The sequence below is a fragment of the Coenobita brevimanus genome, chromosome 90, assembly GCF_032717465.1.
Source record: "Coenobita brevimanus isolate Jiangsu-jjx chromosome 90, ASM3271746v2, whole genome shotgun sequence".
In the NCBI taxonomy this organism is placed as follows: Eukaryota; Metazoa; Arthropoda; class Malacostraca; order Decapoda; family Coenobitidae; genus Coenobita; species Coenobita brevimanus.
Genome location: NC_137043.1, coordinates 14,337,673 through 14,409,761, shown reverse-complemented (window position 1 = coordinate 14,409,761; position 72,089 = coordinate 14,337,673). Strand labels below are relative to the sequence as shown.

The following is a 72,089-nucleotide window of genomic DNA, read 5'->3' as shown; positions in this document are numbered from 1 at the left end:
GCAGCATTTAACTCTCCTCCTCTTGCTGGCTCCCTTCAGTCTCTGTCTCTTCACTGAACTATTGCATCTTTATCTCTTTTCTATCTCTACTTCAATGGTCACTGCTCCTCTGAACTGTCTGCTTGCATCCCTCCACCTCTACGCACCCGTCAAGCAGCAAACTCTCATCTCTTTTCTGTCCAACTTTCAAATGCAAGAGTTAACCGTTATTCCCAGTCCTTCATTTATACAGCAGGTCAGCTCTGGAACAGTCTCCCTCTGTCTGTTTTTCCTACTTCCTAATAGTATGATCTCCAGTCTTTCAAACGCAGTGTGTCCAGGCATCACGAGATGAACGAATTTGGCTCTATTTTGTATTGTTTTTGTTTTTCTCTTGGAAGGAATGGTTTGCGGGCTCCTGGCCTTTGGTTCCTTCTGTCTTACATAAAAAAAAAGTACAGATTAAGAATTGATGAGTATTCTGATCTTTAACTGAAATTTCTGTGTGCTTTAGTTACGGAGTTATGGTTGAAAACAGTCTACTTCTTGGTAGGAAAAAAAAATAGCATACGAGAAGGGCTTGGCTCATAAGATCGATACGTTGCTGTTTTAGAACTGCCTTACCATCTGTGTGTGTGTGTGTGTGTGTGTGTGTGTGTGTTAGACTTTTTATTTTATTTCATTTATTTACCATTTAAAACAAGTCCAAACATTCTGAGGAAAGTTGCTGCTGAACGCCAAGAAGGGAAGGGTGTGTGAGAGTAAAGGGTTACGTTGACACATATATGTTATAAATAGCATAGAACCAATTATCATGACTGGCACAGTAATGACCGAAGAGATACACTGACATATACATGGGAAAAAGTTGTTGCAGTAAATATCATTACATGGTTGGGAATCAGCAAAGGGATACATTGACACACTTATGTACAAGGGGTCACAAAAGTATCGGTGCACAATATGCCTGAAACACTTTGGAACACAGAACGATGGACACTGGAATATTAGTGTCCGACCTACCACACGTTGGTAGCCCTGATGTCGGGTCGTGTTATGTATCGCCAACTAGCAATATCCTCTTGCAAACATACAGCAGATGTTATGTTTATATAAACAGACACTGTTCATATACAGTACAATGAGACATTGATAGAATGTTTTCGGTTGGCATCGGACCCCCTGTGCACCGGTATATTAGTCACCCAGTGTACATACATATGCAGAGAGATGCACTGATGCACACACACACACACAAATATATAAATATATATATATATATATATATATATATATATATATATATATATATATATATTCAAGCATATGTGCATATGTAGCCATAGACATGCTGTATGTATAGGATAGGTACGCACGTATAAAGATATGGGCATGTGTACAGGCGTGCATACATATATATATATATCTATATATATATATATATATATATATATATATATATATATATATATATATATATAAATATATATATATATTACGTGTCCGACTCTGGGCAAAGGCTCAGGGCCTATTTCTTGAGGGCAGTGGCCTATCCCAAGGCCCAGTAGTCCTCCTACACCTCCACATGTCACCACTTCAGCACTAACACCCATCGTCCATATTGAATACATGCTAGGGCTGTCTCATACAGGACTGGTGTACTGGTATTAGCAGGGGTACTTCTACGACATGTCGGCGGGTCATCTGGTGGATCAGGAAAGTCTGCTTTTTTAGGAAATTCAAATCCTTAAACTGTTCCCTGCCCCAGCCGGGATTCGATCCTGGGTCTATTAGGACTGCAAGCCGCCTCTCTACTGATAATATATATATATATATATATATATACATATATATATATATATATATATATATATATATATATATATATATATATATATATATATATATATATATTTATCCATACCTAAGCTGCTTCCCCCAGAGAAAGAGAGGTAGCCGAGACAGGACGACTCACTCACAATTTTCTCATCCACACACACACATTTGTTCTCTTCTTAGCCCCAAGGGGAGAAAGGACAGATCCTCACTGCACCACACCGCACTAGGGGCAACTGCGCAGTGCAATCAGCGCCATCCGCAGCAGGGTTCGACAGCAGAGCTGGTTTACCCCTGCCAAATCATTATGGACCCATCCCCTTACCCACACTTGACCTGATCAACTGATCAGACCAAATGCAGACGAATATCTCCTCAGGGCCGCGTCACCAATTACTCATCCACAATTTCTCTCCAAACATTCCTATCACGCACAGTCACTCTTCCTTGCTCAACAGACATCCCTCTCGCATCCAGTGCTCTCTTCACATTGTCCATCCATCCCAATCGTGGTCTTCCTGTCAGCCTTTCACTTCTCAAATCCGGTCCAATTATCATTTTAATCAATCGCTCTTCATCCATTCTCTCCACATGCCCAAATCATCGCAACATCCTCTGCTCAGCTCGATAAGCCATCTCCCACACAACTCCAGTTCTCCTTCACAGTTCATCATTTCTCACTCGATCCATATGTGTCACTCCACACATACTCCAGAGACACCTTATCTCCATTACATTCAAACTTTTCCTTTCTGCTACACCCAGATATATATATATATATATATATATATATATATATATATATATATATATATATATATATATATATTATATTATATTATATTATATAATATACGCATACACAAAGAGAGAGAGAGAGAGAGAGAGAGAGAGAGAGAGAGAGAGAGAGAGAGATGCAGAAAAGTTCCATAATAGCGCTAGGGCATTACAAGAAAAGGAAGTCGGGGTGAAGGGTGAGAATGTCTTCGAGCACATCAAGATGTGTGATGAAATAGGTACACAAAGCAGAAAAGAAGAGTCCAGGGGGTCTGAAGGGGGCAGTAACTTGGCAGTTAACTATGTGGTGGGATAATGCTTCATCCAAAGGATTGTGACAGAGTTTACATAGCCTGTTGGCAGCCGATCGTCCAGTAATTTCCACTAGGGAGCGATACCCCATGCAAATGAGAGCGACAGTCACGTCACAGTGACAGGTGAGAGAGGGATGCTTGCCATAGGTGGATCTCCTGCCACGGTGGTTGTCATAGTGCTGGATGGTGACATTAGTGAGACATTCAGCATCGGTACGCAAGGCTAGCACCTCCCTGAACTCATTGAAAAGGTCTGGACAATCGTCATGGACATAGGGAGGCGGATGGCAGCTAGGGGAAGGTTACAGGCAGCTCGGACAAGGTGATCTGCCTAGTTCTGGCAGATGTGGCCAACATGGGCTGGGACCCATATGAAGGAAACCCTTAGACCATGAGCATGAGTCTTATGGAGGTGGGAGTAAAGGGAGCCGAGGAGAGGGGAGAGGAGTAGGGGTAGGGGTTTGCGAATTAGGGCAAAGGCAGCTTTGGAATCGCTGATGATGAGGCCTGGTGGGTGTTGAGAGAGAAGGAAGTCAAGGGCAGAGCATATAACAGATAGTTCACACTGGGCACTGCTAGCCTAGATGGGAAGGTGATGGGAGGTGAAGAAGATGGGGAAGTAGATAGTAAAGGTAATGCAAGCAACTCCTGCCCAGCCGTTAGCTAGGACAAAACCGTCAGTGTAGACGTGGATAAGATGGGAAGGGTAGGTGTGGGCTGTGAAGTTATGGGTTTCAGTGATGGAGAGCTCTGAAGGGACTGGTAAGCAGGCAGAAGCAGTGGCAGGTGTGTAGTGCACAGCAGGAGTTGTACGTTTCCAGGTAGGAGACAAAGGGTCAGTAGGGATGGGAGTGACAAGATCAGCATGGATACTGGCGGGATCTCGACCAGAAGACTGGAGAGGACAGTTCAGTGCCACATGAATTCTTTTTAGCCAGGATCCCAGGCCTGGCACGTGAGTGTGCTGAATCCGATTGAAGTGAGAGGTATCTCAGAGAATATCAACCAGTCGGGAGGAAAAGGATGGGGCAGGAGACGGAAATGTGGTCAGACACTGCATGGCAAAGCAGACTTCAAGCATATGAATGCAATTGGTAAAGGAGCAAAGATTGAGTTCAGGAAGCATGTTGACTACTCTGGCAGACCTGAGGCAATGAAGAACGAGACGCATCACCCGGTTTGGTACCACTTCAAGTGGTCGGAGCTGTGTTGGGGGGACAAGAAAGAGAGAGGGACAGCATGATAATCATGAAGGGAATGAATATATAGCAGGCAAATGATTGAGTGACGAGGATGCTAACCCCATGCGAGTCACAAGTGGGCATACCAAGGAGTTCAAGTCTGCAGTGGAGGCGGGTGCAGATAGTGGAGACATACTGGGAGGGATTAAAGAGAGTAGAGGGAGGAATTCCGAGATACATATAATCCTAGAGTACCTCAAGGTGAAAGCCGAGGAGGGTTATGGTTGTGCAAGCAAGCCTATGAATGAGGGATCGAGTACACAGTTTGGTTTTGGCAGTGTTGATAATCCCACAAGTAGATGCAGCCTGGCCGAACGTAACCAGGAGACTTGAAGTGTGACGGGGGAAGGGGAGTGGATTCAGGTATCATCAGCATAGGTTAGGATCAGAGAGAAGCCAGAGATAGATCCAAAAAGACAGGAGTCTATTCATGAGAAAACTGAAGAGAAAGGAGCTAAGTACTCCACCCTGAGGTGTGCCAAGATTGAAGGGCCGCTAATCACTGACTGACCCACAAAACAGAAACCGAGTGGCGATGGGACAGGTAGCTTTCCAGCCAACAGAACAGGCGGCCAGAGACACCCAGGTGGGAAAGTTCGTCAAGGATGACATCACGGTTTGCAACGTCAAATGCAGCTTTGAGGTCAAAGAAGGCTGTACAAGAGGAGGATGTGAGATGAGTGAGTAATTTTGCAAGGCAATGTTGTGTGCCTCAGCCTGGTATGAAACCAAAGAGATGAGGAGGAAGATGGTCCTGAAGAAGATCGTGGAACCTTGCTAATAGAATTGTTTCGAGGACTTTGTATATGCAGGAAGTTAGGGAAATGGAATGGAAATCAGAGGAATTAGATTTAGTGGTGGAGATGAAGGTGCTACACGTCCGTTCTGGAGGGAGATTGCATTCAGAAAGTCTCAGGCTGAACAGAGTATGTAAGGCAGGGTTCACCAATTACTTTCTTTGAAGGTCCATTGATATTATCTTCCTTTGCGGCAGAAGTCTGGATGAAAAAGCTTGTATTTGATATCACTAATGGAATAAAATACATTTATGGAACTGTGCAGAAATGTAATACCCTGACCAAATTAAAAATAAGGTTTAAAGTCGATATTCTCTTCTCCTGTTAGTAAGATAGTTAAGTATAACAAAAGAATCCATTCTCCACAGTCAAAAAGACAAAATGAAACTCTTCTATTGAACAAATTACTATTGCCTTCCTTACATAAGCATAGTCACTTTATTATTTCCACCACCAATTTAGCACCACACCGTGCACCAGTGAACAGTCTGACTATTGTCAGTATCCCTCTGTCAACTCATTAATTGAACTGGCTAATGCCAACAGTCTGTGGATACGTGCAGTGCAGCTTGTTAAATGCAGAATTCTTGTGGCGAGGACTCCTGTTCCCTTGTTACTAATGTTTAATCCTAACGAGATGACATTGATAATTTGCTATTTAGAGGCATGAAACTCTGGTTACTATGAGTGATGTGAGCACCTAGAATAGCTGGAGAAAACAGTGGCCTCTTTGTTAATCATTCATCTCACTAGTCTGCATTATAGCCCCGAAGTGGAGAAGTTTGTCTTACTGCAGTAGATAAAATAATTTATAATGGTAGTCAGATGAAGTGAAACTTATTTGAGCCATATTTTGGAAGAAATTCATTCACAGATGTTAAGCTGCAACTGTTTAATACGAGGGGGACACTGAATATTCAGTGATAGAAATCGCTAGGGTCTAGATTCTGACTGTGGTCCGCTATTTGAGTACCTCTGATTGTAAAGGATTGACAGGGATTTGAGCGATGAGTCTTAGTGTGGCATCGGAGATCCCGTCATCACTTGGGGCAGTTGCCGTGCCTTGCAATAGTGCAAGGCATAACTCATCAGTGGTGATGGAGTGATCATCGAGGGGTTAGGGTGTGAAGCGTGCCTCTGCAATGCATGCTAACCTGTTTCAGCTAGCAACCGAGAGCCGAACCTTGATGAGGGGGAGGCAGAGATGTCAGTTGAGATTGGGTGGACCATTTGTCAACTAGGCTGTTGGCATATTCCACAGGATTGTGGTGGAGAGGAGGGAAAGGAGACTCACGTGACTGAACAACTCTTTTAACAAGCCGCCAAGTCTTAGATCAACAAGTGTGTGCATTAATATGCTGGAGAAAGGCATGTCGGTACTCCCAGCACACACTGTATATGAGGTCGCAGGAGGACCTGGCTGCAATGGGATAGGAATGGAGGTTGTTAGCTTTACGGTCAGTGAGGTACACAACCGCCGCTCGCACCAAGTCCTCCTCGCTGTCATGTAGACAGCTATCCCATACCTACTCCCCAGTCTGGCGGGCAGAGGATTTCGTGTGGTTGACTTCCAGAGTAGATGGAAAGTTGTTGAATGCTGTGAAGAGTATGTACGATGGTGCGAAGGCTGCAGTGCGTGTGGATGGTGATCTAAGTGAATTTTTCTCTTTGAAGGTTGGGTTGAAACAGGGATGTGTCATGTCTCCATGGTTGTTCAATCTGTACATGGATGGGGTAATAAAAGAGGTACAAGGTAGGGTAGTGGATGTTGGAGTGGCCATGGTGAGAGAGGATAGTGTTTGGAAACTCCCTGTACTGTTGTTTGCAGATGATACTGTGTTGTTGAGTGAAGACGAAGGAGAGCTGCAAGGCTTGGTGGATGAGTTTGGGAGAGTGTGTAAGAAACGGAATCTAAAGGTGAATGTAGGGAAGAGTAAAGTGATGGTCTTTGAGAGAGGTGAAGTCAGTGAATGTATAGCGAGGTTGGATAGTGAGGAATTGGAAAGTGTGAGTACGTTTAAGTACTTGGGTAGTGTGATGAGTAAGGATGGAGGTTTGGAGGGTGAAGTGCTTGAAAGGGTACAGCAGGGAAGAAAGGTTGCTGGTTCCTTGAAAGCAGTGATAAGAAACAGGGAAGTGAGCATGGAAGTGAAAAAGTTACTACATGACAGTATTGTGATACCAACTCTAACGTACGGAAGTGAGGCTTGGACGTTGTTGGAAGGACACAAGTCAAGAGTGAGAGCAGTGGAAATGAGTTATTTAAGAGGAGCCTGTGGAGTCACATGGAGAGACAGGCTGACGAATGAGGATATAAAGGAGCGTTGTGGTGTTGATGTGGATGTGATAGGAAGCGTTATGAGGAACACACTGAGGTGGTTTGGCCATGTGGAGAGGATGGAGGGTGAAAGACTGATGAAGAGAGTGTATGTGAGTGAGGTGGAGGGGGAAAGAGGGAGGGGGAGGCCGAGGATGAGATGGAGGGATGGGGTGGAGAGGTATATGAGAGAGGGGGGTGTGAGCTGGGAGCAGGGGAGTGAAATGGCGGGGGACAGGGCGACTTGGAGGCGATTTGTTTGTGGCCACCCTAAACGGGATTGAGGCGTCTGGCAATAGATAGATAGATAGACTTACAGTGCATAATGATCATGAAGGGCCCATACTACGGTAATTAGGGAGGTGTAAAGTTCAGTTGTTGAGGTGAATGAATGATTGGCGAACCAGGTGGTTAGCATGCCCTTGAAAGTGGGTTGCAGTGGAACAGGGATATTAATCTTTTTCCTGATATGGCGGTGCTGGGACTGTAGGATGGGAATGGAATATGTGGCAAGGATGGCATTGTGATCAGAGATAAGAGTAGGGACAATGTCAACAGTGACTGCATGATGTACCACGTTGCTACCTAGGGCGAGATCAAGATGGCCAATGAGTCAGCGAGGAGTGGAGAAAGGATGTACTGTAGATGATGGTTACTGGCAAGGTCATGGAGACAATGACCAGTTGCAGAAACACGGGAACCGCCAAATGGCGGATGAGAGGCATTAAAATCTCCCAGATAAAAGATAGGTGAGGAGCAGCGGGTAGGTAAAGTAGTGGGGTCACCCCCAGATGGACTGAGATAGATGGTACATATATAGAAAGAAGCATCGTTGACACTGAAGCGAAATAAGTGATAGAGGGAGGAGTTAGAAGAGGCAGGTGATTTTTTTTTAAATGCAAGAAAGAAGGAACCAAAGGTCAGGAGCCCACAAACCGTTCTTTCCAAGAAAAAAACAAAAACAATACAAAAGAGAGCCAAATTCAAGATCCGTTCATTTTGAGATGCCTGGACACACTAGGTTTGAAAGACTGGAGATCATAGGAAGCAGGAAATACAGACACAGGGAGACAGTTCCAAAACTGACCTGTTGCATAAATGAAGGACTGGGAGTCATGGTTAATTCTTGCATTAGAGAGTTGGACAGAAAAGGGATGAGAATTTGTTGCTAGACGGGTGTTACGTGCACGTTGTAGAGGTGGAGGGATGCAAGCATACAGTTCAGAGGAGCAGTGACCATTGGAGTAGCGACAGAAAAGAGATAAAGATGCAACAGTGAGGTGAAGAGACAGAGGTTGAAGGGAGCCAGAAAGAGGAGGAGAGTTGATGAGATGAAAAGGTTTTGACTCCACCCTATTAAGAAGAGCTATATGTGGTGAGCCTCCCCACACGTGAGAATTGTACTCCGAACAGGGGCGAATAATACTCGTGTATAAAGTCAACAACTGTGCAGGGGTAAAGAAGGTACATAGTCGGCTTAGCACACCCAATCTCTTGGAAGCACATTATACAAGAGACACAATTTGATTTTTCCAAGATAAGTTCCGAGTGAATGAAACCACAAGCATGTTCAAGGATGATCCAGGATTGAGCTGGATATTATTAAACCTTAGAGGGTACTCCTGTGGAAAATTGTGAGGTTGATAGGTGTAAAAACTGAGTTTTTGATGCATTAAAACAACAAGATTATTTTCACCCCAGTCAGAGATACAAGCCAAGTCAGACATTAGATGTGCCATAGCCACATCCCGTGTCTGTTGAAGTACCTGCTGAGATGCACAGTGCAGAAACTGAATGGAAAGGTGAAAGGTGGAATCATCAGCATATGAGTGGATAGGGTTAGATGTACAGCTTAGAAGGTCACTGATGAATAAAAGGAAGAGAGTTGGTGATAGGACAGAGCCCTGAGGAACACCACTGTTGATAGATCTAGGAGAAGAATGGTGGCCGTCTACAACAGCAGCTATACAACGACAAGAAAGGAAGCTATTGATCAAGCACAGATAGAAGGATAGAAACCGTAAGAGGACAGTCTGGACATTAAAGATTTATGCCAGACTCGATCAAAAGCCTTTGAGATGATAAGTGCAATGGCAAAGCTTTCGCCAAAGTCCCAAAAGGAGAATGACCAGGAGTCTGAAAGGTAGGTGAGAAGATCGCAAGTGGAGCGTCCTTGACGGAACCCATACTGACGATCAGAAAGAAGGTTGTGATAGGAAAAATGCTTAAAAATTTTAATTAAGAATTGACCCAAGAACTTTTGAGACACAGGATGTTAAAGCAATTGGACGAGAGTTAGAGAGTTGAGAACGGTCACCCATCTTTGGGACTTGCTGAATGATAGCAAACTTCCAGCAAGAAGGAAAGGTACAAGTTGACAAAGGCGAAAGAATTTACCTAGGCAGGGTTTAATTACTGAAGCACAGTTCTTGAGGACAACAGGAGGGACTCCATCAGGCCCATATGCCTCATTAGTATTAAGGCCTGTGATGGCAGAAAATACATCAGCTGAAGAAATTTTAATGTCAGCCATAAGGAAGTCAGAGGGGGGAAGTGATGGAGGAACAGCACTGGAATCATCTAAGGTGGAATTGGAGGAGAAAGTCTGAGCGAAGAGATGTGCTTTATCAGTAGAAGAAATAGCTACAGAGCCATCAGAGTAGAAAGAAGGAGGGAAGGATGATGATATAAAGTTGTTAGAAAGGTTTTTAGCAAGGTGCCAGAAGTAATGGGAAGAATTCGAGTTGGAGAGTTGAGAGCATTTACTACGGATAAAATTATTTTCAGCAGAGTGAAGAACAGACTTGGCACGATTGCGGGCAGAAACATAAACAAGATGTGATTCAGGGGTGGGTAGGCTCTGGTACCTTTTATAGGCCCTCTCCTTGTTGCGGACAGCATTAGAACAAGCGTGATTATACCAAGGCTTTCTAGCATTAATCAGAGGATATGAGAAAGGATTGTATGCTTCCATGCCCGAGAGAATAGCCCCTGTAATGCGCAAGGCACACTCAGATGGCTCCTGGCCATGGAAGGAATAATCATTCCATGGAAAATCAAAGAAGTACTGTCTGCGAGGCTTCCCAATCTGCGGCTCTGAAGTGTCACAGACATTTCTTTGGGGGGTCCACAGGCAGTACCGGAGAAATAGGACATGTTAAAGTAATAAGGTTGTGATTGGAGGAGCCCTACGCAGAGGAAAGATTAACAGTGTACGCAGAAGGATTAGTTGTAAGAAATAGGTCAAGTATGTTGGAGCTCTCTCCAAGGTGGTCAGGGATGCAGGTAGGGTGCTGTACAAGCTGCTCTAGGTCATTAAGGATAGAAAAGATGTAGGCTTGTTCACCAGGTGGATCAGTGAAAGGAGAGGAGAGCCAAAGGTGGTGGTGAACACTGAAATTTCTAAGAATGGAGATTTCAGAGAAAGGAGAAATGGATAGACTGTGTTCCATCGTAGAAGTAAGATAGTCGAAGAATTTTTGATAGTCAGTAGAATTAGGGGATAAGTAAACAGCACAGATATATTTAGTTAGAGAATGACAAGAAAGCCGAAACCAGAGAGTAGAGAAGAATCAAGTTCAGGAACACGAGAGCAAGATGGGTCATTGCGTACACATACACAACATCCACCTTTGGCTTTGAAATGAGTATAGAGAAAGTGGGGGGAAACAGAAAAGGGTTTGCTGTCAGTTGCCTCAGACATCTGAGTCTCTGTCAAGAAGAGAAGGTGAGGTTTAGTGGAGGAGAGGTGGTGTTTGACAGAGAGAAAGTTAGAGGAAAGGCCACGAATGTTGCAGAAATGAAGAAGTGAGTCAGACAGTGGTTCTAGGCATCTCTCTGATGTGTCACAGTGTGAGGAACAGTGACGAACATATGTAACCAGGGTTTGGCCAGAATGGGTATAATAACAGTGGTTTCCCTGAAGCCTGGGTGGGGGCTTGGGTCGACGAGAATGAGGGAAAGCTTCCTAAAGGCAGATAACAGCAGGATAATGAGATGAAGTATAAATGAGAAAGGTCAGCCAGGCGGTGGTGGACGCTCAGTATGTTCCAATTTTGTATTGTCTGGGTTTGGGAGCGATTGGGACAAGGGGGAAGATGAAGAATTGTCATGAGACGATTGGGGACCTGATGGCTGGGGAAGTGAGGGAAAGGAAGAGGAGGGTGAGTGAGGAGGTAGCAGAGAGGGGGGTCCCATATGTGCAGTTGCCGTGAGAGAGGGAGGTAGGGGGAGGATGGATGAGGGAAGGGGGTGGCAGAGAGACGAGGATGTATGGGGAAAAGGATAGGGTGAGGGAATACAAAGAGGAGGCTTGTGTCAAAGGATGAGGCTGGGACACAGGTGGAGGGACAAGGCGGGGAGGTGAGACGTGAGGGAGGAAAGGAGCAGGGATAACAGCAGGGATGGTAGTTGCATGGGAGTTGGTTTGTGAGAGCTGTGAGGTAGGCAGAGAAGGAATATTAAGGTAAGGTGGTAGCTCAGTCGGTAGAGAGGTGGTCTGCAGCCCCACCGGACCAAGTTTCATATCCCCGCTGGGGCAAGGAACAGTTTAAGGATTTGAATTTAGTAAAAGCAGACTTTACTTACCTACTAGATGACCCACCGACATGTCGTAAAAATACCCCTGTTAATACCAATACACCAGCCCTGTATGAGACAGCCCTAGCATGTATTCAATATGGACGGTGGGTGTTAGCGCCGAAGTGGTGAATGTAGAGGTGTATGGTATGTGGGAGGACTACTGGGTCTTGGGAGCAGGCTGTGAAGCCTTTGTCCAGGGTCGGACACATAAAAAAAAAAAATACAAAAGGAAACTGCGTAGTTTATCGCACTGTTGTTGCAGAAGTCATATTTGATGGGCTGATGAGTGGGGCAGGGGTTGAGGAGGGAGGGGTAAGCAGCTTGTTGTGGGGCACAGGAAGAGGTAGGAGCTGAGGGTGATGGGTAGGAGCTGAGCTGGAGGGAGGAGGGGGGTGTGACGTAGAACCAGAGGAGGGAGGGTGTGTGGGCTGATGATCAGGAGTAGAGGTGGCGGTGGAGACAGGAGCAGTGGGAGCTGAGTGACGACTTGGGCAGTCCGGGTGTGATGCAGTGATGCCCTCATGCCCACACTGGGGACACCAGAACAGCGGTGAATGTATGAGACTTGGGTGGGCGGGCTAGGGGTAAGTGGGGGTTGGTGATGCAGGTTGTAGGAACAGTTCGGGGGACTCAGGTGTGTTGGGGTCGGGTGCCCAGGGATTGGAAGAGTGAACGATGGTAGAGTGCCTAACAGGGCAGGTTGTGTTTTAATGGAGGCCACTGCACAGACCACTCCGTTCTGCACAGGGGAGCAGCGTGAGATGTGGCCAGACTAACAGCAGCAATAAGGCTAGGGTCGTGAGGGCGTAGCTTCTTCGAAAGTCAGACGCACAATGAAAGTCAACAGGTTTCCTTTAAACGGTGGTTATCTAACGCTTTCCATGGTGACCTCTTCTTTTAGAGAAAACGAGAATAATTTGGTACTACAGTACACCCATCTACCTGAATTGGACACTGACATCAGTCTGAAGACAGCCTAAGCTATGCAGTTCTAAACAAGTTCTCTTGGTAAACATCCGTTGGAAACTGTTTTCTAGGTTTTACAGTAGGTAAATAAGAAGGTGGGAACAAAATTCCTCAACTCGTATCTGTCAGTTATCTTATCTATGTTTAACCTTTCACTTGCTTTTGATATTGGCTGATGTTGGACGATTTTATTACTTTGAGGAGAAATGACTGAAAACTATCACAGTTAATTCTTTGACACAAGAATTCGGAACTTAATGAATTTTCCCTGTTAATGATGATGAAGAGGATGTACGCTGCCAAGTGTAAACGATTTACAGTCGTTTCCTAACCATGTCATTTCATAGACGTTTCGTAACTTTGTCTATTCGTACCAGTGTCATTTAGTACCTAAGCTATTTGATAACCAGTTACTTTCGTACCTTCACATAATAGATATTCAGTTCTTGTTGCAGGAAGCACTATGTATTCGGCCCGTAGCCGGGGCGTTGGTCAAGAGGGTCGGATGACCCCCCTTCCTGCACAAAGGTTAACTTTTTCATGGTCTGTCTGTTACTATCAGTGCAAAAAGAGTCACTTTCCGTTGTTCAGAAGTTGTGTGCTGCTTCTCAATGTCCCTTATGCATACAGCCAGACCCCCATGGAAAGCATGCAACAGACCTTTGACCAACCGGCTGCTATGCAATTCCAGATTCAACAGAAAACGACCCCCACCTTACCCTCCGAAATGTCTGGCTACCGGCTGTGTATTATAACGAAAGACATTATGACAAATGATTTTGCATGTAAACAGAAACAGTATTTCAGCGTAAAAAGTTTTAGTCACCTTAAAAAGTATCAGTTGTCAGAGACTAAAAACACGGTTCACAGTCCAGTATAAATGTTTACATTTCATTATCTTCACTCGGGACATATCCGTCCAAAAGCGCACCTAATAATCGTATAAAATTTTGTACTTACAAAATTTATTTTTATGGGGTAGAGTTCAGTTTGTACACAATTTGAATATGAATTACCCTGTAAATGAAGGTACGTACACCATGAAATAATTGTTAACAGGCTGCAAAGTTACGTGACAAGCAGGGAGTAACAGTGTCAATTTATCATTTTCGTACTGTATAGTCATATTTTTCTTCCTTTCTAGTTTCAAGATCGGTGCAAAATTAACAGGGAATGTAGCAAGGAGTAAATATTTGGCCTTTGGGAGGAATGAAGTCGCGAAATGCATAGATACAAACACACGCGCGCCTACAAATGCACAAATGCACGCACACGCATGCACAAGCATACACGCGCGCACAAACGCACTCACACGTATATACACACGCACACTCCCCCTCCACACACAGATTAAAGCACCACAATCCGCTCTCGCTTCTCAAGCGCGAGCGTAATAACATCCAAGACGAGGGATGTTCAGTAAACCCACTGACATAATTATGAACCTGCTTTATGTCAAGTGGCTGGTTGGTGATACCTGGTAACCAGCAGTGGTAAAGCGTAGAATTCTATGAATGAACTTCGTCACTTGTAACGGTGATCCTGGTTGGCTACTGTATTTTATGGTGTAGTTATTTGGAAAAAACGGAATAATCGTCGACAAATTTGTATGCACATTTAGGTTAAGCAATTATTTGCACTAGTATTCCTCACAAGCTTTTTTTCTTGAAAGAGTGATATAATATTATAAGTAAGAAAACATCAGACGGGGAAGTATCTTACTCTCAGGGTTACCACACTTATCATAAGGTCTGAATGAAAGTATTATTCAGTCACTGGAATTCAAGAGGTCTTAACGAAAATGTCCTTCACATTATGTACGCATATACATTCTTAAAAAAGAATAAAAACGGCTGTCAAAATGGCGGTAACTACCTGAAATTAAACAGTGACAACAGTTTACCATCCTGCTTTGCCACGTCCACCACGGCAGGTCAGATGCCAGTCGAGCCAGGGTGACCAACTGTTCCATCCCATATCACGTAGACGTATGACACACTTCTATATTAAAACTAATTTTATTAGTCAGCGACCTCGTTATGTCTCACATAATATTCAGTAGGCAATATACAGTACTGTGAGGTGTAAGGCTAGCAGATCAAACCCTGCTTGAGCCCTCTATAAAAGTGATCGGCCTACATCTCCATGCAATATTACTATTATAACCTGTTTGATATGCAACAGGGAATATATGGTGGAAAGTAATAACAATGAGTCTCCAAACGACGAAAATCTATGATCACTAAATAATTGCTTTTACTGACACGTGTCGAATGAAAGCTATGTAAAAATAAAACTAAAGTGACTGTTTCGTCGACCCCTCAGCCCTTCACCGCAAAACTTGTCACACTGAAATAAAGTAAAGATATGATTCCCATTCATGTGGTTCATGATATCTTTATTTATTGGTGAACAAAATTAGCACTGATGAGGATTCTGATGCTTTACAAATTTAAATGAGAGTAATTTCAATGGAGATGGTAATCTTGTTGACCAATAGCTAATGGTATCATGAGCCATATGCATGGAAATCATATCTTGACTTTATATTAATGTGACAAGTATTAAGGTGAAAGGTTGCGGGGCTGATGAAACTATCATTTTAGTTTAGTTTTTACATAGTTTTCATCCGACACAGATAAACGACATCACATGGAGAAAAAAATTATAGTAGTATATATATAAATATCTATCTATTTATCTAGTTATCTGACTATCTATATCTATATATCTGTCTATCTATCTATCTAATCTATGTATGTATCTATCTATCTATATCTATCTATCTATCTATATCTATATATTGTTATGGGGGTGTATATTACGGTGCACTCTTAGCCCTTAATTAATCACCAAACGGGAAAAGGTAATGCTTACAAGAAAACAAACTTAACTTTACTGTACACTATAACATACTCAACCAAAGAGCAAACCAAGGTTTGTTTTACAGAAAGAGGATTCATATAGGCCTCAGAATACAAATATAAAACAAGTTATTTCTTACCTAACCAGAAGACACTCAGTGGAGGCTAAGTACTCACAAAGCTCGAGGAAACGTGGAGACTTCGAAGGTTTAATCCAGATATTATTCACACACTAGTGTAATGGAGGACTGAACCAAAACTGGGAAATGGTGCACAAACAGTGTGTTTTGTAATCAAAGTCACGTATTTAGTAATGTTGGGAAAAGTGCAACACAATGTGACAAAAGTGTACCGTGACAGTAAATGTGAACAAATGTGTACGAATAACAAAATGTGTACAGGAATGTGAGTATAAAAAGGGACAATATGTGTACAGGGAGGTGTGTACAAAATGAGACAAAATGTGTCTCTTCACATTTTCCTCGACCTTATAAAGCAGACTTACTCCACCTCTCGCAGCTAATTAACCACTAGGCTGTTTTATGGAATATCTACAGCTACTCACCAAGTACAGAGGCACCTGCTACCAAGGGGAGCCAATGGGAAAGTTACACAAATTATACAAAACCACTTACGGGCCATCAAGACGGCAGAGCAAACGTTATTTAGGCTTCTATTGGCAAATACTCTCTTTTAGCTCCTCCCACACTATAAGTTACACCAACAGTTCAAGGACAAGAGGGATTTTCTGCGTAATTTGTGAGAAAAACATCTGGTGTGTTTTTAGTCCAGTGACCGCTGAGTAAACGCAGCTGGGGAGGAGGGTTACCCTTAGAGCCCACAAAACTGATAAGGAAAAGAATTTATCTTCTTGATGGCTCGTCTGTCTCCTTACGTTATCACATATTTTCTATTTCACTCATTCACTCCTTGGGTTAACTACGCCAGTAACACCTCCCCTCCAGAGAGAAGAAATTTCCCAAGGGGAAATTTCTGGATACTGTACAATCTAAGTTCTGGACAGGTAATATGCTAAAACATTACTAACACCTTTTACATGTCTTTCATCAAGGGAGTATTCTTGCAAAAATAGGGCCCAGCGGGTCAATCTAAGATTTTTGTCCTAAAATTGGGACAAAAATTTCTGAGGGTGGTGATCAGTGTACACTACATCACCTGACCCTGGAGTCCTGGACCAACATACACAGAGAAGTGTTGAAGGGCAAGTATGAGTGCAAGGAGTTCTTTTCAGTAGTTGAATAATTTCTCTAGGTCTTATTGAATTTTTTGGTATAACAGCACACAGGCATCTCAAAGCCTTGATCATTATGCTGAAACAAAACTGCGCCAGCCCCTAGGCCACTGGCATCAACAGCTAATTTAAAGGGTTTATCAAAATTTGGAACTTGAAGCACTGGGTGACTTGACAGGATGACTTTGACTTTAGAATAGGCTTCCTCACATTCTGGCTTCCACTCATACTTGACTCCTCTTCTTAGCAAATCAGTGAGGGGAGCTACAAGATCAGAGAAGTTCAGGACAAAACGTTTGCAGTACCCTACCATACCCAAGAATTGTTGCAACACTCTCTTATTTTTGGGTTGGGGGAAATTGACAATGGCCTGAACTTAAACATCAGGTGGACTTACTTGGCCTAAACCGACCACATAATCTAGGTACTGCACTCGAGCCCTCACAAAATCACATTTAGTTAAACTAAGCACTAAATTAGCAGAGGACAGTCTCTGCAGCAAGACATCTAGTTAGCTCAAGTGTTGTTCCCAGGTGTTGCTAAAAATAACATCATCAATATAAGTAACACAACCATCCAGGTCCTTGGTGAGATCATTCATCAGCCTTTGGAAGGTGGCAGGAGCATTCTTTATACCACAGGGCATGACCTTACATTTATAAGCATTGTCACCCACCACAAAACAGGAAATTTCTTAGGCCCTTTCTATGAGTGGGACTTGCCAATATCCCTTCATCAAATCTAATGTTGTGATAAACTTAGCACTGCCTATCGCGTCCACACAATCATCTACTCTAGTAAGTGATTAAGTATCAGTCTTGGTAAGGGAGTTGACTTCATGATAATCAACACAAAAGTGATGTGACCCATTGGGTTTTGGAAGCACTATGACCGGGGAGCACCATTCACTTTGACAGTACTCAATTAACCCCTGCTGCAACATGTAGTTCAGTTCCTCTTGAATGATGGTCTGCTTCTGAGGACTAGCCCAGTAGGTGGACTGCTTTATAGGGCTGGCACCTCCAACGTCCACGTCGTGCTGTGCCACCTCCATCCGCCCTGGGGTGTCCCGGAAGACATCAGGGAACTTCCTGAGAAGGGCAACAAGCTCAGCACACAGCTCTGCAGTCAAGTGAGAGAGTTTATCAGTCTGTGTACTCCAAGTTTCCTGGGTTTCTCTCCAACTGGTCATCTGGCCCAGTGTCAAAGGGCAACCCTTGTCCTCCGCCAACTTGACAGCTGACACCACGTATGCAGCACTATGAGGGTCCGCCAACTCGACAGCTGACACCACGCATGCAGCACTAGGGGGATCCACGTCTCGCCTGTGGTACTCCTTCAACATATTTACATGGCACAATCTTCGTTCATTCCTCCAGTCTGGAGTTAAAATGACATAATTTACTTCAACTACCCTCTTCTTCACTACACAAGGGCTTGAAAAACTTGCCTGCAGAGGCTGACCATGAATGGGAAGCAAGACAAGATCTTGATTGCCTGGGTGAAGCACTCTGTGCCTAACTTTCTCAGAGTGGTCATACCATCTCTTCATCTTCTGAGAGGACTCCAAGTGTGCCCTGGCTATTTCCATACTATAGGCCAGTCTTTCTTTAAATTTTGACACATAGTTTAGCAAGTTAATTTGGTCATCATTCTTGACCCATTGTTCTTTGACGAGTTTAAGAAGACCTCTTACTTCATGGCCAAAGATTAACTGAAATGGAGAGTAGCCCAAGAACTTGCTCGGTGCCTCTCTGGTTGCAAAAACTAGGAAAGGAAAACAATTGTCCCATTCCTTTTCATCGACACATAGTTTTCCGAGCATACTCTTCAAAGTTTGGTGATACCTCCCTAATGCACCCTGACTCTGAGGATGATATGCTGAGGAAGTGATCTGTGAGATTCCTAACTCCTTAAGGGTTTGTCTGAGCAGTTTGGGAATTAAAATTACTGCCTTGATCCGACTGAACTTCCTTAGGGAGATCAAAACGGGTAAAGAAGGTCAGCATCTCCTTTACAACCAATTTAGCTGAAATATTTCTCAAGGGAATGGCTTGAGGATATCTAGTGGCCATGTCTAACATTGTGAGGGTGTACTGGTGGACTGAGGAGGTTTTAGGCAAAGGGCCAACAATGTCCACAAGGACTCTAGTGAATGGGGCCTCAAACACAGGTAGAGGAGTCAAAGGAACCGCAGGGATGGGCTTATTGCTCTTACCGACTAGCTGACAGGTGTGACATGACCTACAGAACTGGAAGACATCTCGACGGATTCCAAGCCAGTAAAAATGCTGCCAGATGCAGGAGAGAGTCTTCCCCACCCCTAAGTGACCTGCTAAAGAAGAGTCATGAGCAATGGACATAATTTTTTGCCTATATGGTCTTGGAACCACCACCTGACGTACAGTCTCCAACTCGTTATCATGAGCAACACTAGGAGGTCTCCATCTTCACATTAGTACGTTGTTTGGCCTATAACACTCTGTTAATTCAGACACACATTCATCTTCCCTAACTGCTGAGTCAATTAAAGTGGCAGTCTCTGGGTCGGATCTTTGCATATCAGCTAATTTTGCAATTGCATCAGTCTGGGGAGAATCATCAACCTCTGAGTCATTTAACTGGGCAAAAAAAAAGGTAGGCTATCACCAAGCCCAATATCACCATCGGCATTGCCAGTGCCATTACTGTCAACATTCTCATGGCTGGCTTTTGCCATCATGGCTCTAGTTACATCACATGCGGGAAACAATTTAGGACATGTATCTTCCGACTCTTTAGTCCTATCCTCACTCAGAGGAGTTTTTGACACGCATAGAACAGCACTCACCTGTCTTCCTGCCAGGTCATTACCCAAAAGGAAAGTGGCCCCTTGTACAGGAAGCTGGTCAACAACACCCACACGCACTGAACCAGTAACTAACTCTGACTGGAGCTTCACCTCAACTAGGGTAACAGATACAAACTCAGCTATACCCTGCAACAAGACACATTTATTAGAGTCAGCTACATCAACAATCTCCTTCAACATTAGTGACTGTGAAGCTCCTGTGTCTCTTAGTATAGTGACTTCCTTACCACCTTTTCCATCAAGTGAAACTAACCCCTTAGTAATAAAGTTAGCAAATAAAATAATGACCTGGGGAGGAGTCACTTTGAGGACTGCTTGGAGGAGGACACTCTGATGGAGTCTTATTACCACTCTCACCTGAACCTGATGGCTGCACTGCTCCAGTCTTACTAGTGTCTAACAATGGCTCTACAGGAGTCTGTCTGTCCACCACTAACAGTTCCACTCTGGCCTTATCAACAATATGCACCTGCTGGGGTTGTGTCTGACTACTGCTAACAATATTGTGGGTGGCTGCTCTCTGTTGATGTCGAAAGATCCCTAAGAGTTTACCAAAGTAATCGGTTTTACAGAGGAACTTTTCCCTCGATTTTTCCAGCACCTATCCTCCAAGTGCCCCTTTTTCTGGCAATACTGGCAAAACCTGACACTTTTTCTTGACCCTCTGGCAACACTGTCCTCACTTACTTTCGTAGATCTAACATGCTCTGGGGTTGCAGTGTTCCCACTAGTGTCACTTGACATTAACTTGCCTTTACCAGAAGAAAGGTTCACAAGAACTGGTTCACTCTCCTACCCTTAACAAATAACTGAGGCTTACGTTCATGCTCATGAATTATACTATAGTTATCTGCTACAACAGCACCCTCAGCTAGAGTATCTAAAGCTTTTTCCACTAGGTATGTTGCAACATCCCTATCTATGTTACCAGTGAAGTTCTGCTAGATCATTAACTCTTTAAGTTTACAGAAATCATCAACTTTCTTAGAATGCAACCACTGATCAAATAAGTCTGTGAATACTCAAGCATATTCTACATGAGTCTGATCCTCCTGTTTAGAGGTAGATCTAAATTTTAGCCTATATGCTTCTGGCACGAATTCATATGCTTTGAGAATGGCATCTTTTAAACAATCATAGTTAGCACTTTGATCACCAGATAAAGAAATATAAGCCTCTCGAGCCTTTCCTTTCAAAATGCTGTGCAGCAGTACTGTCCATGAGTCTTTTGGCCACGAGAGATGACCTGCCACCTTTTCAGACATATGGAAATACTTAGTGACATCTTGCTCATTAAAGGGAGGTACTAACTTAATGTTCCTAGCAAAATCAAAAGATTCCTTGGCAGAATTAATAGCTCTAGGTAAACTATCAGGGTGTTTCAGTCTGAATTCATGATCCATTTCCTTTTGTCTCATTTGAGCCTGAAATTCTATTTACCTCATTTTGGCTTGCACTTCAAATTCTCTCAGCTTAATTCTGGCCAACTCAAGTTGCACGTTGTCACCAGTATCATGAGCAGAAAAATCACTAGGGCCAGGTATCTCTGATGCCAAAGGCTCAGGGTCAACACCTTGTGCAGTATCAAATGGCTCAGAACTAGCTATGGAGGACTTACTTTGCTCAAATATGGTGTCCAATATTAAATCAAGTAACTTAGTCGTAGTGACTGAGGTAGGAAATCTCAACTGTAAGGCCTGGACAAGCAATATGAGCTCGTGTTTTGTGGGTGTTTTTACTCTGTTAGTTAATGGCTTAAAATCCAAAAATGCTTTCACATCACTGTCATTCATTAGGGCTATGATTACTGATTATAGTCAAGTAGCTAAGAGTAAGCACTGTGTATGTGGCCAATGGTGCCAGTATTATGTCACAGAGCTATCCTGGCAAGGTTGCCAAATTGTTATGTGGGTGTATATTACGGTGAATTCTTAGCCCTTAACCCGAGGCATCCCATCAACGTATGGGTACATCGCATCATTTTGTCACAGCTAGACCCATCAACGTACTGCTACGTTGCGCAATTGCAAGGTTCATAATTTGCACAATTTTCAATTTTCACAGGTGATTTTTGGAACGTATACATGGGACACCCTTCCTCTATTCCTCTACAAGATGCCAGGCAGGGACAATGCCTTATCCCGCATGACCTGCCCCCCCCATGCATGCCATTGTCTCGGCTATTCACCTGTTACCAGTGACCTGGCCAATAAAGGCATTCAGGGCCAGAGTGATTCCCCAGTCAATGACAATGTGGAGGACAAAGTTTACATAGCATTAGAGGAAGAAACAGTCAGAAATGGTGATCAGGTAATGTCATCAAAAAAGGTCAGGTATGTTGATGTGTTAGTGAGTGAAACAATGCTTTTATTGCCTATATTACTGTTTGAGGAGGAGATGCAAGAGTGTGCAAGGGACAGCATGGTGGAATGATGAGGTGAAACGAGCTGTGGAACAAAAGAAGAAGGCATATAGTGAATGGTTAGCGTGTAGAGGTAGGGGAGAAGATAAAAGAGAGAAGAGAGGGGTAGACTGTAGCACCAGTCGAGCAGGGCAGTACTCCCGAGGTGGATGGAAAGCTGATGACAGGGAGAGCTGGAGCTCCCGTTTCATCAGCCCTCAGGACTAGTTCCTGACCATCCCCCTTTGCTGAACTTTTTCAGTGTCTCAGTTACACAGAGAGTAGGCCAGCATGCTCTCCAGTACAAATTTCTCTAACTATCTTCACCAAACTACATGCACAGTACACACTACACTTCCTATTCAAAAATCAACAAAAATGGCGTCTACTAATCAAGCCTCGGAGTCCCCAAGGGGGGGGACCATAAATGCCCCCGCCATCTGCCCCTCTCTCGGTGACGACTCGAGGTGCCTGGAACCACTGTCTGACTCTCTTCTTCTTCATTTCTGCAACATTCGCGGCCTTTCATCTAACTTTCACTCTGTTGAGCACCACCTCTCCTCCTCTAAACCTCACCTTCTTTTTCTGACGGAGACTCAGCTGTCTGAGGCAACCGACAGCAAACCCTTTTCTGTATCCTCCTACTTTCTCTATACTCATTTCAAAGCCAAAGGTGGCTGTTGTGTATACATACGCAACGACTTATCTTGCTCTCGTGTTCCTGAACTTGATTCTTCTGAATTCTCCACACTCTGGCTTCGGCTTTCCTGTCATTCTCTGACTAAATATATCTGTGCTGTTTACTTATCCCCTAATTCTACTAACTATCAAAAATTCTTCGACTATCTTACTTCTACGATGGAACACATTCTGTCCATTTCTCCTTTCTCTGAAATCTCCATTCTTGGAGATTTCAATGTTCACCACCACCTTTGGCTCTCCTCTCCTTTCACGGATCCACCTGGTGAACAAGCCTACATCTTTTCTATCCTTAATGACCTAGAGCAACTTGTACAGCACCCTACCCGTATCCCTGACCGCCTTGGAGAGAGCTCCAACATACTTGACCTCTTCCTCACAACTAATCCTTCTGCTTACTCTGTTAATCTTTTCTCTCCGTTGGGCTCCTCCGATCACAACCTTATTACCTTAACCTGTCCTATCACTCCGGTACGGCCTGTGGACCCTCCAGGGAAACGTCGTCTGTGGCATTTTGGAGCCGCGAACTGGGAGGCCCTCAGGCAGTACTTCTTTGATTTTCCCTGGAATGATTATTGCTTCCATGGCCGTGAGCCAACTGAGTGTGCCTTGCGCATTACGGAGGTTATTCTCTCGGGCATGGAAGCATACATTCCTTTCTCATATCCTTTGACTAACGCAAGAAAGCCTTGGTTTAATCACGCTTGTTCTAATGCTGTCCGCAACAAGGAGAAGGCCTACAAAAGGTACCGGAGCCAACCCACCCCTGAATCACATCATCTTTACGTTTCTGCCCGGAATCGTACTAAGTCTGTTCTTCGCTCTACTAAAAATAATTTCATCCATACTAAATGCTCTCAACTCTCCAACTCGAATTCTTCCCGCTCCTTCTGGCACCTTGCCAAAAATCTTTCTAACAACTTTACCTCATCATCCTTCCCTCCTCTTTTCTACTCTGATGGTTCTGTAGCTATTTCTTCTACTGATAAAGCAGATCTCTTTGCACAGACTTTCTCCTCCAATTCCACCTTAGACGATTCCAGTGCTGTTCCTCCATCACTTCTCCCCTCTGACTTCCTCATGGCTGACATTAAAATGTCTTCAGTTGATGTATTTTCTGCCATCACTGGCCTCAGCACCAACAAGGCATATGGGCCTGATGGGGTCCCTCCTGTTGTTCTCAAGAACTGTGCTTCTGTGCTTACACCCTGCCTAGGCAAACTCTTTCGCCTTTTTCTGTCAACTTGTACCTTTCCTTCTTGCTGGAAGTTTGCTCTCATTCAGCCAGTCCCAAAGAAGGGTGACCACTCCCAACCCTCCAACTATCGTCCAATTGCTTTAACGTCCTGTATTTCAAAAGTTTTCGAGTCAATTCTTAATAGAAAAATTTTAAGGCATCTTTCCTATCACAACCTTCTTTCCGATCGTCAGTATGGGTTCCGTCAGGGACACTCCACTGGCGATCTTCTCACCTACCTTTCAGACTCCTGGTCATCCTCCTTTCGGGACTTTGGCGAAAGCTTTGCCATTGCACTTGACATCTCAAAGGCTTTCGATCGAGTCTAGCATAAATCTTTAATTTCCAAACTGCCCTCCTACAGTTTCTATCCTTCTATCTGTGCCTTCATCGCTAGCTTCCTTTCTGGTCGTTCTATAGCCGCTGTTGTAGACGGCCATCGTTCTTCTCCTAGATCTATCAACAGTGGTGTTCCTCAGGGCTCTGTCCTATCACCAACTCTCTTCCTTTTATTCATCAATGATCTTCTAAGCTGTACATCTAACCCTATCCACTCATACGCTGATGACTCCACCCTTCACCTTTCCATTCGGTTCCCGCAACGCCCATCTCAACAGTTACTTCAAGAAACAAGGGATGAGGCTATGGCACACCTAATGTCTGACTTGGCTCGTATCACTGACTGGGGTAAAAATAATATGGTTGTCTTTAATGCATCTAAGACTCAGTTCTTACACCTATCAACCCGACAAAATCTTCCACAGGTATACCCATTAATGTTTAATAATATTCAGCTTAATCCTGCATCATCCTTGAACATGCTTGTGGTTTCATTTACTCGGGACTTATCTTGGAAAGACCATATTACATCTCTTGTAAAATTTGCTTCCAAGAGATTGGGTGTGCTAAGCCGTCTCCGCTCTTTCTTTACCCCTGCACAGTTGTTGACTCTATACAGAGGTTTTATCCGCCCCTGTGTGGAGTACAACTCTCATGTGTGGGGAGGCTCCCCACATGCAGCTCTTCTCAATAGGGTGGAGTCAAAGGCTTTTCGTCTCATTAACTCTCCTCCTCTTACTGACTCCCTTCAACCTCTGTCTCTTCGCCGCACTGTTGCATCTTTATCTCTTTTCTATCGCTACTTTAATGGTCACTGCTCCGCTGAACTGTCTGCTTGCATTCCTCTACCTCTACGACGGGCGCGTAGCACCCGTCTGGCAGCAAACTCTCATCCCTTTTCTGTCCAACTCTCTAATGCAAGAGTTAACCGTTACTCCCAGTCTTTCATTTATGCAACAGGTCAGCTCTGGAACTGTCTCCCTCTGTCTGTATTTCCTGCTGCCTATGATCTCCAGTCTTTCAAACGCAGTGTGTCCAGGCATCTCAAAATGATCGGATCTTGAATTTGGCTCTCTCTTGTATTTTGTTTTTCTCTTGGAGGGAACTGTTACTGCGGGTCATGGCCTTTGGTTCCTTCTTCCTCGCATAAAAAAAAAAAAAATATGTGAGTAGGAGAAGGGAGGTGAAGGGACTAGTGAAGGAGAGTAAGAAGAAAATGGATGAAGAGTTTGGGAGGAATCTGATTGTGAAATGGAGGGAGAGTAAGAAACTGATTTGGAAGGAGGTAAAGAAAGTAAGGCAGTGTGAAAGGGGAAATAGTAGGGGAGTGAAAGATAGGAATAATAGATTGTTGGTGGAGAAGAGAGAGAAATTGAGGAGATGGAAGGAGCACTTTGAGGATTTGTTGAATGTAGAGAGTGAGAGCAGTGCGAGTATAAGTGGTTGGGGAATGGCTGGGAGAAGAACAGATGAGAGGAAGGAGAAAGAGATTAGTAGGACGGAAGTAGTGGAAGCAATGAAGAAGATCAAGTTGGGAAAGGCCCCAGGAATTGATGGAGTGTGTGGTGAAATGCTGAGGTATGGGAGTGAGATTGTTGTGGAGTGGATATGGAAGTTGTGTAGATTGGCTTGGGAAAAGAGAAGGGTTCCAGAGGACTGGAAATCAGGTATAATTGTTCCTCTGTACAAAGGAAAAGGGGAGAGAGAAGTATGTGGTAACCATAGGGGTATTTGCCTTCTTAGTGTGACTGGTAAAATATATGGTAGAATACTCATTGATAGGGTTAGGCATATGACAGAGGAGCTAGTTGGAGAAGAACAAGGGGGATTTAGGAAGGGAAAAGGGTGTGTAGATCAGATATTTGTTCTAAGATGTTTAGTGGAGAAGTATCTAGAGAAGGGAAAGAAAGTGTATGCTGCCTTCATGGACTTGGAGAAAGCTTATGACAGAATAGATAGGAAAGGTATGTGGAAGGTATTAAGAATATATGGAGTGGATGGGAAATTGCTGAATGCTGTGAAGAGTGTGTACGAAGGAGCTAGGGCTACGGTGCAAGTGGATGGTGAGCTGAGTGGGTTCTTTGATCTCAATGTGGGACTGAAACAGGGTCGTGTGATGTCTCCATGGCTGTTTAATATATACATGGATGAGGTTGTAAAGGAGGTGAAGGGTAAGGCAGTGGATGTTGGGGTGGCTCTAATGAATGAGGATGAGATTTGGAAGATTCCGGTGCTGCTGTTTGCTGATCATACAATATTGTTGAGTGAAGATGAATGGGAGTTGCAAGGTTTGGTGAATGAATTTGGGACAGTGTGTAGGAGGAGGAAGCTGAAAGTTAATGTAAACAAAAGTAAAGTTATGGTGTTTGAGAGGAATGAAGTCACAGAATGTACAGTGAGGTTGGATGGTGAGGATATGGAGAGTATGAGTGCATTCAATTACTTGGGTAGTGTGATGAGTAAGGATGGAACTTTGGGGGATGAAGTGCGTGAAAGGGTACAGCAGGGAAGGAAGGTTGTTGGTTCACTGAAAGCAGTGATGAGAAACAGGGAGGTGAGTATGGAAGTTAAGAAGACACTGCATGATAGTATTGTGATCCCTACCCTGACGTATGGAAGCGAGGCGTGGACTTGCAAGAGGGGAACAAGTCAAGAGTGAGAGCGGTGGAAATGAGTTACTGGAGAGGAGCATGTGGAGTGACATGGAGGGACAGGTTGACGAATGAAGAAGTGAAGGAACGTTGTGGGGTGGATGTGGATGTGGTTGAAAAGATTAGGAGAAATACACTGAGGTGGTTTGGACTTGTGGAGAGAATGGAGAATGAAAGACTGACTAAGAGGTACACGTGTATGTAGGTGAGGTGGAGGGAGGGAGAGGGAGGGGTAGACCGAGGATGAGGTGGTGAGATGGAGTTGAGAGGTATATGAGGGAGGGGGAAGATGAGTTGGGGGGAGGGTAGTCAAATGGTGGGTGACAGAGTGACTTGGAGGCGTTTTGTCTGCAGCCACCCTTTGCGAGATTAGGGCGTCGGGCTATAGATAGATAGATAGACTGTTTGAAAACCAATATACTCTCGTACTACATATAAATTAGTACCAAATAAATAAATAAATACCGTTTATGAGTGGTGTGGAATGGTTACCCTCTCATAGAACTCGTTTTCTTTGGAGCCAGCCTGCTAGAAAACACAGTAAGGTAAGGAGGTACTGCTACCTGTATCGAGTATTTTAAATCTCAGGTGAGCGGTTTCTTTATGACTTTTCGATGTTTCTCACCATAAGCGGAGGTTTGAGCAAATTTTTTTTTTTTTTTTCAAAATTGGTCGGGACCGGGGGGGAGTCATTGGTGGAAAATCGGTCGGGACGTGACGGGTCTTTTAGCCCTTAATTAATCACCAAATGGGATAATGTAAAGCTTACAAGAAAACTAACTTAACTTTACTATACACTATAACATACACAACCAAAGAAGAAACCAAGTTCGTTTTACAATAATAGGATTCATATAGGCCTCAGAATACAAATATAAAACAAGTTTTTTCTTACCTAACCAGAATACACTCAGTGGAGCCTAAGTACTCACAAGGCTCGAGGAAACGTGGAGATTTCGAAGGTTTAATCCAGATATAATTCACACACTAGTGTAATGGAGGAGTGAACCGAAACTGGGAAATGGTGCACAAACAGTGTGTTTTGTAATCAAAGTCACGTATTTAGTAATGTTGGGAAAAGTGCAATACAATGTGACAAAAGTGTACCGTGACAGTACTGTGAACAAATGTGTACAAATGACAAAATGTGTACAGGAATGTGTGTATAAAAGAAACAAAATGTGTACAGGGATGTATGTACAAAATGAGACTAAAATGTGTTTCTTCACATTTTCCTCGACCTTATAAAGCAGACTTATTCCACCTCTCTCAGCTAATTAACCACTAGGCTGTTTTATGGAATATCTACAGCCACTCACCAAGTACAGAGGCACCTGCTACCAAGGGGAGCCAACAATTCAAGAACAAGAGGGATTTTCTGCGTAATTTGTGAGAAAAACACCTGGTGTGTTTTTAGTCCAGTGACCGCTGAGTAAACGCAGCTGGGGAGGAGGGTTACCCTTAGAGCCCAGAAAACTGATAAGGAAAAGAATTTATATTCTTGATGGCTTGTCTGTCTCCTTACGTTATCACTTATTTTCTGTTTCATCTATTCGCTACTGGGATAAACTATGCCAGTAACAATATATATATATATATATATATCTATATATATATATATATATATATATATATATATATATATACATTATGCTACGTGCTCAGAGGCCAACTTTTTGTTCTCTGGACACGAGTGAATGATCTGGGGTTCCCCTCAAGACTGGGTCTAGGGCACGCAAGTAGAGAAACAGGGCATAAAAACTCGAGTCAAGCAACCTTACATGTATATTGCCTTAAAGTCAACACAGTACTTAATATAGTCTTAACATATCACGCTGTACAGATTAAATACACAGTAAGACAGGAGGACTCTGGTTTGGGCTGCTGGAGACTCGGGCTTATCACAGGTGTTGTCCAGGTGTGGGAGGGGTCTTGTCATGTGTGCCTTCCCGCAGGAGGCATGGGACTACTGCCAGAGGCCGGGTCATCCACAGTGGGCTGCTGGGCAGTGAGGAGGGAGGCCCTTTCCTGGTGAGGCCTCGATGGGAGAGTTGGCCCTCGGGACTGGGGCCGAACAGGATGAGCAGGCGCTCTTGCTTGTGCCTGCTCCTGGAGGAGGACTGCTTGCTGATGGGGCTGGGGAGGTCACGCCCCGAAGTCCTGGGGTCACCCCTGGGTGACAGGGTTGCGGTCTCATTTGGGTTGAGCTGCCATCCGGGGCTGCCTGCTGTGTCCCTTCCTTCAGGAGTCTGACAGCAAGGAGCGTCATCAGGGCACTGGCTGTGGGGCACGGATCCCCAGACTCACCACAGGGCCTCGCCAAATCTCCTCCAGCTGGAGCTCCATTGGGGAACTGCCTCTGTGGGGAGAGAGAAAAGGATGTACTGCTCAGTCTCTGGATGGGTGAGGCAAGCAAGGGTCATGTTCCGTGAGGGATGTCATACGGGCAGCAGACAAGGCATGTACAATGGCCGATCCCTCCCCGACATGGACGGTGGCCATCGCCGTGGTTCCACTAACCCCTGGGACAGCAGGGGAAGGGCTTATGGTGGTCAACCCTTCTCCGGTGTGGAACGTGTCCGTCACTGCAGTCCTGCTCCCTGCGGAGGTGGCAGACGAAGGATGGATGGTGGCCGATCCTTCCCCGATGTGAACGGTGGCCATCGCTGTGGTTCTCTCATTCTCTGGGGTCAGAGCTGAGAGACATACGGTGGCCATTCTCTGCCTGGTGCGGACAGTGGTAGTCACCGCGGTGCTGCTCTCAGCGGAGGCTGCAGGTGAAGGATGTATGGTGGCTGACCCTTCCCCGACGCGAACAGTGGCTGTCGTCATCGTGCTACCTGGGACTGTAGGAGTACAAGTCCTACCCCGATCCTGGTGAGTGCTGGCCTGGCTGAAGAGTAGTCTGCCGGGGCGGCGTTCTTCGATCTGGCTCCGTTGAGGGGAATAGGGGTGCAAGGTAGTGGGGGACATAAGCCTGTCTGGCCTGGGTCCTTCGCGCACTCTATGCTCCTCCCTGTGGTCTCCCCTTGGGGTGGGTGTTGCGCAACCCTGTCTGTTGTCTCCTGTTGGGGTGGGTATTTCAATATATATATATATATATATATATATATATATATATATATATATATATATATATATATATATATATATATATATGATCATCATCATCATCAACATCATCATCATCAGCCATTACAAGTCCGTTGCTGAACAAAGGCCTCTCCCAACCTTCTCCACGAATTCCTTGACTGAGCCAATCTTTGCCACGTTTTCCCTGCAAATTTCTCTATCTCATCCCTCCACCTCCTGTCTAGCCCTTTTCTGATACGCTTACAATCTCTTGGTGTCCAGTCAGTCAACCTCTTGCTCCATCGATTATCCCTTATTCTTGCTACATGGCCTGTCCACCTCCATTTCTGTTGTTTTATAACTTCTGTAATATTTTTGACTTTAGTCTGCTCTTTATATTTTCCTGTCTATTAATGATATTCCCAGCATTGACCTTTCAATTGCTCTCTGAGAACGAATTAATTTATTTTCCATCGCTTTTCTCAGTTTCCAAGTCTCACAACCATACGTCATAGCTGGAATTATACATTCGTTTTATACTTTTCATTTCATACAAACTGGCAAGGTACTTTTCATAATGTCCCTATGTTTACCGAAAGCTTTCCATCCAATTGTAATGCGTCTTTTTATTTCGCTATCATTATCTTTCGTTAATTTTAGTATTTGTCCCAGATAATTGTACTCCTCGATTTCTTCAAGAATTTCTCCACTTAATCTGATGACGCTCTTTGGTGTTTGAGGATTAAACATTACTTTAGTTTTACTCCGGTTCATCTTTAGCCCTATTTTGAGACTTTTTCTGTTCAGGTCATTTAACATTTCTTGCAATGTCTCTGCTGTTTCTGAGATTAGGACATATATATATATATATATATATATATATATATATATATATATATATATATATATATATATATATATATATAGTAGTGTATATACAGATATATCTATATATAGCTCTGTCTGTATATATATATATATATATATATATATATATATATATATATATATATATAGTAGTGTATATACAGATATATCTATATATAGCTCTGTCTGTATATATATATATAGATAGATAGATAGATAGATAGATAGATAGATTAGATATATAACTATAGATATCTATATCTATATAGCTATATATATATCATCATCATCAGCCGTTGAGTGATATATATATATATATATATATATATATATATATATATATATGCAGAGAGAGAGAGAGAGAGAGAGTGATATATAGGTAGATAGATAGATATAGATAGATAGATAGACAGATATAGGTATAGATATATAGATACAGATATATAGATAGATATAGATATGGACATAGGTATGCACAGATCTCATCTCATCAGCTCATCAGCCGTTTGAGTGTACACTGCAGGACAGGCGTATCCTGACAGAAATGGGGACGATACAGCCAATGTAACTCCACCAAGTGGCTTAGGCTGTCTATTAGAGACTGTATGTAGGGTGAGAAGTGCTTGTAAGTGTAATTGTAGTGTTGGAGTGGCTTTGAATGTGTGTGTAGTCTGTGAACCAAGTGTAATCAGCCCGTGCAAGCTCACTGGGTACAAGCATACTTTATAGTATGCGACACTGGTTCAACCACAGCACACCTTATGTCCGCCAATGCAGTACGTGGGCTGAAGAACGCTCCCAAAGTTTATTATCCTGGCTGGGCGCGAACCTTCGTTCTTCAATTTACGAAAAAGCACACTTTACCACTGTACCACGGAGGCTCCAGGTATGCATAAATATAGATAGATAGATAGACAGGTAGGTAAATATAGATAGAAAGATATAGAAAGATATAGATATAGATATAGATAGATATAGATAGATAGATATAGATAGATAGATAGATATTGATAGAGATACAGATAGATATAGATAAGGATAAAGATACATATAGACATATATATAGATATAGATATATAGATACAGATATAGATAAATATAGACATAGATATAGATAGATATAGATACAGATGGAGGCATAGATAGATATAGATATAGATAGATATAGAAATATACATAGATAAATATAGATATAGATAGATATAGATATAGGTAAAAATAGATAGATATAGATATAGATATACATAGGTAGATAGATATTGATAGAGATATAGCTAGATATAGATATAGATATCGATACTGATTGATATAGATATAAATATAGATATAGGTATAGATATAGATGTAGATATAGATAGATATAGATATATACATAGATAATTATAGATACAGATATCCATCTATCTATCTATATACCTAGGCTGCTTCCCCCAAGGAAAGGGAGGTAGCCGAGACAGGACGACACACTCCCCATTTACTCATCCATTCACACATTCATAGATACAGATATAGATAAAATAGATAGATATAGATATAGATAGTCATAGATAAAGATAGATAGATATAGATATAGACAGGCATATATGTTGATAGATACATAGATAGATATAGATATATAGATATTTAGAGAGAGAGAGAGAGAGAGAGAGAGAGAGAGAGAGAGGGAGAGAGATGGATAGATGGATATAATCAGTGCTAAAAGAAAAATATCGGTGTTACGCTGAACTTAAATCAGACGGCTTTTACCAAATCCAATTTCAGTGCAGATTTAGCAGCTCTGACTTGAAATTTACGACAATGTGTCATTTTAGTGCACGGTTGAGTCGGCTATACATTGAAAATGGTGTTTGTTTTTTTGCAAAGTTTCTTATAATTATCGATGATTTTGGATGATACAAATTCATATACTCGGTATGGTATCTTATGTTTCTCTTGTTGCGTTTGACACCTGTTTGCCTATTTTTGGCATCAACATTTTACTGTTTACTGTCGAAGTTTGTCACAGTTTGAAAATGATAAGGCAATGATTTAAATTGATTCTTCAAAATGTAATGCTGCATTTAGCAACTTCACACGACATTTTACATTGTTACATTCTTTTCTTATAGCGTAACTAGGCTTTCACATAATCTTTGCATAAAATTAATAAAGGCGACGACGGAACACGGCTACCACATGCTGATAATTTTGAGAATTTAATAGTTACTGTGATGCCAGACGAATTTTGCTTCAATTGCGATAGTGGTAACACCTGCATAATTAACACGAAAGCTTCTGCAATGAAACTTACTCAGACCTATGAGAAATACAAAAATATCGAACAGATGAAAGAAGGATTGTTTGCAAAAAATACAAATACTGAAAACCAGTCAGTTCATACTGTATAAAATTTATTTCACTTGGTTTTAAGTAAAAAAAAAAAAATCACTCTAGTTTGGTGAAAGTCGTTTGAAGCTGATGATTTTTCCAACCCCGATATCAATATAGTGAATTAAACCAGTTTGGTGGAAGTGGCCACATAATTTTAAACTTTATCATTTGTCTGTTTCTATCTATTTGGCTTATATACTGTACATATATATACATATACACAGAGAGAGAAAGAGAGAGAGAGAGAGAGAGTTATACATATATATACACAGTATATACAGATAGATACATACATGCACAGTATATATATATATATATATATATATATATATATATATATATATATATATATATATATATATATATATATATACAGAGCTGCTGGGCGATATATATATATATATATATATATATATATATATATATATATATATATATATATATATATATATACAGAGCTGCTGGGCGAGGCACCGTGCTGGGAGAGTACTAGGCGTACCGTCCCCCGCCTATTGGCTCATGATCGCGAAACTCATAGGTCTCTACCCGGGCCTTCCCTTGTTTATTGAGATTTGAAAATTCCCAGTTTTGTCCAGAACTGTGGATACTGGGCTCCAATGGGATATATATATATATATATATATATATATATATATATATATATATATATATATATATATATATATATATATATATATATATATATACCGACAGATAGATATAGATGTAGATAGATAGATAGATATAGATATAGATAGATATAGACAGATAGGTTTGCCGGTTGCCAGTGTTGCCACTGTTAGAACCTGAAGTCGAATGATGAATACATTAAGTACGGATTTACATCAATCCTCGCTGTTGGCATCGAGAAACCTCAGTGTGCGCTGTGTCTCAAAGTGCTGGGGAATGATTCTATGAGGCCTAGTAAACTGAAGCATCATCTGACGACACTCCACTCTCAGTATGCGGAGAAAGACCCCAGTTTCTTCAAGCACCAAGAACAGAATTTGGGAAATCAGAGACTGGATGGAAGTTGTGCTTTACAACAACAGAACTGAAGTGTAGTAGGATCATCATGTGAGGTTTCCATTGAAAGAGCAAGAAAGAAAGAGCGCCCATACGATTGGCGAAACGTTAAGTCGTGTGCTGCAAAGAAGGTCAAGCGGGTTCTTGGTGAAAGTAGGTCGAGGTCTGTGTGACTGTTACCATGATAACTTCGCAACCGTTCAAGATATCATCACTAAATTTAACAGGTGTATATAGGGATGGAAATATCCTACGAGTTTAAAATTGGTGAAAATAGGTCAAGGACAAGGTCATATGCTGAGCCGCGCTAGATATATATATATATATATATATATATATATATATATATATATATATATATATATATATATGGTGAGGAATTGGAAAATTTGAGTACGTTTAAGTACTTGGGTAGTGTGATGAGTAAGGATAGAGGTTTGGAGGGTGAAGTGCTTGAAAGGGTACAGCAGGGAAGAAAGGTTGCTGGTTCTTTGAAACCAGTGATAAGAAACAGGGAAGTGAGCATGGAAGTGAAAAAGTTACTACATGACAGTATTGTGATACCAACTCTAAAGTACGGAAGTGAAGCTTGGACATTGTTGGAAGGACACAAGTCAAGAGTGAGAGCAGTGGAAATGAGTTATTTAAGAGGAGCCTGTGGAGTCACGTGGAGAGACAGGCTGACGAATGAGGTTATAAAGGAGCGTTGTGGTGTTGATGTGGATGTGATAGGAAGCGTTATGAGGAACACACTGAGGTGGTTTGGCCATGTGGAGAGGATGGAGGGTGAAAGACTGACGAAGAGAGTGTATGTGAGTGAGGTGGAGGGGGGAAGAGGGAGGGGGAGCCGAGGATGAGATGGAGGGATGGGATGGAGAGGTATATGAGAGAGGGGGGTGTGAGCTGGGAGCAGGGCAGTGAAATGGCGGGGGACAGGGCTACTTGGAGGCGATTTGTTTGTGGCCACCCCAAACGGGATTGAGGCGTCTGGCAATATATATATATATATATATATATATATATATATATATATATATATATATATATATATATATATATATATATATATATATATATATATATTAGTAGATCAACGTCAATGTCACAGGCCAAGGACGACTTAAATGATTTTTATTCAATTTAAATTAAATTTTGAGAAATGGTTGAGGGTCAGGCAGTAATATGAGAAAAGAGTTTTCATGGAAGTCATTCAGAGTTCAAAGTGACAGAAAACTCGAAAGCTAAGATCACAGGGCAGGGTCAGCAACAGCAGTTGTGATCTTATTTGAACCAAACTAGGTGGAAGTGTTAAGTGTCAGGCAAGAAGAATCAGTTTTTTTTGAATAATCAAAGGTCCAGTTCAGAGGAAAATGTCAAAGGTTGGCCAGTGTGTCGTGTTTATACAAAATAACTAGAACAGTTTTGATCGAATTTGGATCAAGACTGGTGGATGAGTTGACGATCATCCAAGAGACTGGCCAGTTAATTTTACAAACAATAGGTAAATGCTATGGCCACATACTGTAAGGTCAGCTTAAACAGTTATTAAATTCAGACTAAACTTTGATAAATTGAGGTTAAATAGAACAATTTAAAAATCGATATTGTCAATGATTAATCAGAGGTCAAAATCATTAGGAGTTTTAGCCAGTCAGATAATAATGAATTCAAGAAAGTAAAAATATCGTACAGATAATGAAATATGAAACTGATGTATATCTTTAATTTGGATGCTCCATAACAAAAGTCAAAGTCACTGCGGAGAGTCAGCTGAGAGTTTTAAGATACCTTGAACAGAAGTTGGCGGAAGGGGTGAGGATTACGCAAGAAGCAAGTAAATATATTTTGAGAGTTATTTGTCAAAGGTCATGGTCGTCGGGCACAGTGAAGTATTCGGGCCTTAGACCAGAGGATGAACGCACGATGCTGGACTTTCTTTGTGCGTCTTCTTGCATTCAGTTTTTAATATTTCACATAGAAAATACGTACATGCACAGACAAATAAAAAAAAAATACGGTACATAAACCAATAAACATAAAAACTGGTAAATAGATAAGGAAATAAACAGGGCACAAATGACTGCAAGTATCTATCAATGTCTTCTCATGATTTTTACTTGATCGATTTTTTCGCTTGCACGTGCTTAAAAGAAGGGTATAATCCATGTTCTTCTCCACAGCAATGTGCTGACATTAATCACACGAAATTTTTCTGTACCTTACTGTGTGTGTGTGTGTGTGTGTGTGTGTGTGTGTGTGTGTGTGTGTGTGTGTGTGTGTGTGTGTGTGTGTAAACGTGACTGCTCTTCGACCCAGATACAAGAAAAACAAGAGAAGCATTGATGAAAATAGAGATGGTTTGTGGCAGAGCAAGGGAAACAGAACGTGACAAGCAATAATAAACATGTTATCATATATTTGGTAATTTAGTTTTTCAGCACGGTTCTCCACTGCTCCCCCCCTTCCCCCCCCCCTCTCTCTCTCTCTCTCTCACTCTCTCTCTGTTGATAGTGGTGACAGAGGGAGGAGAACTGGCGAATGCTGGTAGAGGGTAAAAGTAGGGAAGGAACAGTGTGTGAAGGAGGGTGTTCTGGCACGTTTGTCATCAGTCTGTTGGTCTGTTGATGGCCAGTTGTCGGAGCTGTACACAAAAATGCTTATATATATATATATATATATATATATATATATATATATATATATATATATATATATATATATATATATATAAAGAGAGAGAGAGAGAGAGAGAGAGAGAGAGAGAAACGAGTCAGTCTATCCGGTATGAATTCACCAATGTTTATCATGTGGGTCAATGCCAGGTGTTGGTTAGCAGTTTCATGTTGAGAAGTACAGTAGAAGGTTGAAATATTCAGCACCATAGTTTTTACATTCATATTTTCATTGTTGCCATCATCAGCGTTCCCATATACGACCCATTCCAGAAGTAACAGCACCATCATCAAGGGTATTATCATTATCAACTGCCTGAGTATGTCCAGAGGAGGATTAAGGCGTACCTCATTTCTCATTACTTGAACATGAACATCTGTTGGTATTATTAATAAATGGTGTGGCGAAAAAAAAAAAAAAACGGTAGATAGTAAAAATAAAAATAAAAAACATTTTTCGCGTCCTAGAAAAATTTATGTAAATTTTTAAATCCTTAAAGAAAGTCGCCGATAATTGTATATATATATATATATATGTGTGTGTGTGTGTGTGTGTGTGTGTGTGTGTGTGTGTGTGTGTGTGTTTTAGGGAAGGAAGGATGAAAAAGACTGCAAGATTTTGAACTCTTCTGTCCTTGTTCGTCATTACCATTTTTTTCAATGCCCTTCTTCCTGCTGGGAACCCCCCGAAAGAATGATGACAGGGATGGCAACGGCATAGCTTCCTTTCGGCAGCTTTTTGCTCACAAACGTCTCTCTTCCTCTCAGACACTCCTCTTCCGTTTCTCTCACCAGTATCCTGCTCCAGTTTATTCTTATGCGCCACATAAGCCACCACCCTATCATTTTGGAATTTTCGACTGTGTTCATAACTATCATCTTCATGAATTCCATTTTATCCATCCAAGAGTTCAGCATCTCATTCTTCACGCCCTTTGTTCCATTTCATTACACTCATAACAATATCTGTTGCTTACACCATTTCTCCTGCATATTACTGCAGATGTTCTTAAAAAAGAAAAAAAAAAAAAAAAGGCATTTCGATAGACTTCAGACCCGAAAATTCCTTGTCATTCACTGTCGGCAGTAAACCACTTCCACGCATAGTTGTTAATCTGCGTATTAACCGTCCGACCCATCAGATTATAAACTACTAGACAGTTTTCACCTTACCTTGGCCCACATTTTCGTCCCTTTGAAGCGGATTTCGCGTAGATCAGCGATAGGAAGAATGGTCTGGAACACAAAGCCCATACAGAATTGGAAGCATGACTGGACGTATTTTAAAGAGGATTTTTTCCATGTATTCGACCCTTGACCACGATTCTTAAATTTTATTTTTGCTATTGACTAATGATTGCTTGGCTAAAGTGAGAGCTCTCGTAATGAAGAGGTTACAGATGATCTCCACTTACTCCCTTGGTTCGATGCTTTCTTTCATATTACTCTGCCTACCCTTAGGCTTTTCATGGTGAAAGAGTTTATAAACAGTGATGCACCGCATTCCTGAAGCCAATTTCCCCTGGGCTTAGTCAAGTGACGACAACAGATTTTTTTTTTACCCCAGTGAAATTATAGTATGCAAATACTTGTGTAATCTCGGCGTCTAACTCTCCAAGCAGGCTTCACAGGCCTCCTGATGACGGCAGAAAGCTGAACCACATTACTTTTATTTAGGGGAAACAGTATATTCATCTTGAAGAGTGGATTGTCGTATTGCATGTTTTTAAAAATACAACAAACCCTGTTATAACGAAAACAAAACAAAACATAAAAAGTCTACTTGTTAATACAAGTTTGTTTTATATTCCTACAACGGACAATTTTAGTCAGATTTGGTGTAGGTTCTCAAGTAGCTCCTCCTCTGGATATAGCACATTGGCATGACATACTATATTGTTTACGGAAACTATATAGTACACCGTGAGAAGGTGGGCGCTATAGACTAAACGGTAATTGTATGGTGAAGGGTTTTATAGAGGGAAATACCACGACAGGGACAGCAGCAACAAAAACAACAACAACTGGATCACCGATAACAACAATAATAACATTAACACGAAAAATCAGTAAGAACAATAATTATAACACTAAACTCAAGAACATAGTTATTAATCAAACAAAAAAGAACTAGAAACAAAAGCATTCAGTGTTATATACAAGGTCTTATGACGCAGGCAGCAACATCATTAGTTGGACGGCGCGGTATTCACAGGCTGATAAATATTCTTGGGTTCAAGAATAATAAATTGTATCTAGAGCTCTTTAGCAATTAGTGGCGTTCCCAGGGACTGCGGTTGATACACAAGGGATCTGTTGACCTTGAGTCTGAGGGATGCTGGTGGTGTTCATACTGTCTGCCATTCTTCACCCATCTTACCCCTGTTCTAGTCGCAGTCGTTCCATCGGGTCTCTCCAAGGCTTGCTTAAATATTTTTTTCTGTTTTAAGGCTAAGATTAGGAAAGTACGATCTTGGCTTTACTAAGGTAAAGTCGCATGACGGTAACGAGAGCAATATTAGAAGGGAGCACCAATATAATGGGCGTGTGTGTATATGTGGGTGTGGTGCTGGGTATGGTGTTAAAGGCTACCGCCCTGGGCCCAAACACCCGTACCGCACAGCATTCCGGCGACTGCCCTACGGTGTCCTCTCTCCTGCAGGCTGTTGGCTTCAACCCGACCTGTGTGTCATCTTCTCTTGCCTTCTGTTCTGCCCATAACGGAGAAGATCAGTTCACTGCATCTCTACAGGTAAGCTGGTTTTGTTTTCCCTACTTATGCAACAGGACTTTCATCTTAACTTGGCAATGATTTCCGTCTGTTTGCAGCTTATTACACGTAGCTCAGTGGCAGAGTAAAATAAAGCACCAGTTGCACACCTTTGTATATCATTCTCGTGATCTAGTATTGTGTTCTAGGGTTAATCTGTTATGTCAGCTCTGAGTGCAAGATGGAGAAATGGGAATTTTAAGCAAAGTTAGAGTGTTGAGAGCATAGTCAGTTAACCAGTTCACTCTAACAGGACCATCACAACTTCAGTAAAATCGCTCAGCCGCACCAAGAAAAAAACATAAATTATTCTTCATTCTAGTGAAAAGGAATTGTCGGAGATTACTTCCTACTTTTCATTAACAAAATGGTCTGGTCACAATACTATAAAAATCCGTCATCGCAGTGATAGGGTTAATCTGTTCAGCCCGAGGACGTCTTTGATGTTTCTATGAACAGATGATTTTACTCTATGTGAGTTTTCGAATGAAAGAGTTTAGTTACCTACGTAATGATGGAATCTCTTTATTATCCAAAATCCTTCCCGAGCTGATGTGTAGAGAAAACAAAACAAAACAAAAAACACAAACAAAAATCAGCTGAAAGAATTGTTGCGACAAGACTACCCGTCATCTGTGAGCCAGGTAGACTGTAATAATACTGCTAAATGAAAACTTGACTTTATGTATCTATCCTGGATGCCTCCCAGTGCTGGTTGAGTGAATGTGAACTCAAGTTCTGACTCTAAACAACTTTTATAAAAAACTTTCCTTCTACAGTCAATACTTTCTGAGATTTGAGTTTCAGACACAGACACAGACACAGATGCATTTCGTACAAAAATAATGACCATGGACTTCGTCTACCTGGCTCAGTTACTTCCAACCCCTTCCTTCTACGAAGATCTGTAATAAACTGAATAAAACAGTTTGGCTGACAAATAATAACAGAAGAGCCCACTCATTTAAGTACGATGACACGTTTTTGTTTTCATTGTTCACGCAGCACAGAAAATATACATATTATTAACACGGTAGTAAATATATGTATATATAAGCACGACAGTTCTATTAATAGGGAGGGGCAGGATACAACAAAAACAGGAAGAAGATTAGCGATTTTTGTGTTGATATTCATATTGGACATGTATTTAGTGTTTGTATACAGAAAATGAAGTCAGTGGGGCCAGGCACACGAGAGTTAAGGCAAGTTAAAAACTTGAAAACAAGCACAATTTTGTCAATCTTCTTGTTTTTCTTTTTCTCCTTCATCTCAGTGTCTCAGTTACTTAATCTAAGAAACGACGTATGTACAGCCTATGAGGAATCAATAAAAACAGCACACACCTGACTTTACATTAAGTACAAAGATCAAGTCAGCATGTCAGGTGTACGCATGCGTCATTCTGTCTCCAAGTAACGCACAGCTGCAAATAAGTGAGTGTGGAGAATTAAACTTTCATTTTAGAAGCAGCAACAGAAGAAGAAGGCCAAAAAAAAATGACCCCTTCCATCTCCAAAAGGTGGTGTCCGGGGTGGACGCAAGTATATAGTTAGTAGCTGTAGTTATTTACTATCATGGTACAGTACAGTAACATCAATGATGCTTTTCATTGCTGCAGAAGTACGTCAAGAATGCTAACGTAAATTTCAAAAAAGCATTATATATATATATATATATATATATATATATATATATATATATATATATATATATATATATATATATATATATATATATATCCTTACTGGAGAGAGAGAGAGAGAGAGAGAGAGAGAGAGAGAGAGAGAGAGAGAGAGAGAGAGAGAGTACTTACTCGTATGGCCAAGAGGGATTCGATATACAGTAGGATCTATTTAACCCATTCCCTACTATGTGGTTATTCTTAGCTGAGTATGTTCATGTGTTGATGGCGTGGATAGACCGAACGGAACATTATGATTTGAAACGAAGCAGTTAATACTGGTAACCACGATGAATTTAACCCTCAGAGCAAGAGAAGCCACTCATGTGCTGAAGCAGTCGACTAATCTTGGCCCGAACAACGACTATCTTACTTCTACGATGGAACACATTCTATCCATTTCTCCTTTCCCTGAAATCTCCATTCTAGGAGATTTCATTGTTCATCACCTCCTTTGGCTCTCCTCTCCTTTCACTGATCCACCTAGTGAACAAGCCTACACTTTTTCTGTCCTTCATGACCTATAGCAGCTTGTACAGCACCTTAAAAGTATCTCTGACCGCCTTGGAGATAGCTCCAACATACTTGACCTCTTCCTTACAACTAATCCTTCTGCTTACACTATTAATATTTTCTCTCCGTTGGGCTCCTCCGATCACAACCTTATCACCTTAACCTGTCCTATCGCTCCGGTATGGCCTGTAGACCCTCCAAAGAAACGTCGTTTGTGGCACTTTGGAGCTGCGGATTGGAAGGGCCTAAGGCAATACTTCTTTGATTTTCCCTGGAATGATTATTGCGTTCATGGCCGGGAGCCATCTGAGTGTGCCTTGTGCATTACGAAGGTTATTCTCTCGGGCATGGAAGCATACATTCCCTTCTCATATCCTTTGACTAATGCAAGAAAGCTTTGGTTTAATCACGCTTGTTCTAATGCTGTCCGCAACAAGGAGAGGGCCATAAATCACATCTTTTTTTACGTTTCTGCCCGGAATCGTGCTAAGTCTGTTCTTCGCTCTGCTAAAAATAATTTCATCTGTACTAAATGCTCTCAACCCTCAAACTCGAATTCTTCCCACTCCTTCTAGCACATTGCCAAAAACCTTTCTAACAACATTACCTCATCATCCTTCCCTCCTCTTTTCTACTCTGATGGTTCTGTAGCTATTTCATCTCCTAATAAAGCAGATCTCTTCGCTCAGACTTTCTCCTTCAATTCCACCTTAGACGATTCCGGTGCTATTCCTCCATCACTTCCCCCCTCTGACTTCCTCATGACTGACATCAAAATTTCTTCAGCTGATGTATTTTCTGCCATCACAGGCCTCAATACTAACAAGGCATATGGGCCTGTTGGAGTCTCTCCTGCTGTTCTCAAGAACTGTGTTTCTGTGCTTACACCCTGCCTAGGTAAACTCTTTCGTCTTTGTCTCTTGTACCTTTCCTTCTTGCTGGAAGTTTGCTGTCATTCAGCCAGTCCCAGAGAAGGGTGACCATTCCCAACCCTCTAACTATCGTCCAATTGCTTTAACATCCAGTATCTCAAAAGATTTCGATTCAATTCTTAACAAAAATTTTAAAGCATCTTTCTTATCGCAACCTTCTTTTTGATGGTCAGTATGGGTTCCGTCAGGGACGCTCCACCGGCGATTTTCTCATCTATCTTTTGGACTCCTGGTCATCCTTCTTTCGGGGCTTTGGCGAAAGTTTTACCATTCCAAAACATCTCAAAGGCTTTCGATCGAGTCTGGCATAAATCTTTAATTTCCAAACTACTCTCTTACTGTTTCTATCCTTCTATCTGTGCCTTGATCAATAGTTTCCTTTCTGGTCGTTCTATAGCTGCTGTTGTAGAGGGCCATCGTTCTTCTCCTAGATCTATCAACAGTGGTGTTCCTCAGGGCTCTGTCCTATCACAAACTTTCTTCCTTTTATTCATTAATGACTCTAAACTGTATATCTGAATCTATCCACTCATATGCTCATGACTCCACCCTTCACCTTTCCATTAGGTTCCCGCAACGCCCATCTCAGCAGTTACTTCAACAAACAAGGGATGAGGCTATGGCACACCTAATGTCTGACTTGGCTCATATCTCTAACTGGGGTAAAAATAATCTTGTTTTTAATGCATCAAAGATTCAGTTCTTACACTATCAACCCGACAAAATCTTCCACAGGTGTACCCACTAGTGTGTAATAATATTCAGCTTAATCCTGCATCATCCTTGAACATGCTTGGGGTTTCATTTACTCGCGACTTATCTTGGAAAGATTATATTACATCTGTTATAAAATCTGCTTCCAAGAGATTAGGTGTGCTAAGCCGACTCCATTCCTTCTTTACACCTGCACAATTGTTGACTCTATACAGGGGTTTTATCCGCCCCTGTGTGGAGTACAATTCTCATGTGTGGGGAGGCTCCCCACATACAGCTCTTCTCAATAGAGTGGAGTCAAAGGCATTTCGTCTCATTAACTGTCCTCCTCTTACTGATTCCCTTCAACCTCTGTCTCTTCGCCGCACAGTCGCATCTTTATCTCTTTTCTATCGCTACTTCCACAGTCAGTGCTTCTCTGAACTGTCTGTTTGCATTCCTCCCCCTCTACGACGGGCGCGTAGCACCCGTCTAGCAGCAAACTCTCATCCCTTTTCTGTCCAACTCTCTAATGCAAGAGTTAACCCTTACTCTCATTCCTTCATTTATGCAACAGGTCAGCTCTGGAACTGTCTCCCTCTGTCTGTGTTTCCTGCTTCCTATAATCTCCAATATTTCAAATGCAGTGTGTCCAGGCATCTCGACATGATCGGGTCTTGAATTTCGTTCTCTCTTGTATTTTGTTTTTCTCTTGGAAGGAACAGTTATTGCGGGCTCGAGGCCTTTGGTTCCTTCTTCCTCGCATTAAATTTAAAAAAAAAAAGTTAAGGTATAACCGTCAGAGGGGTTATGTAGAATGTTTGTTATTTTTAACTCTAATTTAATGACAAATATTATCAATTCTGAACTGAATACAATCTTTTGTTAGTAAAAAATATATGACCGTTAATTGCCCTGTCACTTTTTTTTCTTCAAACCCAAACAATATTACTCGTCTTAGTAGTGTACCTAAATAGGAATGGATCAATGGAAGCTGTGTTCAACCCCTCCAGTTCTGGAAACCTCTCCTAAGCTGAGTTAAATCGCCTGGACCTAGGAAGCATAAAGCAGAAGAGGCGTTTATCATACTTTGAGAGTTTTGATTTGAGAGGGGAAGACTCCATTGCCGTTTGGTTACACAATAGTGGAATTTATTATTTTAATAGGTTGTGTGATAACGAACGAGAGCTGTGTGTGTGTGTGTGTGTGTGTGTGTGTGTGTGTGTGTGTGTGTGTGTGTGTGTGTGTGTGTGTACGAAACTTCAGTTCTCATTCAATTTGAACCAAATTTGGTGGAAGAGTTGAGAGTCTTCTCCGGGACTGGCCGATTGTTTTTAAGAACTGTATGTCAAAGGTTAAGATCACAAACGAACTTTGATACAATTTAGACCAAGCTAGGTGTATGGGTTGAGAGTAGGATAAAGAATAATGAATCGAATTTGAGGAAAACCAGTCAAAGGTCAAAACCATAGCGAAAGTTGAAATGCTCGATCCTATAACTCATGCAATTTTTATCTGATCTGAAGTAAACTTGGTGGAAGGGATGAAGGTCAAGCAAGGACTAAGATATTTAGAGAACAATGGGGCAAATGCCAAGGTCACAGGGACAGGTCAACTCAGTTTTGATCCAATTTGAAGTAGACTTGGTAGAGGGGTTGGGGGACAGGCAAGGATGAAGCAATCTGATTTTGCGAACACATGATCGACGGTAAAGGTTTAAGGAGAAAATCAACTGTTCGAACCTTAGGCCAAACGTAGGATGCGGATGTTGTACTCGTGAGTGCACGTTTATCCTCATTACCGAACCTGTTTGGGAAACTTTTCTACTTCTGGAATATTCTTAAGAAAAATTATTTGGCTACTGAACACAAAACTCTTACATCTGTTTATTTTGTAATGGTTCTGATTCAAAAGAAACTACTGTATTCACTCCGATGCCTTCTCGTTGGGTAGAAAATGAAAAGGACATAGACGGGATGAAGTCATATTCCGAAGTACTGACGTCATAGTTACTTGCCATTATTTATCTGTTAGCCTGCACTCATATATCAAAAATCAATATACTTTACCTAAATGACATATAACAGAGGAGAGTACGAATGTGCAAGTGCAGATAAAAACTGGTAAGGAAGACGTGTTGAAAAGCCCGCCAAGTTCTCGATTACTCGACTCTTGACGTCGTCGTTATGGGATGGGGAATACTCTTCTTTGTGAAGGCAGCTGAACTACTTTGTAAGATTGTTTTTATTTTTCTATATCATTTTTCTTTACTTCCTCTTGTGTGTTTTTATTTTTTTTTCATTGTCGAGCTTTAACCTGATGTCCGGCGGCACATGACCCTTATAAATTGACCTCCTCACGCCGAACAATATTGGATTACACTTTCATGGGATCTGGAATATCACAAATATCTCTTAACTACCACTTGATTCTGAAAAATGGTAGTTTATTATTCTGTCATAAATTATTTATGGAACTTCTGCAGGGATGTATAGGGCTATAAACAATAACACACTAGACTGTTAACCATTCTAATATGTGCAAATGTTTTGTGCCTTTCTGCCGGTAAGAGGCGATTATATTCAGCTCAGGAGAGCATCCAGGTTTTGAAAGAGATGGTGAAGGCAATAAATAGACAGTCTACTTCAAGAAATTCTATCTATCTATCTATATACCTAGGCTGCTTCCCCCAAGGAAAGGGAGGTAGCCGAGACAGGACGACACACTCCCCTTTTACTCATCCATTCAAACACATTCATTCGCATCTTAGCCCCAAGGGGAGAACGGACAGATCCTCACTACGTACTTAAAATCTTCTCAAAATAGTGGAATACAAAAGACGCCATCGTCTTTTGTATTCCACTAATGTGTAATAAGAAAATAAATTACTGATCCATACATTTTAATTCTAGTCACTAGGCTTAGTTTCTCCCCAAAGGGCTGAAGTTTTACTGACTACCGGCACCATGGAGCACCCCTAGACACATGGGGGGATTGTGAAAGTCGGTCGAGAGGCAAGGAACCAAACAAATGAATTTGTTGTTGTCGGCAAACAAGACAGCCCTTGTTATCAGGGGAGGGTCAGATGGAGCAGCTGCACCAACACATCACATTATTTCATACACTCTAGCAGCACCACAACACACCACATTATTTCATACACTCTAGCAGCACCACAGCACCTTCCAACATAACACCATATCACACTAACAATACCACACACGCTCTAGCAATGCCAAAAACCTCACCGAAACACTGCACATCACACACTCTAGCATCATCACATCACCCCACCACACCATACCATATCACATACTCTAAAGACAACACGCCACATCACACACTCTAACTACAATACACTATCACTGACAGCACACACTCTGACAACGCCACAACGCCACACACTCTATAAATATCACACCACGCACCACAACATACACACCAACAACATAAGAAATAACATCACATGTTTAACAGCACCACAACATATCATACTATACCACAAAAAGTATCATCACATATTCTGACAACACCAGAGCACCACACCAACTCCCTCCACTCCACAACACATCACATAAATTCTAAAAACACCACAGCTCAGCAACAAACACCACTACACTACATCGCAACACATAACACAACACCAAACATTCTGATAATTCAAGGACATACCACACCACACACTCTAACAACATGACAACACTCCATACCATACTACAGTAAACCTTACAACACCGAACCACATCACACCACATCACACCACACCACACTGCACCACATCATAGAACACCACACCGTACCACGTCACACCGCACAGCACATCACACCATACCTCATGATCTAATAGCAACATAACACACACCAAAGCGCACTACACCACACCACACACTCTGTTAAAAGCACAACACATATCAGATCGTGACGCACTATATCACACGCTCTAACAAAACCTGAATATAATTGTATTATCTTATAAAAAAAAAAAAAAAAATAATGAAAAATACCATATCGGTAATTCTGAAAAGGTTCACTGAGACTGTACCTCGTCGGTACAAAAGAGAGGACTTCCCCACGTCCCGAGAGAGCTTGTCAGTCCTCCTCCTTCTGCATAAATTTGGCGGTTGTACTGTCACTCGCCATACTTTCCCCAGAATATATGAATACATAAAAGTGCTCGTGTTAGGGATGCTTAAAGTTTCCCGTTCCCTATGGATATCACCAGACACACACACACACACACACACACACACACACACACACAGCTATATCGTGATCACTGCTGAAGAATGATAACCATTGAAAGGTATGGTGACTAACCATTCAACGGTATGGGAACATTTGTTTTGCATTATTTTTGCTTCCGCCAGACTATAGAATTCAGTCTGAGGGAAATCTCTCGTAGTGAGTAGGAAGCGATGTCCATTATGCAGTCATTAATGTGATGACCTTCTTATATTATTGTTATTAACACTCGATGTTATTCAGCTTGCGGGTGACCTCTGGCAGAGGTAATGGTTTTGTCGCTTTTGGTTTTAGAGGTGAAGTTTGATATTTTTAAGCTGTTAGTAGTTCTTTATATTTACTCTAACGTACCTCTTGTGTCAGGAAATACGTAAGAGTATGCAGGAGCTGAGAGAGGCCATCAGGGAGTTAAACACGTGGCAAGCTCGACCGCGGCACTGCAAGGATCTGTTGGCATCTGGTGACAGCGGGCGTGGCGCTCGGCAGGTGTACCCTTACCCAGGCCGCCCTTACGATGCAGCGACTGTCCTCTGTGACCACACTGTCGACGGCGGCGGCTGGACCGTCTTCCAGCACCGCACAAACGCCGCCGCCACCCGCGAAGACTTCTACCGAACCTGGGTCGAGTATCAGCTGGGCTTTGGCAGTCTGCAAGGCGAGTTCTGGCTAGGCCTGGAGTTGCTCCATGCACTTACCTCGAGGTCACTGCAGGAGTTGAGAGTGGACCTCGAGGATTATGATGGTCAGCATCGCTTTGCTAAATACGGTGTGTTCTATGTTGGTCCAGCCAGTGACAAGTACCGTCTCAGCGTCGGCAGGTAACCACAAGTCTTTACCCCTTTCTTTTTATTTTATAGTGCTTAGTTCGCTGTAAAGTTAACATTGGTTGAAAAAACAACAGTACATCCATTGTTTTATCATCATCATTATCATCATCTAAACCTGTATTGCCCCATGAGTAGGAGCCCGGAGCTAGACAAGATGGTCCTGACATTTAAGATGAGAACATGAGAGTAACCAGCCTCACTCATCTCTGAGTGGCATTACTTGAGCAATAAACCCCAACCACCTCTTTGATATGAACTACTGTAGAGACCCTACGGAAAGAGAGACTGTACAGCCAGCATGTTGGTTCAGCGATTGGACATTTGCTGGGCATCACTCATGAACGAATAAGGATTAGTAATCACTGCTAGATAACACCAGCTGCTTAACTGCATTTCATATTATTTTATGGCCCGTTCTTGAACATCTGTTATGCTATGTATGACGAATGGTGCTTTCTTATTAAGTAGAGCTGTAGAAAAATGAGACCTTTCTGTATGTAGCAGCTAGGTTACTTTCGAAGCACACTGTATAAAGATCTAGGACGAGTCGCCAGACGACGCTGGATTAACACCAGCAGTGTTTACTTATTTTGTCCGCGGTTTGTAAGTTTAATGGAGTTTTGGTCTGAATTTGAAGATTGTTGTTCTTCTTGATAACCATAATTGTGGTTTCCATCGGGATATTGTCTAGGCTTACCTTCCTGTGTAGATGTGGGCCAAACTCATGTAAAATGAATAAAACTTGCCTAGCATTGGCGACGACACTCACTCCCAGACCAGCTTGCTCTCTTCACTTTAATTCTCCATAAATTCCTTTTTGGTGTATCACAAGGGAGTCGGAAAAGTCGAAGTTCCATGAATGTTACTGCGCCCAAATGCACCACAATCAAACCATTAATTGGGGCAAAAACGCACCAGTAAAAGACAAGCACCACGCATTTTGCGGCTACCAATAGTTTGGTTTGTCAGCATTATAATTTGACGATTATCTCGATGGTTACGTGTACTTTGAAGTAAAATCCACATGTAGAGATGAAGATTAATAAGGAAATCCTCAGGAGCTCAAATTAGCAAAATATTCTACAATTATAACGACATTCTATTCATCAACCAATCATGTATCACAGAAGGTGACGAGATGTATTTTTAGACGAATCTGCAGTCAGTCAGCACCCGGACTGTGAGGCGTTTGAACCAAAATGGCGCCGTGTCGGCCGACCAATCAGCGAGTAGCTGAAAATGTTGGCTGTCCAGTCTTTCTTTCTATAGGGTCTCTAATACTAACAGACGCAGGCTCAATCCGACTGGAGCGCCTTAATTACCCACTAAACCACCATGCGCCATAGTTTGGTTATTTGGATATCACCCAGCGTTGTAATTGTATCCTGGTGTGCAGGAAACCATTTGGCTTGTCACTCAGTGCAGAGTCACCTGTAGACAAACGAGGAAAGAATGAAGGAAAGAACGACAGAAAAGGAAGGAAGGAAAAATGGAAGGAAGGGAGGATAGGGGAGCCACTCGAGAGCAGCATTGCATCGAATGAGTTGATGGTGAGCTCCCCCACCAACCACCAGAAAAAAAAAAAAAAATCGTTCAGAATTAATCATAATTAGAAATGAAAGGTAACTTACTGAACTTCTGAAAAAAAAAAAAATCCAATACCGGGCAATACTCATGTGTGGAAATTGGTTGTTATTGATAATTTCAGTGTGAACATACCGTATTGAACGGGACAAGTAAAAAAAATTAGTTCATAAGTTCCCAGTGACTGCAACAATTACCGGGACTTACTGTACACTTGGGCCCACATCATTTACCCGCAGGAAGGTCGACTTTATTCCCAGAACAATTTGTTGGTGAGGAGAGATCAGTCGAGGGATAGGCTGTGTAGGGTCACTGGTCTGGGGTCGGGGTGGGTGTTGGGGGTTAGGTTGAGGGTTTGGGGGACGGAGGTATGGAGCTGCAGTGAGTGACGAGATTAGGTGGACTGGGAAAGAGGATTTGATGGGTAGGAAGGAGGTAAAATACATAGGACTTGCAAACTTCCAAGTATCAAAAGATAATCATTAAATTGAACAGAATATCGAGTTCAACATGTTAAGTAGAGAAATGTATATATATATATATATATATATATATATATATATATATATATATGACGAAGCAGGACCGGACAAAGGACTTGGTAATGGGTACATGGAATGTAAGAAGAGCGAATGATGAGGTGAAAGAGAGAGAGATTGTCCAGGTGCTTGAGGGTGCGAAAGTGGATGTATGTGGAATAACTGAAACAAAATGGAGAAGAGAAATTGTGAGAGAATGGGAGTATGGATGGGGTATATGTGCAGGAGTAGGTGAGAATGAGAGGGCAAAGGAAGGAGTATGTATAGTTGTGAGTAAAAGATGGAAGAAGAGCATAAGACAGTATGGATCAGTTGGGTCAACGATTGTGTGGGTAAAGTTGAAAGTTGGAATACAAATGTGGGCGATTGTGTGTGTGTATACGCCAACGCAAGATCGTGCTAGAAGAGTGAGAGAAGAGTTCTGGACAAATGTAGAAGTGTGCATGAAAAAGTTTGGAAGGAATGAGGGTGTTTTTGGTCGGTGATATGAATGGTAAAGTTGGGAATGTGAAGGTGGATGGAATAGTTGGTGAGTGGAGTGTGCCTGCTGAGATAGATGAGAATGGCAGTGTGTTAGCGGACATTTGTGCTGGGAGGGGGTTAGTGATAGCCAATACCCTCTTCAGGCATAAAATGACCCACAGGTATACATGGCGAGTGATGAGAAGGGTGGGTGGTGAACTGAATGAAAGGAAGGCAATGATTGATTGTGTGTGTGTGGATGAAAGGATGCGAAGATGTGTAATGGATGCAAGAGCTTATAGAGGTTGGGGGAGTGGACTTTCTGACCACTACTTGGTGGTGGCCAGAATTAGGATTCAAGTAAGATGGAGGAATAGAAGAAGGGAAAGACGAGAGGAAGGAGTAGTTGCAAGGACAGTGGAAATGTTACAAGAGAATGAGAAAAAGGCAGAGTATAAGAGAGAAGTGGATGAACGATTGGGCAACTATGAATTGGAGCAGATGGGAGACGTGGAAGGTGTGTGTAGGATATTTACAGAAGAAATATGTATAGCATGTGATGTGATGTGTGGAAGGAAGAGAAGACGGAGGGGGGTGCAAGGAACAGCGTGGTGGACTGAAGAGGTGAGACAGGCTGTGGCACAAAAGAAGAAAGCATACAATGAATGGATGAGAAATAGGGGCGTGGAAGAAGTTGAGAGGCGGAAGAGAGAGTTATATGTAGAAAGAAAGAGAGAGGTGAAAAGATTAGTAAGAGAGAGTAAGAAGAGAGTGGATGAGGAATTTGGAAGGAATTTGAGTGTAAAATGGAGGGACTGTAAGAAAATGTTCTGGAAAGAGGTGAAAAGAGTAAGACAGGGTGGAAGTGAAGTTAGCAGGGGAGTGAAAGATAAAAATGGTAGATTACTAGTGGAGAAGGGAGAAAAAGTGAGCAGATGGAGAGAACACTTTAAGGAATTGTTGAACATAGAGGATGGAAGTAATGCGAGTATAAGTGGCTGGGGAATGGCTGGGAGAAGGAGGGAGGTGAGAAGACAGGAAGAAATCAGTAGGATAGAAGTTGTGGAAGCAATGAAGAAAGTTAAATCGGGGAAAGCCCCAGGAATTGATGGAGTGTGTGGTAAAATGCTGAAGCATGGGGGAGAGATAGAAGTAGAATGGATGTGGAAGATGTGCAGATTGGCCTGGGAGGAAGGTAGTCCCGGAGGATTGAAAGTCAGGTATAATTATTCCCTTGTACAAAGGAAAAGGGGAAAAAGAAGTGTGTGGTAATCATAGGGGCATTTGTCTTCTTAGTATAACAAGAAAAGTGTATGGTAGGATACTTATTGACAGAGTTAGAGAAAGAACAAAGAAATTAGTTGGAGAAGAACAGGGAGGCTTTAGGAAGGGAAGAGGTTGTGTAGATCAGATATTCATTCTTAGATCTTTAGTGGAAAAGTTTCTAGAGAAGGGAAAGAAGTTGTATGCGGCTTTCATGGATTTGGAGAGAGCATATGACAGGGTGGATAGACAAGGATTGTGGAAAGTGTTAAGAATATATGGAGTAGATGGGAAGTTGTTGAATGCTGTGAAGAGTATGTACGATGGTGCGAAGGCTGCAGTGCGTGTGGATGGTGAAGTAAGTGAATTTTTCTCTTTGAAAATTGGGTTGAAACAGGGATGTGTCATGTCTCCATGGTTATTCAATCTGTACATGGATGGGGTAATAAAAGAGGTACAAGGTAGGGTAGTGGATGTTGGAGTGACCCTGGTGAGAGAGGATAGTGTTTGGAAACTCCCTGTACTGTTGTTTGCAGATGATACTGTGTTGTTGAGTGAAGACGAAGGGGAGCTGCAAGGCTTGGTGGATGAGTTTGGGAGAGTGTGTAAGAAACGGAATCTAAAGGTGAATGTAGGGAAGAGTAAAGTGATGGTCTTTGAGAGAGGTGAAGCCAGTGAATGTACAGCGAGGTTGGATGGTGAGGAATTGGAAAATGTGAGTATGTTTAAGTACTTGAGTAGTGTGATGAGTAAGGATGGAAGTTTGGAAGGTGAAGTGCTTGAAAGGGTACAGCAGGGAATAAAGGCTGCTGGTTCTTTGAAAGCAGTGATAAGAAACAGGGAAGTGAGCATGGAAGTGAAAAAGTTACTACATGACAGTATTGTGATACCAACTCTCACATATGGAAGTGAAGCTTGGACATTGTTGGAAGGACACACGTCAAGAGTGACAGCAGTGGAAATGAGTTATTTTAGAGTAGCCTGTGGAGTCACATGGAGAGACAGGCTGACGAATGAGGATATAAAGGAGCGTTGTGGTGTGGATGTGATAGGAAGCGTTATGAGGAACACACTGAGGTGATTTGGCCATGTGGAGAGGATGGAGGGTGAGACTGTCGAAGAGAGTGTATGTGAGTGAGGTGGAGGGGGAAAGAAGGAGGGGGAGGCCGAGGATGAGATGGAGGGATGGGGTGGAGAAGTATATGAGAGAGGAGGGAGTGAGTTGGGAGCAGGGCAGTGAAATGGCGGGAGACAGGGCGACTTGGAGGCGATTTGTTTGTGGCCACCCCAAACGGGATTGAGGCGTCTGGCAAAAGTATCCACTGCAGGACCGGCCTATCCCAACCGAAGTCGGGACGATACAGCCAATGTATCTCTACCAAGTGGCTTAGGCTGTCTGGTAGAGATTGTATGTAGGGTGAGAAGTGCTTGTAAGTGTAACTGTAGTGGCTTTGGATGTGTGTGTAGTCTGTGAACCAAGTGTAATCGGCCCGCGCAAGCCGACTGGGTGCAAGCATACTTTATAGTAAGTGACACTGGTTAAACCACAGCACCCCTTATGTCCGCCAATGCAGTACGTGGCCGGGTGAACACTCGGAAAGTTTATTACCCTGGCGGGGTGCGAACCCTGGTTCACCCGTGTACGAAACGCACGCTCTGCCACTGTACTACAGAGGCTCTGTATATATATACACACTGTAGATTGATAGATAGATAGATAGATAGATACGTACATACATACATACATACATACATACGACTCTTTGGTCTTGTAATATGTAAGTCTTGAGTTTTGGTTAAAATTATTGTGCCAATCGAAGGCAGGAGGACTTAAAGATGAATACTGGGAGTTGATCTTGATTTGTTATCTTCAAGGAAAGTCTAAGATGAGCAGTGTATGTATTACACAGGGACGTAATTTACTGTCTTCGGACCCCTCTTCTTAGTTTCTCTTTCCTCGACATGTTGGTTCTATGGCTAGCCCCTTTCTGATCTCTGATTCCTACATTCTCGTTTGGCAGGGCTCGTGTCACATGGGCTACACTGTCTTGGAAGCTTCTAGAACCCTGTATGTCTGTATGTAAGTAGTGCTTCCGGTGCCCACTGGCCTACTGTTCATTAAGTATTTGATGAACTCATTTCCTTTTGGTTGATTCTCGCTGACACACTTCCTATCGCACAGCCTGGCTGGTGCTTCTATCTATCTATCTATCTATGAGTTGTACTATTATAATATGGAGTCCTGACATACCTACCTACCTACCTACCTACCTACCTACCTACTTACATACATACATAGAGAGATAGATAGATAGATATAGCCAGACACCATAATCCTGTAAGGGGTGGTCGTTTGTCTTTGAGTTACCGTAGCTGTTTTGCGGGAAGGGGCACTAAGCCTCCGCCAGCATTTGCTGACACATAGGGAACACATATGGGTTGGTTATATGGTTACCACCCAGCGTTGTAAATGGTTTCCTGGCTGACGGTAAACTATTTGACTTGTCACTCAATGTAAAATCATTTGAAAAAGAAAGAAGAGTAATAAAAAGTGACAGGAAATATCGGAGAAATGGGAATAGAGAGGGCAGACACAGAAAAAGAGTGATAAAGGTGAAAGAAAAAGTAGGCAGCACTACATCAAGCGAGTAGATGATAGTGGTATATATATATATATATATATATATATATATATATATATATATATATATATATATATATATATATATATGTGTGTGTGTGTGTGTGTGTGTGTGTGTACACGAGTACATATTTCCATGAATATCCCCCCCCTCTCTCTCTCTCTCTCTCTCTCTCTCTCTCTCTCTCTCTCTCTCTCTATTTATTTATCTATCTGTCTATATTAATTGTGGTGTAGTAGCTGTAATCATCCTCGACGGTCCTCTCCAAACAACCAGTTTTGGGTTCGGAAAACTAGTTATCTTCAAAGGGTTGGCACTTCACAGAGAGAACACACTTAAGACAGACTTTAACAGATTCTAAAAAAGGAAAGTGTGGTGCTGTACCACAGACTGGTATTTGCATGTGAGGCTAAATGAATAACTGGCAACATTGCTTTGTTAAATGAGCAGGCTGTGAAGGGTGGTAGGAGTGGCAGTTTTTTCCATATTGTTTATTTGTATTTGTCTTAATGAGGATTTTCAAGAGAATTGCTATGTGATAAAATATAACCACATTTTATGCAGTGAAGATGGACAAGTCACAGAAATCAACTGAATGTGTTTCCTGGTAGTTTATATCATTATCCTATGGAAGGTACCATGATGCAGTAAAACATCTCTCTCTGATGTAACAGAACCGTTTCCCTGCAGGGTTACACAAACGTTCTTCAGCTACCCCTTTATTCCCCGAAAAGACGATGGTGTCCTGCAGGAAAAGGGCAACAGCAGCCTGTGGACCACCAAGTTCATCTTCAGATGATCCTGTTGCAACAACAACAAGAGCTCTTTCTGTTGACTTCACCACTCTCATACCTAAAAATATTTAAGTATTTATACAAACAAGTTACATAGAGATGGTGTATAAAAGCAGTGGAATGAAGAGAGTATACTGTATTTAGTTTTGGAAAATAAGAACACATATGGGAGAGTCAAGAACGATAATTAACGAATGAATATTCCTGCCTGGAAACTTTCTCGAATTCTATATCATTAGCCCTTCTTCAATTCGGTGATGTATTTTTCTGTTTCACTAACGCCAACTGATTTTCTTTTGCGTAGGAAAGTGCTCAGGTAATGAAGTGGTCAATAAAAACTACATATAACCTACCCTAAGTTATTGTAGTTTAAATCGACAGGAGGATGCAAGAATAGACTTATTAAAGACTTCGGTCTACTGGATGAGTTGATGCATTATTAGAGAAGTACAGTATTTATATCTGTGATCCTAACAACAGGTACTCCGGTGATGCGGGTGATTCACTGGCGGTACCGCGGCACATTGGTATGATGTTCACAACTCACGACTCCGACAACGACAGTGATGACGGGAAGAACTGTGCCGAAAGGTATGTTCTGAACTTCCAATATACGTCATCATGCATAGGGGTTGCAGAGCGTGACACGTACATCCTATCCTGCCTCTCCTCTCCTCATTTCTAAGCCACCATTTCTTGCGTTCATTTCCCCACTTCTCTGTTCCCATCCTGCTTCCTATTCTTTTACTTCATCCAACTGTTGCGCTGCAGTAACATTTAGATTAATCAGTCAATCATTCCATAAATCACTCCATCCCCTTCTCCCAGTATGTGACCCATCCCGTGTCTCTGGTTTTGTGCCTCGTATCTCTTGTTCCTGATCTCAGACGTTTGAGTGCCTTTTCTATATGAATCCATTAAGTGCCTTCGTCCACAAATACTAACTATGCATGTTGAGTTTGCCCTCGATAACTGTTGTCTTTAAAATTCTTTAATTCACGATCAGTTCATTCCACTGTCCCCTCCTTCCTTTCAAGCACATCTACCTAGTAGTTTGTTTGTCAGTATAGACTATAAGATGTATGATAAGGGAACTGAAAATGTTATGAGTTAAGGATGAGTTTCTCCAGTGCTGTGTGGTCTCGTGATGTGACGGTTGTCACAGACAATGTCTTTCAACGGCACCTTCTTATACAAGGGATCGCTTTCTCAAGGCTTAGAGAATTTGAAACCGTTTCGTTTGAAGTTTATTTTTTTTTCATAGGGCATTAAAATTTCCCTTTTTTCCTTTACAAACTATGGTGATATTTATATCACGTAAATAATGGCTTTATATATCTTTATCTATTGCCAGACGCCTTAATCCCGTAAGGGGTGGCCACAAACAGATCGCCTCCATGTCGCCCTGTCTCCCGCCATTTCATTGCCCTGCTCCCAGCTCACACCCTCCTCCCTCATATACCTCCCCACTCCATCCCTCCATCTCATCCTTGGCCTCCCCCTCCCTCTCCCCCCCTCCACCTCACTCACATACACTCTCCTCGTCAGTCTCTCGCTCTCCATCCTCCCCACATGTCCAAACCACCTCAGTGTGTTTCTCCTAATGGCAAAGGGAATAATTTATCAAGATGAAATCTGGAAAATAAAACGCTAAAGAAGAGATGCTGGGGAGCAATCTAAATCCTCGAGGAATATGACTCGAAGTATCTAAGAAATATGTTTTATTGACTAATAATTATTAAACAGAGACATTAACAGAGAATGGAACTAAACTGTTTCGAACACTCTTTTATCAATAATACTATGCGAAGAAGCGTTGTCTCCGTGTGTATCTGTCCACATTTAACCCCCTCGGATTTCAACGTGCCATGCATCAAAAGTCGCGGAACGACCAGCTGACAACGATAGTGTAAATTATTATTGTGTGCGGTCAGTTGCGAGCGAGCCAAGCACACTAATGTGACAGATTTTTCGCCAAACGTTGAGAACTCTCTGCAGGTCATACACAGGTCATACCGCTTGGTCGAATGAGCTGAAATTTCGCATGGGCATGCCCGGTATGTCAGAGTAGGCTCATGTCAAGTTTGGTATCTAGTGCTTGTCTCGGGAGCTGCGTGGCAGGTAGTATTGCTTAACCCATCCCTATTTTTAATGTTAATCTTTGAGCACGACATGCAGGGTATTTGAAATATCTTTATTGTGATGAACGAATGAACAAATCTACCGGTTATTCTTCTTTACACACGCAAATGTCCCTTCACTGTAAGTCCACGACCAGTCACTTACTGTGCGTCACCATGCACCTATGACTTCAGTCATGAACACGCTATTTAGCTGAAGACCAAATGACTGTTATCTACTTTTCACCTCATGTTTTTTGCACATCATTGCAAAATCACTTCAGTGCAGTTACTGCTCACTGTAACAATGTGTTTTATCAGGGATCCATGTTCTATTCCTCAGTGAAATATTTTTGTCCATCCCGCCTCACCTACATTATCTTATCGTGCGAACATACATAATAATTATTTAAAACTTAAAATCGATAGCGAATTCCGAGTGCCCTCGGAAAGGGCAAGGGCTTAGCTGCCGTATCGGGCCGCTAAGCCCTTGTTTCACCTACATAAGCATCTAAGGCCAGAGGGGCGACCGTGCCACATCATAGTTTTAAGTACAGTATTTCAGAGTTGAATACAGCTTCGGGTATAAACATACTCTCTCTCTCTCTCTCTCTCTCTCTCTCTCTCTACGAGTATACTGTATATATCTACAGTATATCTACATATACATACATACATATATATATATATATATATATATATATATATATATATATAGATAGATAGATAGAGAGATAGATAGATAGTTAGACAGATATGTAGACAGATATCTATATCTATATCTATATCTATCTATCTATCTATCTATCTATATATATATATATATATATATATATCTATCTATCTATCTATCTATATATATATATATATATATATATATATATATAATTTGTATTTAATCTTAAGTTTAATAATTCCTGTATTAGAAGGTAAGTAAAAACATGTCAGTATCTATAAGCAATATTGTCGTAAATAATTTTATGGGCTTAATTTGCATACGGTACAATAAGTATTTATTATAATACTGACGTTTTGGACATTATGAAACATGGTGAAAACATGACCCACTTGACCCAGCATGACATCTGTGAGTGAAGGACAAGGAACCTGATAGATGACGTTGTCACTGTAAATAAATTATGAATTTTTGATGTTAATGAAATTTATTAATTACAACCTAACTTTTCTTGACCTTAAAAAAAAAAAAAAAAAATCTTGTTGGGGTGACTGAAGTCACGTTTTCTTTAAAATGCCGCGGCCACCTCTCTGGCCCGAGTCACCTCATGTATCCTGTTCCTATTTCCCGATTACCTCACCTTATGTATAAGTGGTAAATTGGACTGTGACGACGACGACGATGACGACAACGATGATGATAACGAAGATGATGACGATGATGATGCTGTGGAACTAACAGCCCTCCATTGTTCCAGGTACCGGGGTGCATGGTGGTACGGGAAGTGCCACAGATCCAACCTGAATGGATATCAGCACCAGGGATACCATGATTCCTTCGCTGACGGCATCAACTGGCACTCATGGCGGGGCTACAACTACTCCCTCATGACCACATCACTCAAGATCAGACCGGCATTCTAGTGAACTCTTCAGTGTCACAGATCAATGCTGAAGTGTATATATCGTCTGTAGCAAGAATAAAGCAAGACTGTTATCATTGTACTAAAGGTGTTAATGAAGACTAATTTGACATCCAGTTGGTAGAAGCCTTTCCCCATTTTTATGGGTTAGAGATTATACTCTAAGGTTACCATAGCAACGTGGATGATTTGTTTGTTTGTTTGTTCGATGAGTTTGATCATTATACATAGTTTTTGGATGCACGGACTTTAACCAGTATAATATTACTTTTACTGTAGAGACAGAGGATAATAATGAGCTTCATTTTCTTGATGTATTACTGCACAGAACTTCGTCTAGATTTAATGCCTTTGTCTATAACAAACATTCATGAGAATTTGTTTGAATGTTTACACTCGCTCTCACAAAGCGAGATCGGTTATGTTTTAATCAATGAGTGGAAAGAGAGAGAGAGAGAGAGAGAGAGAGAGAGAGAGAGAGAGAGAGTGTGTGTGTGTGTGTGTGTGTGTGTGTGTGTGTGTGTGTGTGTGTGTGTGTGTGTGCGTGTTAACAAGATAACTCATACAGAGTATATCTGAGTTTAACCAAATCTGATGGAGGGATAGAGGGGTAGCCAAGAAATTGACCTATTTATTTGTATTAGAGAAAATAAATCAAAGGTAAAGGTTACATGTTCAAATTTGACCTAGCAAGATCGACTTATTCAGTTTTTATCCGATTTAGACCAGACTTGGCGGAAGATTTAGGGGTTATAAGAGAACGAAAATGATACGTTTTGAGAACAGTAAACGTAAAGAGCATGGACAGAGTTTAATGTGTGTGTCTGCTTGTGAACAAAATGACTAAAAACAGTTTTGATCTTATATGGATTCAACCTGGTGGAAGAGTCAAGGATTATCCAAGTGACTAACCTACAATTTTCGAGAACAATAGATCAAAGGTAAAACTCGACCAAATTTTAGAGAAGAGAATAAAGTAAGGCAATTGTAAAGGTATTCAATATTGAAACCAATCAGTCAAAGGTCATGGTCATTGAGGAATGCCAAAAGTTAAGGTTGAAGAACAAGTTCAGATAAAAAGTTTTGATCCAATTTGGACAAAATTTTATGGAAGTGTTAAAGGTTAGGAAAGAATGAAGTAATTTGATTTAAAGAGCAGTTGATCGAAGGTCATGTTTATAGGGAAAAATCAAGTGTTTGGTTCAGAATGTTCAAATTGAACTCAGTTTAAATGTTACTATCCATACAAAATATTGTTAAGAAGTGAGATTTACCAGTTAGGTAGCCGAGATGTTTCTCGATATTTGCTTTACCGTAGGCTAGTTCCGGTACAAGTCAGAGTTGCCAGTTTGCCTGCTGTTTGTGAGCGTAGTTGTTTCGTAAGTTATGCATTAATTTTTGTGCTCTTTTTCTTTATAGTGTGTTATTTATATGATTGCTTGTTAAACTGTGTAATTTAGTTTACGTTTGTATGCTAAATAATTTACAGGGTTATGTAATGTAAGAAAACTGTGCCATGTTTTGTTGTCTCCTAATTGGTAACTCTTAACTGTTGTCCTGTCGAGTTTGTGCTAGAAGTTTCTCGAGTAATGTAAGCCTATGTAAAGGGAGAAAAGACAAGAGCAAGTTTAGTCAGTCTTCTATTCAGTTAGAGTGTACTGCAGTTTCAGGGAAGTGTCCGTTAAGTTTGTATATTTTCGGTACTCGTGAAAACAGTGAAATGTTGTCAAGCATGAAGTGCAATTGCAGTTAGTAAAGTCTGTATAGCTCCAGTGCTTTTGAGAACAGCGAAATGAAGTTGGAAAGCATTAAGTATAATTGTTATGCTAGGTGTTTTTAGGTCAGCTACCCATCCTACCAACACCTAACATATAACCGGGTTCTTTACGTAGACCGGAGCTAGGATACACTATGAGAGAAACAGGGCATAAAAACTCCGGACAACTACCTTACACGTGTATTACTAAATTCTTCAGGACAATACAGGCAGACAATTACACAGTACTCTATACAAAGTCAAGACTCGGGATACTTGCAGCCCCAAGGATATAAGACAGACACTGCCTTGGTCCGGAGGGATGGAGGCACGACCCACTCCACCACAGGAGGGGCGGCCTGAGTGCAGGTTACCCTCAGGTTGCGAAGTCACAGGAGGTGAGGGACTTTTGTTGCATCCCTCCTCAGCGCGGCTACCTGCCATCGCCAAGGACCCTTGGGCAACAGGAGGAGGGTGGCTACAGGCTGTCCCTTTCCTGTCAGAGTGGCTTCCGGCTGTCACTGGGACCCGACTTCCCAACGGGACTGCAGATTTAGTGCGGCTACAGGCCATCACCTGTCTACGGGCGCGGCTACAGGCTGTTGCCGAAGTCCCATATGAGGGGCGACATGTAGATGAGGAGCTATTACAGGCACAAACTAAAGAACTCAAAGAACAATTACAGGCACAAAACGACGGACAGAAAGAACTCAAAGAACAACTACAGGCACTGAATGAAGGATGGAAAGACTCAGAGAACTATTACAGGCACAAATCGTATAACTGAAGCCACAGAGTGAACAACTAGAGGCACAACATGAAGAACAAAAAGAATGATATCAACAACTTCAACAGACATCAGAGGAGCAACAGAGGGAATTTCAACTGACGATGCAAGGACAGCTAGATGCCTTCGTGGGGGAAATGAAGGAAGAAAAGCAACAGCTTAAGAAGGAAGCAGATGCCAAGCTTGAGGAGCAGAGGTATAGAGAAGGCAGTGCAGCTTGCTATTAGCCTCAAGGGTACTGCAATGGAAATTCTGGGCCAGATGTCAGTAGAGGAGAGGATGCAGATGGAGGATGCAGATTTGCAATCAGTGCTAGAGTGGCTGCAGCAGAGTGCAGTGCGACCATCTTGGGAAGAAGTTTCCGAATTAAGCCTGCAGCCATGAGCTACTGGAGTCAGTGGGATCTTCTTTGTTTGAACAACGGACTACTGGAGCGTCAGTGGGAGACATCCGATGGGCTCAGCAAGTATTGGCAACTGGTGGTTCCGAAGAAGATGAGGTCCGAGATCTTGGATGAGTCCCATAACCAGATCACTAGTGGGCACCTGGGAGTGAAGAAAACTCTAAGCCAGCTGCAACAGAGATTCTACTGGATTGGCATGCATCAGGATGTTGAAGAGCAGTGTCAGGCCTGTGATGTGTGTTGGGCCAAGAAGGAACCCAAGAAACGTGGATGCACGCCTCTCCAGCTGTACCATATGGGTACACCAATGGAAAGAGTAACAGTGGACATTGCTGGACCTCTGCAATTCACTGAAAGAGGAAACCGGTATATATGTGTCACCATGGATTACTTCACAAAGTGGCCAGAAGCATATACCATCTCCGATCAAGAGGCTGCGACTATTGCTCAGGTGTTGGTTGACCAGTTTTTTTGTCGTTTTGGGATGCCACAAGAGCTACATTCAGACCTGGGTAGAAACTTTGAGTCTGCTGTGTTCCGTGATTGCTGCAAGTTATTGGGGATCAAGAAGACCAGGACGACCCCACTAAGGCCACAGTCGGATGGGATGGTGGAGAAATTCCACTGGAGCCTAGGACAAGAACTGGCCAAGTACTGCATAAATGGACAAACAGAATGGGACCAGAAATTACTTGCGTTGTTGATGACATATTGGTCTGCATCCCATGAGTCTACCAGCTACTCCCCTGCAAAAACTGATGTTGGGCCACGAGTTACGCTTACCTGTTGACTTTTTAATGAGAAGACCACCTGGTGAAGAGCTGCCTACAGACACCACCGGCTGCGCACAGCACCTTCAAGAAAGGCTGGCTGAGGTACATCATCAAGTGCGAGGAGCCCTCAAGTTTTCAGGAGAGGTGATGAAGTGCAAGTATGATGCCAAGGCAAGTGAGGTGAGCTTCAAGGATGGTGACCAAGTTTGGTTATACAAGCCTCAGCAAAAGAAGGGACAGTCACCGAAGCTGCAGGGCCCATGGTATAGGCCTTACACTGCGTTGGATCGCCTATCAGACATGGCATATTGGGTTCGGAGAGGCAGGAAGTCTCGCCCAAAGGTGGTACACGTGATTCGTCTGTGGCAGTGCCATGGGCCAGGACAGTACAGCTGGGACGTCTCCAAGGAATCATGCTCACCCGCAGCAGAGGATGTTGAGGAAGACAAAGGAGCTGAAGTGGAAGATGATGGTGACAGTTTCCCAAGAGAAGAAGTGAATCAAGAAGAGGACCAAGGCCGTCCAGGAGGGGTGGACTGTGTGGAGGAGCAAGGACATCGTCGGAAGCAGCATAGAAGAAGACCTGATAAGTTGAAGGATTATTTTGTGTATAGTTAGATGTTTCATTAGGCTTAATATGTTTGTATATATTGTGTAGTTTTTTTGGGACAACAAAGAACTATGAAGGGGGGTAATGTTAAGAAACGAGATTTGCCAGCTAGGTAGCCAAGATCTAAGTCTACTAATACCAAGTCGGTTCACTTCCTTCTAAAACGGCTCCAACCTCGCACAGGGGGCAGAGCATCGAAGTGATGTCGACTGGCTCTGGCATGAAACACCAGCTCAGTTGACTCCTGACCATGATGGAGGGTGGATGTTTGCTCCACTACTCAGACCATAACACATTTTTTTGGTTCGGTGAAGTGAGGGAAGGTGTGGGGGTGTGATGGAAGGTGTAGGGGTGTGAGGGAAGCACTTATTCCCCTGCTTCGTTTTCCCTTGTTATAAATGTTTAATTTGAGTCTGCGGTTTTATATGTTTTCTGCTATTTAAGCCAGCTGACGTCACACACAAGCCATGCCTCCCTGCACCCTGATGGAAAGTGAACCGACTTGGTATTAGTAGACCTAGGTCGAGATGTTTCTCGACATTTCGTTTACCGTAGGCTAGTTCCAGTACGAGTCAGAGTTGCCAGCTTGCCTGCTGTTTGTGAGTGTAGTTGTTTCATAAGGTATTCATTAATTTTTATGCTCTTTTACTTTATAATGTTTTATGTGACTGCTTGTTAAATTGTGTAATTAGGTTTAAGTTTGTATGCTAAATAATTTACAGTGTCATGTAATGTAAGAAAACTGTGGCATGTTTCATTGTCTCCTAGTTGGTAACTCTTAACTGTTGCCCTGTCAAGTTTATGTTAGAAGTTTCTCGAGTAATGTAAGGCTATATAAGGATGGGGAAAAGACGAGCAAGGAGAGATCGGAGAGATTGGAGAGCAGCTATGGAAGACGGACGTGCCAACATTGCCTGCGACCCGTTGAGGGGGGCATCCAGCCAGCCACAGTCGCCTGTAGCTCAGAAGATCTGGTGGACCGTGGTTTGGTTTAACGTACTTGTGGGGTACAGATTCATCAAACGCCAGGATTCTGGCATTGATGTTTTTGTGCACTGCCAGGCGATAGTTAAACCAAACCCACGGCACCTCCAACACTCCCTAGGTGAAGGAGAATCGGTGGAGTTCAATCTGTTTGCAACCCCCAAGGGTCCTGAGGCTCAGGATGTTACTGGGCCGGGTGCTGTAGCCATGCAGGGTTCTGCCCATGGACGGCGGCGCCTCACGACCTGAGGACATTAGGCCAGGGATCCTGGGAGTTCCGGACAGATGAACCTCGTCGTGGAGATGTGTATCGCGATGGCGAAGGCTTTTTGTGGGGATGATAAGAGGGCTTTGCGCATTCTCCTCCCGAAGATCTTTGAGGAGAATGGGCTGCCTAGGCTTATCATCCCCGAGTGCTTTGCCCATGATATACACTCTGTCCCTCACTGACGGGAGCGTCAGGCTCAATGATCGCAGCCATGATCTGCTGCTCCTCGTCAAACATCGAGGAAGAGGCTTAGGCTGGAGGCCCCCTCAACCGACGGACTGCCTCTAAGGATACTGACCCGGCCCCGGACCCGACCAATGCTACACCTACCATGACCACGGCGGAAGTCCACCATCCGCCAGCAATGTCTGAGGGGGAGCGGGACTCAACTGACACCGCCTCCATGGTCGAGGAAGCATCAACCGGCTCCTCGACCAAGGAGGAAGTTGATGAGTTCTCCCCTCCTCAGACAGAGGAGGGCACCCCATCTCGCCCTCCCATCATCGACCTAAAGGATCAGCTAGACGTGGCCTCCTATAGACACCTCCTGGCTCTCAGCACTCACACCCGGTCGTACCAGCTCGGATCAACGACGTATACCACCCTTTACGATCTGCTCCGAGCTGCCAACCGGGGTGAGGACATAAGACCTACGCTGATTGTAAGGGGGGAAGAGGTGCGTCTAGCCGACCTTGGAGCATTATATCATATGCTCCCACCTCGTCTGGCCCCTTAGATCGTCGGTGGTGCACAGTGAGGGAGTGGCTACATTTTGTTCATTCACCCTGGCTGGCCTAATGCCCCACGTTGGAGGCGATGGCCATTAAGCCACAACAAAACAAGAGCAAGTTCAGTCAGTTTTCAGTTCAGTTAGAGTGTACTCCAGTGTCAGTGAAGTGTTCATGAAGTTTATATATTTTCGGTATTTGTGAAAACAGTGAAATGTTATCAAGCATTTAGTGCAATTGCAGTTAATAAAGTTTGTATAGCTCCAGTGCTTGTAAGAATAGTGAAGTAGAGTCGGAAAGCATTAAGTGTAATTATTTGGAAAATATAGACAATAAACTTAAGAAGCCAGTGTTTATTTACGACGTCGGTGGTGATCCTGTGTACTGTACTGTACACCTAAAAACTGACCATAGGAAGAAAAACTCACTGGGCCAGGTTCTTCCTATACTGAACCATTGCTGTTGGAGCCTGTGGCAGTGTAGACGCGGAGGTAACAATATGTTTGGTTTGACCTGCTATCTTTTGATTTAAATACTGACTGGCTTAAAGTTATTCTTTGATACTGGATTCCATTATATAATCGTTTGATTAAGTTGGTGCCTTTGCTTAAAAACAAGCCCTTTGCATTAATCTACCTATTTTTGTACAAGCCAGTTGTCATAAAAGAACGTATTTGAAAAGACTGTTCAATGTATTATATATATTCATGAATTTCTTTCAGGTCCATCTTTACCCATGCAAACACCGTTTGTTACTGTTGCAACTATATCGATAGACTCTCCTATGTTATGTGCTCACACATTTTCAAAATTAAGTTGTTATAGATGCACTGCAGGCTATATGGAGGGGTCCAGCTTTTAACCCGCCCCGTCCCGACCACTTTTCGACCACTGGTACCCCCCAATCCCAACCATTTTTCGACCCTTTTTTTTTTTGCTTAAACTTTCGCTTTTGGTCAGACACAATGGTCAGTGGCAAAGAAATTGGTCCCCGGGGTCCCTAATTAGCTTAACCAGGTATGCCTTGGTCCCACCTGGCCCCGTGTTCTCCCTAGGCGGTCTGAGCCTCAAACGTTTTCTGTGGTATTATAAGTCTGGGAAACCAATGAAAGTAAGTAGAAATGTATTTATTACAAACATAAAAACATGTGATAAAAGAGTATATTGGATTTTATACAAAAATAGAGCAGAAATAAGCATTGTACCATCGTGCGAAACGAGCAAAATCGGCCAACTTGGTCACGATGAATCGCTAACATTCTAAAATCATGATACATATAAATTTTTTTACTTACATAATACTTCTACAATAACATTATACCATTTTACATTTTATTGAACTGTTTTTACGTATTCACAGGCCTTTTGATAATATTTAGCGTAATGTTAGCGCTTATTTACGTAGTGAGTGAACTCGCTTTGATTGTTGTTTCAACTCGTATTGTGTTTTTTCTACTTACATAATACTTTTCTAATATTATTATACACTTTTCAACTTTATAGAACTGTTTTGAGATTATTTCAGGCCTTACGTAAATATATAGCGTAATAATAGCGCATAATAACACACGGTGAAGTCGCTATGACAACTATTTCAACTTACAACCTATTTTTGTACTTATATAATAATTCTCCACTAACATTGCACATGTTTACACTTGATATAATTGCTATCACATCATTTCTGACCTTACGATGGAACTGAGCGTCATATTTGCGCGTACTTACATAGGGAGTGTTATCGCGATATCATTTGTTTCATCTTACACTAGTATTCAACTTATAAAATACCTTACTACTAACATTGCAACATCTTCCACTGTATATAATTCCTATCACATACTTACTGACCAGAATGTGGGTGTACTCGTGACATCAATTATGACAACTTACACTATTGTTCAACTTATACGTTTTATTCATGCTAACATTACACCCGTTTCCACTTTATTTCCTTGCTATCACATATTTACTGACCAGATTTACACAGTGGGTGTAGTTTTGATAACAATTCTTTCCACTTACACTAATTCTCAACTTATACATTACTTTTCTGAAAAAATAACACCCGTTTCAACTTTATATTTGACTTAGCACCAACTGACTGGCCTTACCATTATCATGAGCGTCATTTCGCCTTCCCACACAGTTTCAGTTTTGTAGGAAATTATGATACTCCTTGAAACAAGGCTGAAGGCACAACGCAACATTGCACTCGACACACTCGTATCTTGTGTCTTTTCTCTGAGTGGACGGTCTGACTGTCGAGTGCCTACATACATGGCAGCGACGCTGGGGTTTACGACGGTTTGGTTCGGAAGGGATTGCGCTGGGATAGTGGCGTCCTGCAAGACGTAGGGGAGTCTGAGCAGCCATGGGGGTGCGGGTGCGGTGTGTGGGTCTGTCCTGGGCATGCTTGGCGATTATTTCACGTGCCAGCTCCCTCACAAACCCCTCAAAGGTCTCGGATACTCCGGTGGTCATTGCGTGCAGGTAGTGGGCATTCAGGACCGTGATGTCGAGCAAGTGGAAAAAGAGTCTCTTGTACCACTTCATCGTGGTCCTGGCACATTCAGCACTTGAAATCATCGAGTCTGACTGATCAACTTGCCTCATGTTCAGATTATAGGCAAGTACAGACTCTGGTTTCCATACGTTGCGCCTCCTCTCGCTACGGTGATCCATGGAGTCTGTGCGGTGCATCAGGGGGCTGTGAACAGTTGATAGGAGGCAAACTTCCCTGTTGTGGTTCCACAGGGTTGCAAGGATGTTATTGGCCTGGAAGAAAACCACCTCGTTCTTGTCAAGTTTCCTCCCTATCTTGACCATATGGCGACGGTTTCTCTTGACTGTACCACAGACTCCGGTGTCGTGTTGGTGGAGGAACCTAGCGAGAAGAGGGCTAGTGTACCAGTTGTCCAGGTACAACACATGACCACGATAAAGGTACTCTTCTATCATTGTCTTCACCACGGCCCCAGAGAGTCCTATACTCCGATCTTGTATTATATCTGTCTGTGCGCCTGTGTACAAGACTATGTCTTGCACATAACCAGTCTTACAGTCACACATAACAAAGATCTTGAACCCGAAACGGTGTCTCTTGCTGGGTATGTACTGCCTAAAGGAAATATTGCCTCTCCACAACACAAGACTCTCGTCTATGACGAGGTCTCTGTAGGGATAAAATGAGGAGCGGAACATTTCCCGTAAATGATCAAATACCAGCCTAATTCTCCTCATTTTATCGGTGTTATTTGCATTGGCTGGATCATCTGCATCAAAAAAGTGGAGGCGGCCGAGAATATACTGAAATCGGTTACGACTCATCACCTTTCCAAAGAAAGGTGTGAGGATGATTGGGTCAGTTGTCCAGTAGGCAGGAATTTGGTTTTTCCTTACCACACCCATCAAGATAACCAGGGCCAAAAATAGGAACATCTCTGAAAAAGTCACGGGATAGTCATACTGTTGGGAATGCCTGCTCGTGGTTCCCAAACGTTCACTTTCACTGCGCTGTGATTGTGAAAAAATATTTGTTTGTTCAACTATAAGCCCCTGACGCCTCACCAAAGAACAAGTTGAAAAAATCCACCTGTGACGAACCTGCATTTACACCTGGAGCCGTGCAACCTGACCGCCACTCCTCAGTGAAAGGGTGAATGATGGGAGTAAAATTACTCCCATCTTCCCAGTTCCACGTGACACCACCGTCTCCAGCCACGTCACCATCGTCCCCTTCGTCAGGGTGGGGAGGTGAGGGTGGTGGGGGAAGTTGGGGAGGTGGAGAGCGGCGCCTCCCATCACTCGCACTTCTCTTCCCTCTCCCTTTTCCTTTACCCTTTCCCTTCCCTTTCTTTCCTTTCCCCACATCCTGGGGCTGTGGGGAGGAAGTTTGGGAATATTCAGGGGCGAAAGAAGTGCTGGGGAGTGACTCAACCTCCTCTCCCCTAGGCCTACGAGCACCACGTGCTCGTGCTGCCTCCCTCACACCACTTGCCCCTTCACCCGCACTACCCCCACCACTCACTTTCACCCCGCGCTGCCGCCCACAACACTTTCCCTTTCTCCCAGCAATCCCACCACACCACTTGCCACTTCCCCAGACAAAGTACTTTCACCATACCTTATGTGTCGTCTCGCCCCACCTTCTGATCCTCGTGGTGATATTTTCTCTTTTCCCAACCACGCGGCGATATCACGTCCTAGGCCTCCATCATCCTCATCGTCCTCATCCTCGTCCTCATCAGATTCGGGATGGAGAGATAGCTGTGCACGTGGTTGGGGAGCAGGCTGGCCTTCCCTTGCCGTACGGTATGTCACATACCGCGTTTTTCGGGGCGAAGGGACCTCCTCATCACTGCTATTTATTTCTTCCTCTGGCTGCACGTAATCGCGATCCACCACATCATCATCGAGTGGAGAATCACTGTCTCCAGTGAAGGCTTCCAGGACGGATGCGATTTCCTCGTCTGAGAGACCTTTCCACGCCATGTCTGACCTGGGTCACTGCTAGCAGGTGAGTGACCGAGACAAGGGCGAGCGCGGGTCATGCGGGGTCTAGGATGCTGCCCGCCTGGTGGCAGGTAGGGGAAGCTTGGGTACCTGGGCGAAACGAAAATCTCGCGCGAATTTTGAAAATTGTGGAAATTATGAACCTTGCAATTGCAGGACGTTGAAGTACGTCGACGGGATTAGCTGTGACATAACGTGAGGACGTGGAAGTACGTCGATGGGACGCCGCGGGTTAAAGTAAACATGGTGCTCCAACATAAAGACGACTCCTATTAATACTATACCCTCAGCCGTCAGAAATCAGCATCATATTCTAGATTCAAATCGTTGTTTTGATTTGACTGATTTTAAGGGTTTGCTAAAATCTTAGGATAAAACTTGCTTTAGATGAATAAAATAACTTTTCATTCAAGATTTTAAACCATCAATAAAAAATTACAAGGTATGAATCTCTTTACGAATTATTTACACATAAACATAAAAAGAGTCACAGCTCATAAAACTCTGAACATGACAGTGTTTCATTCGCTTACTTTAATTCTCGCCCAAGAGTCTGTATATAAGTAATAGCCTTTCCGAGCTTCTACAGAGCACGCCTTTCTAAGATTTTGACCATTCCCCATGGTTATTTTACCTTAGACTTGCTTGTACGCTATCGTATTGTATCATTTATAAAGGATGCAACATGCTTACATGCATCGGCCTTGGTCACCTAATGGCGGCTCTCCACGCTGGTCGATCTCTGGCAACCTCCATATTCAGTCCCTTATCTCTGAGGTCACACTCTATAACCTCGTCTCAGGTTTTTCTCGGTCTCCCTCTTGCAACCCTACTCCCGACTTTCACACGTCTGACTTTCCAAACCCTGGTGTCATCTTCCATTCTCTTCACATGCCCAAACCAACTCAATCTACCGCTCCTCATCACAACACAAATACTCTCCAGTCCCGTCCTTCCCCTCAACTCTTCATTCGTTAACCCAGACCCCACCCCAAGGCCTCGCATTCGAGGATGCACTTCACATTCATCTAATCATTGTCATTTTCTTTTGTTTGAGCCTACGAATATCCTTTCTTTACTGCCCAGATCTGACTATCATGTAGCGGTACACTTCTAACAAATGCTGCACATAAAGATCTCTAGCACAGAGGGAGAGCCCTCTCAGTGTCAGGAGAGGCAACAACTCCCTGAACTTCCTCCAACTACTCTATACTCTAGCCACTGGGCTAGCTCCACTACCACTACCAGCACATAACATGTCCCCCAGATAAGAAACCTTTTCCACACACCCAAGAGACTCACCAGCAAGATCACTCCTTTCACGCCTGCTTGCTCACTCCAATGCACCGCACTCACGAAATCATCATACTCTCACAATCTACCTATAATACCACTTCATGTATCATGTACCCACTTATTGTACTCCTCAAGATGAGGTTACTTCTCAAACACTTGTGGCATACTACAGTATACATGACAGTTCTCCCCCTGCT

The 72,089-nt window shown here is 42.6% G+C and overlaps 1 protein-coding gene and 1 pseudogene across 1 annotated transcript; both read left to right on the top strand.

The window, feature by feature from the left end:
* The first annotated feature begins 39,606 nt into the window (after positions 1-39,606).
* LOC145411607 (microfibril-associated glycoprotein 4-like) lies at positions 39,607-59,773 on the top strand. The gene is made up of 4 exons (XM_080281616.1): positions 39,607-39,861; positions 48,307-48,761; positions 56,535-56,645; positions 59,608-59,773. The coding sequence occupies exons 1-4, from the start codon at positions 39,607-39,609 to the stop codon at positions 59,771-59,773; spliced, it is 987 nt and encodes a 328-aa protein (XP_080137742.1).
* Positions 59,774-64,989: 5,216 nt separating this feature from the next.
* On the top strand, positions 64,990-65,334 carry LOC145411606 (Y-box-binding protein 1 pseudogene; annotated as a pseudogene).
* Positions 65,335-72,089: the final 6,755 nt, after the last annotated feature.

What these genes read in the sequence shown, in the direction of transcription:
- LOC145411607 (XM_080281616.1), top strand. Translation starts at nt 39,607, where the DNA reads ATGACGGTAACGAGAGCAATATTAGAAGGGAGCACCAATATAATGGGC. An exon ending in AGTTCACTGCATCTCTACAG is followed by an intron (nt 39,862 to 48,306) that starts GTAAGCTGGTTT and finishes CTCTTGTGTCAG; the next exon opens with GAAATACGTAAGAGTATGCA. An exon ending in TACCGTCTCAGCGTCGGCAG is followed by an intron (nt 48,762 to 56,534) that starts GTAACCACAAGT and finishes TCCTAACAACAG; the next exon opens with GTACTCCGGTGATGCGGGTG.